At 42.5% G+C, this 72,089-nt stretch overlaps 2 protein-coding genes, 3 long non-coding RNA genes and 1 pseudogene across 5 annotated transcripts in view; 4 read left to right on the forward strand and 2 right to left on the reverse strand.

Annotated features, from left to right (window-relative positions):
* Positions 1 to 9,678: 9,678 nt before the first annotated feature.
* On the forward strand, positions 9,679 to 28,707 carry LOC146679565 (uncharacterized). The gene is made up of 4 exons (XR_014918534.1): positions 9,679 to 9,756; positions 10,734 to 10,859; positions 10,944 to 11,045; positions 28,589 to 28,707. It is a non-coding gene; the product is annotated as an uncharacterized LOC146679565 (long non-coding RNA).
* On the forward strand, positions 13,565 to 15,682 carry LOC146679566 (protein NLRC3-like). The gene is made up of 2 exons (XM_085450255.1): positions 13,565 to 13,745; positions 13,878 to 15,682. Exons 1-2 carry the CDS (start codon positions 13,709 to 13,711, stop codon positions 15,680 to 15,682), a joined length of 1,842 nt encoding a protein of 613 aa, XP_085306381.1. The 5' UTR covers positions 13,565 to 13,708.
* A 4,512-nt stretch (positions 28,708 to 33,219) lies between the features above and the next one.
* On the reverse strand, positions 33,220 to 35,200 carry LOC146679567 (phospholipase D1-like). The gene is made up of 3 exons (XM_085450258.1): positions 34,978 to 35,200; positions 34,440 to 34,688; positions 33,220 to 34,016 (listed from the first exon to the last, which is right to left on the reverse strand). The coding sequence occupies exons 1-3, from the start codon at positions 35,197 to 35,199 to the stop codon at positions 33,963 to 33,965; spliced, it is 525 nt and encodes a 174-aa protein (XP_085306384.1). The 5' UTR covers position 35,200; the 3' UTR covers positions 33,220 to 33,962.
* Positions 35,201 to 44,600: 9,400 nt separating this feature from the next.
* LOC146679568 (general transcription factor II-I repeat domain-containing protein 2 pseudogene) lies at positions 44,601 to 47,477 on the reverse strand (annotated as a pseudogene).
* A 17,781-nt stretch (positions 47,478 to 65,258) lies between these two features.
* The window catches only part of LOC146679569 (uncharacterized), a 27,148-nt gene continuing 20,317 nt past the window's right edge, over positions 65,259 to 72,089 (forward strand). The window contains exon 1 of the long non-coding RNA XR_014918540.1: positions 65,259 to 65,708. This is a non-coding gene — a long non-coding RNA (uncharacterized LOC146679569). The remainder of the gene's footprint in view (positions 65,709 to 72,089) is intronic.
* Positions 71,963 to 72,089, forward strand: part of LOC146679570 (uncharacterized) — a 7,228-nt gene continuing 7,101 nt past the window's right edge. The window contains exon 1 of the long non-coding RNA XR_014918545.1: positions 71,963 to 72,025. This is a non-coding gene — a long non-coding RNA (uncharacterized LOC146679570). The remainder of the gene's footprint in view (positions 72,026 to 72,089) is intronic.

Genomic DNA, 72,089 nt, shown 5'->3' on the forward strand with positions numbered 1-72,089 from the left:
ACACATTTTAATGTCCCTCAGATTTTTCTCCCAGATGAATAAATATAAAAATGACACAAACTGACTGCAGCTACTTTTTGTCCTTTCTGTCAAAAACCTTCATGTGACTCATGAGAGACACGTTTCAGCTGTTTGTGACAGATCAGAGGCCAACAAGTCATTTATAACACTTTCCATCATTGTTTAAAGTTCTCAGTGTTTCTGTGTTGCTGCGTATAGGATCTCCCAGCATCATCACTGTGCTGTCCAATCATTGTGTGCGAGGTTACCCTTATAGTGCGATGTGTGTTTGCACAAAGAGAAGCATGTGTGTCAAATATAAATAAGCACAGAACAGAAACAGCTGCTCGTTTCTTCTGTTTAGAGTCAAGTTAGTGTTTTGTGTCTTTGTTTGAGGCCTGATGTCGAGCAGAGGTGTGTGTAACTGCACTGGTCTGTTATATGTGTGAAGTGTGTGCTTCTCTTCAGCATCATCTTTGTCACTGCTGATTCCTTTGTGTCATCATGTGTTGAGAAGAGAGAACAGTTATAACGGAGGAGCAAAAGGAAGCCCTGAAATCTGCATCAACAAGGAAGTGTTGGCTCACCAGTGATCCCAGCAGAGCCACTGGTTTGGCTCCAGTTGTTCTAGATTCAATGATGTTGTTGGTACAGATACATGACGGCTGTTTGATCCTCGACATGTTTAAAGGTGTCCAGTCCTGAGACACTGGGGCTGGAAACAGCTGTGATGTCATTGGACTGTCACACAGACAGAAGTGCATGAAGTGAGCAGCCGAGGAGCCGCTGATGTTTTGGATTCAACAGCATTTGAAAGGTCGACACAGACACATTTGCACACAGAAAGCTGAATCTGTCATATGCCACAGTGAACTCACTGTTCAGTGTTTTTCAGGAAGCTTCTTAACTGCCTCTGCTGCCAAACAAGCAGCTGATGTCCTTGAGAAGAAGCTGAAGAAGTCTTCAACAACAAATACAGGAAGTGGACTTTCAAATACTAGATTCACTTTAGACTCACAGAGAAATGACTCAACCAGCTGTGTTTGACTATATGAAAGGTCAGTGTGTGTCTGCACACAGACTGTTGTGTTGGACTGTTATTCAGTTGTCTGCTGAATGTTTTCAAATGTCTGCATCTCAGCTGTGATGAGGCTGGGGGTCATGGGAGGCCACCGTAGCAGCCTCTTCAACATCATGACATCATCATAAATGCTGCTGGACTGTCTGATGGGCTGACGGTGAAAAAGCCGTCGGGAAGGAAACAGAAGACATTTCAGAGGCTGCAGCAGATTTCTTTGATTCGGGGCCTTTTTCAGCTTTATTGGACAGAGCAGTGAAGATAAGTGACAGCAAAGCAGAGAGAAAGGGGGCGTGGCCCGGGTCAAAGCCAGGCCAGCTGCTCTCCACCTCGTGGTCACCTGCTCATCCTAGTGAGCTCCACCAGCAGCCCTTTCACACACTTTACACTGTCAAACACTGTGTGTGGACCTCAGCTAACAACAGGCTACATTTAAGTCTGGACTACATGCTTTTATATTGTTTTTATTCCATCAGCAGCTCAACATCATGAGCAGCTTTGACATAAAGACATCAAACTCAAGCTGACTTTAAACTACTTTTAATACAGGGGCTCAAAAACAACAACATCTTTATTATATATCAGGACACAAAGTCATTTCATCTCAAAGGGAAACAGCTTTATTTGGAATAACCAGCACTATCAACTGGTTTGGGATCTCCACCAGTTTCATGTCTTTGCAGCTTCTCCAACAAAGTTCCTGTAAAATCAGCATGTTTGTCTTTATTGGTTTGATAGTGATTGATTATTCAGTCCCAATCTGCTGTCATCTAAAGAACAAAATGATGTTTCTATGAGTCACAAAGCTCCAGATGTTGTCGGCTTCACAAAGAAAACAAAGAACTTAAACACAAAGTGTTTGGAGCCAAAATGTTCCCAAGCTGCTCTTTTTGAAATGGCAGAGGTACAGTGGTGTCTAACAGCACACTGTGGAAGGCAAACATGTTATTGTTGGATGAAACTTCATGAATCCTTTGTAGATTTGAGCTGTTGGAGCCTTTCTTTTCTCTTCAGGTGTACAGATGCTGAGGAGGCAGGTGAAGCAGGTGGAGCTGTTGTGATGCTGGCAGAGGGTGTGTCTTAGTAACTCTGTGAGGCACAACTGGATCCAACATTGTGGATGTGTTGATGTTGGAGCCATTAAGAGTCTCTGGCCACACTGTAGGATTTCCCTTTGATCCACTGTGGGGGCATTTTGGAGTCTGTCAGTGAAACTCTTCATGTTTGTGTTTGACTCCAGTTTATAGAAACAGAGAAATGTGTCATGCTTTTGTTCGGCCTCCACAAATACACACATTTGTTCATTGGTTGGACTTTTTGGAAGGAGACACATTGAAAACCATGTTAATAAGATCTTGTTGTTTCCTGTGGATCCGACACAGAGAGTGGACTTCAGACAGAAAGCGTGGAAGAGATTTTAGAGGCCGTGTGTGGCAACAGGAAGTTTCTGTGTGTTTGCTGATCTTACATGTGGAAAACAACACGTGATGTTTGTGAAGTTCTACAATGATCATTGTTCTCACAGCATTTTGAGTGGGAACAGTTCAAACTGGGAGTAGTGGGAGTTATTTACTGATTGAAACAAGCTGAATGTTTCTGTGACCATGAAGATCAGCAGCTCAGCTGATCAATGAACTGACATCTATCAGTCGTTTCATGAGATGAAGTCATCAGCAGACATTTGTTCTGACTGTGTGATGAATGTCAGAACGTCAGGGCTCTGCTTTAGTCACTGCTTGATGATCATTGGCTCATTGTTGAATCCAGGGCCCAGTCTGACCTCTGACCTTTGCTGCAGGTCTTCTGTGTTATCTCCACTTTCATGTCTGATCTTCTACTTGTAGTCCTGTGTCTACATATACAGTGGCTTTCAAAAGTATTCGGCCCCCTTGAACTTTCCCACATTTTGTCACATTACAGCCACAAACATGAATCAATGTTATTGGACTTCCAGGTGAAAGACCAACACAAAGTGGTGCACACGTGAGAAGTGGAACGAAAATCATACATGATTCCAAACATTTTTTACAAATAAATAACTGCAAAGTGGGGTGTGCGTAATTATTCAGCCCCCTGAGTCAACACTTTGTAGAACCAGCTTTTGCTGCAGTTCCAGCTGCCAGTCTTTTAGGGTCTGTCTCTGCCAGCTTTGCACATCTACAGACTGAAATCTTTGCCCATTCTTCTTTGCAAAACAGCTCCAGCTCAGTCAGATTAGATGGACAGCGTTTGTGAACAGCAGAAATTGAAATTGAAATTGCAGTGAAGTCAGCTAGAAACTTACAGTGACGTGGACATCATGCAAAGACTGCCAGACTCTGTAATACTGCAAATGATCAGTGACTCAGGTTAACACTAAACTTTAAACGGCACCTCTGTGTCTCTGTGTGCTGAACATCTAGGATTGAGTCAGGCTGCATCAGCTGAAGCTGTTATTTGTATATATCAGTATTTTTTTATTCAGGTGTGGGGAAAATACGTAAGACTGCAGTGAAGCGATGCACCAGATGAATCCCTGGCCAAAGGTATCGTACTCAAATCAGACTACTGATCCAGCCACATCAGCCTTTTGTGAGGTCTGTTTAAAGTAGACTAAAAGTGAACTGCAGGTTCCTGAGAGGTGGACTGTGAGCACAGAAACACATGTTCATACATACAGCTGCAGCAAACTTACATTAATTTTAAATAGATTTGTTACTCTGATGTCTGTCTCTGTGTTAGTCCTCTGACAGACTGGTGACCTGTCCAGGTGTGCTCTACCTACTGCTGGGACAGGTTCCAGCCTCTGTAATAGAAATGTTCTGTTATTCTCATTTAAAGTGTTTAAGTGCTTATGCATATGCTTAGTTGTGACACTGTTACTGTTCAGTGAAAGTTGCTAAAACTAGATGAACTTACTTCAGCAGTTTGAGAAAACAACTCCCTTTACAGGTGCTGATAAGGCCAAGGGCACAAAACAGCACAACCATTGATGCGTTAGGTTTCATAGCGAGACACGTGAAGTGTGGTAGGATCAGTTTGTAACTTCCTCCCTCTTCCTTGGAAGGCGTAAAGGAGGAGGAGCACGACCTCTGTGGCAGCGCTGACATGACTGAACCGTGATGTTTGATGTGTGTTGGCGCAGTAATAAATAGCTTGATCACAGCTCTTTCTGTGTTGCAGACTTTATTTAAAAAATTCCACGAAACCCCCCCCCCCCCCCCCCCCCCCACTGTGAACCTGAATTGAATATTCAGAAGACATTTGTTTAAATAGTTCTACAAATCTGAGCTGTTGGTGTGTCCTTGGATTGTGTGGTAATAATATTAGAGCCTGCAATCTTTCTTACTGGATCTCTACTATGAGTCATGTTACCTGAGATTAGTTCTATGTTTACCTGTCAGCCTGGACGAATGTGCTGTGTGAAGAATGTAAATGACATCAGATCTGAACTGCTTACATCTAAGGAGCCTGTTCATATTTAATTGTAATATGAACCAATGATTTTCTGATTGATTGCTGATATATACAGTGGGGCAAAAAAGTATTTAGTCAGCCACCGATTGTCATCATTTTAGGTGGGGGAACTTGCACAGAGGTCAGTAATTTGCACCAGAGGTACACGTCAACTGTGAGAGACAGAATGTGAAAAAAAAAAATCCATGAATCCACATGGTAGGTTAATTATTTTGTTCCATTTCCCCTTTCCTCCATTTATTCAATATATTTTTGGTACAAGATATTGCAGTCTTTGGTCTCATCATTCACACCATCTAGGCTCCATAAAGAACTATTTCTTCTGCGCGTCAGTCAGTAAACTCATCCATTGAAATAAACTAGTCCTTAAATAACTTTGAGTTACACAGTGGCAAATGTAATAGAGAAAGACACAGGGCCACCTGAAATCTGTCGTCCTATCTGATTCAAAACCAACATGTAGGAGAATCTGGAATCTTTGATTTTGAGTTAAAAATAAAATATGGGTAAAATGCAGAAATGTTTTTACTAACATGTACTAACAGAGACTTGGAGGAGAGAGACCTAATGTTTAATAATCCACATTTCACTGTTTTACTCTTTGGTTCAGATGTGGATACTGTATTGTTCTTTCTTTGTAATTGTTTATGTTTAAGTTGTTTGTTGCTGGTTTTTAGTTTGTTTTTTGTCTGTTTGGAAGCTGACACAGTCTCTATGGAGATGGGTTTTTGGGGGGTAGCAGGAGGAGAGAAGCTGCAGAGAGGCGTGTAAGACTGCAACTCTGCTTCCTGGTCCCAACTCTGGATAGTCATATTTTGGGGGGTTTAATAAACTACTACTGCATGATGTAAAGCTGAAGTATTACACAGCTTTATGAACCTCCTGTTATCCTGGTAGACGAGTACAGCAATAAATCTTTTACTTGAACATCTTCTGGCTCCAATAAGCTTTGAAATGTGACCATGAAGTTAGAGACACACTGACTGAAACCCACAGCTGTGACTGTGGATCACATCCACACACAGTGTAGCTGCTGTCTCTGTGTGAGGTCTGTGTATATATGTATATATTTATGCTTATATTCATATTCTCTTATTCCCCTTTATTTGATATCCTAATTCTGTGCTGTGTAAAAGTTTGTCGGTGTTCTGCTGCTACAAACTGGATTTCCTGGAGGATAAACATGAGGGATTCATAAAGTTCTATCTCTCTGTTAAAATCCCCCAAAATAAATGAAATGTGAATTTCAGGCAGACGTGTTTTTAAAAGAGTCTCTTTAATGGAAAAATGTGTTTTTAAAACCAGCCAATAGGAGCGTCTGTGGATATCAGCTGAGGCTGAACTCAGGAACACCATCACATATAAATACACAGAATTAAATCACTAGATAAAAGACGTCATTAAATAAGGATCAAATCAACATGTCAGAGGTCAAAGGTCAGTCAGAAGAGGTGTGGTTAAACTGGCAGTGCAGTGACCTAATGCAGTTTGGTTACCGCCACGGGAAAAGCCCCGCCCCCTCTGAGCCTCCGCTGTGTCCTCAGCACATCCAGGAGCAGCAGGTCAGAGGGGGCGGGGCCATGTCAGGACTTATTTTAAGTAAAATTTAAAGTGGAGCGACGGCAGGAATCACACAGCAGTAACCAGCTCTGTCTGCCAGGGTCAAAGGTCAAACAAGTCCTGCAGCTGACCCACACACAGACTTACACTGATCCACAGAGAGTGATGAATCCACACATCACTCGGCTGGAGGAAGCTGGGTTTTGTTAGATTATAATATTATTTTATGCCATGTTATACCCCTAATTAAAGATTGTGAATTATTATGTAGTTTTAGTTTGCATTATTCTCCTGAATTAGAAGAAGCTGATAACTATTGCATTAGTTAAACTGATGTGCATTATATTAAACTGTTGACTTATTGTGAATGAATGGTATTGTTTTATGATGCATTATACTGCTGAGTTATAAGAAATACTGTTGGCAGAAAGTCATCGCCTTATTTGTCTGATTAGAAGAGAACATACTGGAGTTTTCTGCCCCATCTCAGCAGGAGCAGATAAACAGGGAGCCAAGGTCGTAGCTTAGACGCTGTGTGAGAGAAAGCATGTGAATGTTTAGGCTTTTATGATAAGGTGGAGGCACCAGAGGCTATAAGAGTTTGAGCAATGCTCCACCATTTTGAGATCAGAGGCTGTCTGCATCAGTGTCCATCTCCCACGTGTGTGATCATTAAAATCATCGTTTGACTCAACCCGACCGGACCAGTGTTGTTATTGTGGTTTTTCTCTTGTCTCCATCCCCAATATTTTGAACTCGTAACATTTTCCACACCGTCCAATCAGAAACCAGTGTTGACGCTGAGACCCGTCTCTGTAACAGGAAGTCCATGAACAGGCAGACCCTCTGCAGCAGGCTGACCTGTGACCTCTGAGACAGAGGGAGGAGTTTGTGTCAGCAGGGGGCGCTGCAGCATCGCCTGAGAGCTTTAAGAACAACAGCAATAAACAGGAAGTGAAAGTCACACTTCTGTTGGTGTGCGTTATCAGCAGACCTCCACCCTCTGCAGGAAGCTGAGATAAGAAGCAGCCAATCACAGAGCAGAGAGCATGTGACTTCCTGTTCCTGCTGTTATTGTGACAACAGCTCCTGGGACAGAGAGCAGCTTTCTAAAGAGGAAAGATGTTGCTGTCACCCCCGGGTGTCATGTGACCCGCCTGATGTACCGATTTAAGACTGTAAGAACAATAATAACAACATGTTTTAGTCAGGTGATCCATGCAGAGCAGATCCATGTGACCAAACACAGCTGGATCACATGTTTCCTCTCCTGGAAACAGAAAGCCTTCATGTATAAAGGCTCATGTACCCACTGAGCCCTGCTCTCAGATCTGTGAGGCTTTAACAAACAACAGTTTAAAGTCATGTTTAGCATCTTCTGTCAGTGTGGAAGGTCACACACTTTCCTGAGTGTTGAACCCTGAACTACTAGCTGTTCATGTCAGCCTGGACATAAATACAGACCTGCCTGCTGTCATAGACCCCAGCACTCACATGTTACTTATAAGTGACTCATATGTATGCATGTATATATTGTGTATGTTGTGCTATTTCTTACTTAGTGTGCTGTGTCTTTGTTCCTGTTTGTGCTGCAGCACTGTAACCTAAATAATTTCCCCTGGGATCAAAAAAGTATTCTGATTGTGATTAAATGAAAGCAGTCAGAGCAGAGGACGGTGATGTAAGGAATGGGATTTTAATCAGCCAGTCTCCTTTAACTCTCAGCATCACAAAGTAATGTGGTAACATCTGGACTGATGTGTTTACTGTCAGCTAGTTTAAATGCTGTAGGCTGCAGCCGTTGCTCTAACACTATAACTGTAACAGGGCTCAGTGCTGCTTCTAACAGTCTGAGCTGCTTCAGGCTTTATTTGTGAGGAGCACAGCAGCTTACAAACACGTGGCTGGGCCTGGACCCAAAGGAGTGTTTGTTAAAGCCTGCAGTGAATCCAGCAGCAGAATGATGGAAATGCAACACAGCAATGATGAAGAGGAGCAGCATTAAAGCCAAAGTCCAGTTCATACAGTTAGGTCCATAAATCAAATAAGGGAAAATAAAATGTTGTTGGATGCACCTGTCTGCACCCTTAATGCTCTCTGGTCGCTATGGTAACGCGTAAACATTTCTTTCAAAATAAGACACACGACTACAACACGGGAAAGACCCAGGGAAACGAAGTTAACGATAAAAACCCTGAAAACCATTGTTGGATTTATATTTTATCATTGTCATTGTTATTGGGGAATATCTAACCATATATGCTCAGAGGTGTAGAACCAATTGTGTAATGATAGTAGTCTTTAAAGACTTTGTGTGACTCCAGAGTGTTCTGGCATTCACACCCACGTCCTGGGATCATGGGAGAGGTGCTACCTTCTTATTGTTTTGTGGTAGGATGTCTGTTTTAGTCTAAGTGCCTTTTGTTTAGATGAACTGCTGGACTTCCAGACCAGCAGGTTTAGGGAAGTCGTTTATGGGGTCACACACACACACACACACACACACCTACATAACATACAGACTGGTACCTTTGTTCACGTGTATGTTAATGAACCTATGTATATTCATGTAACCTCAATAAAAGAACAGTGTTACGAGGGAACGGACGAGAGCAACTGTGGTCAAGTGAAGGAACGGCATTGGTCCAGTTCTCTCCCGTGCACGAGAAACAGAAAGAACTACTCGTGTCTTGGGTGAACCCATTGTGAGATCTAGCCCCACGCTATCATGTGATTTCCTGTGATCAAATGTCCCAGGATGTGAGTGGGCGTTAAGACGTCCATGTCCCTCTTCAAGCAACTTAAAGAAGTCCAGACGCTTTTCTTTCCAAGCTCCTTCGACAACATCATTCATAGAACAACTTCCAGCTTCTTTTGCTCGGCTACAGTTTGGATGGATTTGCATTTAAAGATGCAACAAGACTAAAATGGTTAGGGTCAGGAGGTCAAAGGTCAGAGCTCCTGTGGGTCTGAGGGCGGCCTCACGCTGGAGAAGGATGAAGGAGTCTGACCTGAGCCAGTGTTTGACATGAACACATCAGCACTGCTGTCAGTGAGCCTAACGACAGCCGTTAGCATCATTTCAGTGTTTCAGTCATAAAAACACTTCCTGTCTCTGTGGTGGTTACAGTGACATCATGCAGTTTGTGCTTTGACCTCCAGAGGGCGACAAATCAGCACAGACAGAGAGCTCCATTCAAACTTTGCTGCCATCAGGAATAATTCTTCAAATATAATCATCAGTGTTTGAGCAGTTATGATATCAGGGACAATCTAGACATGTGTGACAATACTGAACATGTCACATGACACACCTCAAACATCATGTGATCCACTCTCAGTCTGCACTTTCATTCATGACTTCAACAGGTTGAAATGAGCTTTGAAGAAACATCAGTTCAGTGCTGAAATATTTAAACGCTGCAGGAAGAACAACAACAAAGTGATGACGGATGTTTGTGCTTCAAACAGGAAAACCAGCAGAAATAAATCACAGCCTGCCAGAGGTTTGGAGTTTCCGAGGTGCAACTGAACGCAGCACAGTGTTCCAATGCTCCTGATTGTCCTCAAACGTCTCTTTGGGTGTTTCCTTCCTGCTCAAAGTTTACTGTCACTTCCTGAACTTCGTGCAGTGGAGCTTGTTGTTGGTGTGTGAAGAAACTGTAAGTTTGCTTTGTTTCCTCCTTTAACAGTTTGTCTTTAGGAACTTTACTGTTTGTTCAGCTCGTGTTTGATTTCTTCACACAACAAACTGTGTGTGTTTGTATTTCCGGTCTCTCCATTAAAGTCAGTGTGTAATGTTTCCTGGCTAACATCAGCTGTGTGCAGCTTAGTTCAGCACAAATCTGCCGCTCCATAGTTCACGGTAACGGACTCACAGCTGGACCAACGAGGCCGAGTGTGTCCGCCACTCTGAGCTACGTTCGTGTTTGTGTACTTGTAGTTTGTACTTTGAGTTCACTCAGAGCCCACAGAGGACGCAGCGTACGTGATGACGTCACAGCCCTTTACCTCCTTTACTGTCACTGTGATTAATATTTACACACGAGACACCTGCAGAGCTCTGACGCTAAGCTAGCACACAGCATGCTAACACTAAGCTAACACTAAGCTAACACTAAGCTAACACTAAGCTAACACTAAGAGTTCTTACAGACACGAGTTAAAAAGCTGCTTTTAGTTTGTGATCAGAGTCCAGGACTGAGAGCAGCAGCAGAGCTGATGGATGATGAATTACTGGATGGAAGAAGCTTCTCATTAGCAGTGAATCAGTGTGTGTGCAGTTCTCTGCAAACTCAGCAGGAAGAATTAGTGTGAAGCTTTAACTCTGCTGATCCTCTTTGAATCCTGGATCAGCTGAAATGTTTAAAATGTTGTTCACACGTGTTGGACTGACTGAAGCTTCCAGTCACAGTGAATCAGTGTGTGTCAGTGAATGCATCGTGTGTGCTTCAGGCTCCATCTAGTGGACTGATAGCAGAGCAGCTGATGGCAGCTTCCTCTGCCTCACACTGCTGTCTGACTGCATCCAGCTGACACTGAGATGAAGCAGGAAAGAAGCAGCTGATATTTGGACAGCACACATGATGAAAGGAGGATTTCAGCTGATGTGCACATGAATGATTTGTTTCCTCTGCAGGTAGAAAGTGTGTGTGAGCTGATGTGAATTGAGCAGCATGGATCAGTGTGAGGACAGAGAGGAGGGAGTCCCTCCCTCTAAAAGCACTCTGTGTGGGGAACATGAGAGCCAGACCAAAGCTCAGAGGTGAGATGACCATCTCTAACTGTCCATGACTCTTCTCCATGTCACAGCTCAGCACTCACATCACTGCTGCATCATTATTCACAGGAACCCGCCTGGACCTCCACCCAGCTCTGTGTCCTTACAGAGTGACTGGTCTAAAGATCGTCCCATTCATTTTAAAGTCCAGCCTGTGTCTGCTGCAGAGAGGTGAGCTGTTAGCAACATGAACTCTTTGATTAAACTGCTTGATGTTGTTGGATATAAACTACAAACACGTCGTTCCCTCAGTCCCATTTAAACTGTCTTTTAAAACAAGCCTTTGGTTTCTAAACAACTGAAAACCCACTTCAGCAAACAGGAAGTGATCAGAGCGTCCGTCCACTTCCTGTCAGGCCCTGCAAACATTTCATATTGAAGAAAAGTAGCTGACATCTCACATTTTTACTCCACCACATTCAACCATTTTGACATTTTACAGCATGAAACTCTTGTCACATGACTCCTGTTATGTTATAGAGTCATGTGACCACCAGGGAGGGATTTGTATGGATGAAACACATTCAAATCAATCTGATTCATCAATGGAAACATTTTTGGTGTAAATGCAGCAACACTGAAAACGCTGAAGATAAAAACACAACAGATGAAATATGAACAAATCGAGGCTTTGAATACACGTGTGTGTGTTTGAGACACAGAGATAAATGGATTGTGTGTCTGTCCTATTGCTGCGTGAGGATTTTATTGTAGATTTTGTGCGTGTACACTTTTGACCACGAAGGTGTTGAAAGGGCGTAAAACAGTTGGAGGCACAAGAGTGAACACTGGTGCTGTCAGTAGATTAAAAATGACTAATTAATGACACAATCTTCTGTCATTAATCCTGATTAATCACAATTACTTGATCAATAGCTGCAGTTACATTTTTCCAACTTTATATTTAAGCCTGTAACAGACGTTTACACCATATAATGAAGTCAATGCAGAATAAACACAAAGAATGTTAAACGCTTCAATTCAAAGAGACTTTGAATAGTTTTCAGTCTTTAACTCAGCTTCTCTGCTGTAAATACAACTTTGTAACAAACATATATACTAAAAGCTAAGTGTGCACTAATATATAATAATATATAATCTATATTACTGCTGTTAATGAAAATGTTTAATCAGACTCATCACAGGGTTACTGTGGATTAATTTGGATTAATCACCATTAAACATCATTTTTAATGTAAACGAATCAAAGTTCATTTCATGAGCAAACAGACTCGAGAGAAAAGGGCAAATTTACACACTTAACATGTTTATTGAACATGTAAACATTGATTAAGCTCCTGAATGAGCCGACCCCCCCAGGGACAGTCCTGCATGCTAATGATGGGCTCTGCTCTGTACCTGCAGGATTCTGTCAGCCACAAACTCCTCAGCTGATCCTGAATCTGAGCCCATCTGTCAAACAATCATTTTCTTCACAGGTCTGTGGAGGTGGCACTGATCCTGCAGCAGTCTAACACTCTCTGTCACTCTTCTTCAAGTCTTTGACACGAGGAACCAAAACTATGTTATTAACAACACTAACAGGTCTGCAGTTTGTCCACTTGGCAGTTGTGTCATCAGTGCTTTGCATTGTTGTGATATTTTAAGCTGGAAGTGCTTCGGTGAAAAGAAAATTCCTTCTGTCACGATGTGCAGAATCCTTCATGTTGGTTGGCTGGTCCGTCTTGTTATTTTTTTAATACTCAAACTTTCCATCGAGAGGTCAGTGTGTGTTTGTCATCTTCCATATTGAGCTGATTGGTTCAGCTGCCGTCACTAACAGATGTGCTGCACATCTGCACGTGTGCAAAGGTAACTCTACTCGGACAAACTGCCCGAAGTGCGTTGATAGAAACATTTCAGGGATGTTGAGTCGTTCTGCTCTCCAGATGTGTCGTGTTAAAGGTTTTTATCATGTTAATCATGATAACAGATGAACCCCTAACCCTAACCCTACATGTTAATTTTGACAGCACTGCTAAATCCTTTTTAATGTTCTTCTGTCAGATCATTGATTAGACTCGACTCCAAATACGAGACTCAGAAAACTCAAATGAAAACTCAAATCAAAGCAATGAGAAAAGGACTTCTTGTGTTAGAATGAAAACATATGGAAGAGGTCAGGTTTCAAACACTCGATGAATCTACTGCACAGTTACATTCAGGGACCTGTGGCCTCCTGAGAGCATTAGTTGATGGTTCATCACAGTTTTACCTTCCAGTGAGTGAATTTATCAGTTTGATGAAGTCTCAAAGTTTCCTCTGAGCTTCTGCAGCATCATCACTTCCATCACTGATGAAAGAAAGTTCATAGAAAACAGAAAATATATCTTCAGAATCTGAGAGTCTAAAACTTGACAGACTTGATTCAGATGAAGTTATTTGAGCAGAAACTCCTGGATCTTTATCCTGTGTTGATCTAATCCTTCATGGTTCCTCCACAGAGTGGACCAGCAGAGCTCAGAGGTTCCCAGTGGTCAGTCTGCCCAGCAGCATCAAACACAGCTGGACTCCATATTTATGGTCTGTACATGTACAACAACTACTGTTACATCTGTTCTGTTCACAGTCGTCTCCATGCTGCTCTTTGTAGACCAGTGGATCGTCAGTGTGTCCAACATGGATCTGATGTTTGGCTCCATGATTTCAGTCTGATTGGCTCATTCATAAATATTCTGTTCCAGCTGCTGGAGGACAACATCATCACTTTTGTGAAGAACGAGCTGAAGAAGATCCAGAAGGTTCTGAGTCCAGATTACCCAGAATGCTTAGAGAGTCAGAGGAGCAGCAGGAGAGAGGCGTTTGTGAAGATCACAGTGGACTTCCTGAGGAGAATGAAGCAGGAGGAGCTGGCTGACCATCTGCAGAGACGTAAGAGGATTTATCTAAAGATTTAAGCTGCTGGATAAATGAACATTTTCCAGAGATGGAAGATGGAGCAACATGTTTTAAAGATTAGTAGTTCTTTTTGGAAATTGAGTGTTTATTTTTCTTCTCATTCAGAACTTCAAGCTGCTGTTTGTCATAGTAAACTTAAGTCTAAGCTGAAGAAGAAGTTCCAGTGTGTGTTTGAGGGCATCGCTAAAGCAGGAAACCCAACCCTCCTGAATCAGATCTACACAGAGCTCTACATCACAGAGGGAGGGACTGCAGAGGTCAATGATGAACATGAGGTCAGACAGATTGAAACAGCATCCAGGAAACCAAACAGACCAGAAACAACCATCAGACAAGAAGACATCTTTAAAGCCTCACCTGGAAGAGATGAACCAATCAGAACAGTGCTGACAAAGGGAGTGGCTGGCATTGGGAAAACGGTCTTAACACAGAAATACAGCCTGGACTGGGCTGAAGACAAAGCCAACCAGGACATCCAGTTCATATTTCCATTCACTTTCAGAGAGCTGAATGTGCTGAAAGAGGAAAAGTTCAGCTTGGTGGAACTTGTTCATCACTTCTTTACTGAAACCAAAGAAGCAGGAATCTACAGCTTTGAAGACTTCCAGGTTGTGTTCATCTTTGATGGTCTGGATGAGTGTCGACTTCCTCTGGACTTCCACAAAACTACAATCCTAACTGACCCTAGAAAGTCCACCTCAGTGGATGTGCTGCTGATAAACCTCATCAGGGGGAAACTTCTTCCCTCTGCTCGCCTCTGGATAACCACACGACCTGCAGCAGCCAATCAGATCCCTCCTGACTGTGTTGGCATGGTGACAGAGGTCAGAGGCTTCACTGACCCACAGAAGGAGGAGTACTTCAGGAAGAGATTCAGAGATGAGGAGCAGGCCAGCAGGATCATCTCCCACATCAAGAAAGCTCGAAGCCTCCACATCATGTGCCACATCCCAGTCTTCTGCTGGATCACTGCTACAGTTCTGGAGGATGTGCTGGAAACCAGAGGGGGAGGACAGCTGCCCAAGACCCTGACTGAGATGTACATCCACTTCCTGGTGGTTCAGGCCAAAGTGAAGAAGGTCAAGTATGATGGAGGAGCTGAGACAGATCCACACTGGAGTCCAGAGAGCAGGACGATGATGGAGTCTCTGGGAAAACTGGCTTTTGATCAGCTGCAGAAAGGAAACCTGATCTTCTATGAATCAGACCTGACAGAGTGTGGCATCGATATCAGAGCAGCCTCAGTGTACTCAGGAGTGCTCACACAGATCTTTAAAGAGGAGAGAGGACTGTACCAGGACAAGGTGTTCTGCTTCATCCATCTGAGTGTTCAGGAGTTTCTGGCTGCTCTTCATGTCCATCGGACCTTCATCAACTCTGGACTCAATCTGCTGGAAGAACAACAGAGAATCTCGATGTTGTCTAAGTTAATTAGCAACCCAAACCTACAATCTCTCCACCAGAGTGCTGTGAACAAGGCCTTACAGAGTCCAAATGGACACCTGGACTTGTTCCTCCGCTTCCTCCTGGGTCTTTCACTGCAGACCAATCAGACTCTCCTACGAGGTCTGATGACACAGACAGGAAGTAGCTCACAGACCAATAAGAAAACAGTCCAGTACATCAAGAAGAAGCTCAGTGAGAATCTGTCTGCAGAGAAAAGCATCAATCTGATCCACTGTCTGAATGAACTGAATGATCGTTCTCTAGTGGAGGAGATCCAACAGTCCCTGAGATCAGGACGTCTCTCCACAGATGAACTGTCTCCTGCTCAGTGGTCAGCTCTGGTCTTCATCTTACTGTCATCAGAAGAAGATCTGGATGTGTTTGACCTGAAGAAATACTCTGCTTCAGAGGAGGCTCTTCTGAGGCTGCTGCCAGTGGTCAAAGCCTCCAACAAGGCTCTGTGAGTAAATCTGTGATCATGTTTATTTTTATAATGTTGATTAAAAGTGGTCATAGATTTCTTCCATGACAGATCCATGTCCTAAAACCATGAGCCAGTGTAGTTGTATAGTATAAAAGAAAAAAGGAGAACTTTTGACCACAATATTGTAACTTGAATGAACTTTTGATACAGCCTTTAAACATAAAATTATGAACAGAATTGGTGACAAAGGGCAGCCCTGGTGGAGCCCATCACCCACCGGACTTATTACTAGAGCAGGGCGATATGGCCAAAAATATTTATCACGATATATATTTCAAAATTTGCGATAACGATATAACCGACGATATAATTGTTGCGAGACAAAATACAACTCCACAACATTACTAGCGCAAAAAGACAACCTTCCATTTATTTTCACTTAAACAAGAAGCTGGTTTTTATGTGCATTAAAAAGCTTTATAAAAATGTAACAGTGCAAATGCAAATTCCTTGCTGAAAGTTTAACCAAAAGGCATTTCCAGTAGGAATGGGCTGACATATCCTGAGCATAACCATGTATAATATCCACTGAAGTTAAAAAGAGGTGCTTTGCAACATTAAACTTCAGTGTGCAGTACGTATTTTTCGGACCATAAGGTGCACGGGATTATAAGGCACATTAAGCGAAACAAAGCAGTCAGATAAATCAAACTTTATTAAACTGATTCTTCTTGCTTCCTCTACTTCTGTAGCATTGATTTATTAATGAATGAATTCTGCTCTATTCCCATGTTGTTGCAGTATATTAATGACTAACCTCGTATTGTGGATGGATTATCTCAGTTGTTCTCCTGACTGAAGTTTGGTCCGTTTACAGCATCCTGCCATGCAATTGCATTTGTCTCTTAACTATCAGGAACTTTAACGTTAACTTTTATAAGTGGAAAAGTGTTAGTGTTCGTCCTCCAGCTTCACTGTTTATGTTATACTAACATAGCTGTGTCACTAGCGATCAGGTAGCACATCATTATATACCAGCTAGCCCAACTTCAGTAACCCTACAAACGTCACTGCTGTTTAATTTCCTGACTTCATTTATGTTGGAAGTGATAGCAGAGCTGTACGTTTGAATTTTTCCAGAAATCTCTGTCAGAACATGCAATATCATGCTTAGGTAACTAGCGAAAATAGCGAGCTAACTTCCGCTAGCTTCCTGCTAACTTCTAACTCTGTTAAATGTAATAAATTTTGTTTTCATGGATGCCTGGAAGTTAAACTTCATAGTTTCACCTGGTTAAGCAGCAATGCAGATCGTTTTATTAAAGATGAAAGAATTGAGACAGTTTTTAACTCTGTGATGCTGCAGTGTTCGTTTGACCTGAACCATACGGAGTTTAGGACCCAGATTACTCCCAGATTTAAGAGCATCTTAGTCCGACAAATACGACAATAACGACGGCCGCTTGCATGTTCTGCAAAAAAATGTGCTTTTTCGTGTATCTGACAGACAAACACCAAACCAGTTCCACATCACTGAAGTTGCACCATTTTTACAAACCAATTCTGGTTCATCTGTTTCACTCAACAATCGGCCATGTGCGTATGAAAACAAAGGCACTGCGCATGCGCGTTTTATTCATTCTATTGCGATATTTCATTTTCCTATCGTTGCCTAACATTATACCGGTATTACCGTGAACGGTATAATATGGCCCAGCCCTACTTATTACTATCCAACGTATTGCCGGCTATGCCACCCAAGCTCTTGCAATGGTTGTAAAAGGATGGAATGGCCTGTTGCAATGGCCATAAAATGTTTCTCAGTTTTATTATTTTCAGTCACATCTGTTTTTGATTATTAACTGAATATTTTAAAATTCAGGCTTTTTATGTTATACAAAACATATTTTCTTATGTCTTGTATTGATTCTGAAGGAATAGTTTTCATCAGTATCGCAGATACCAGCCTGAATTTTACTTTGTATTGGATCAGAAAGGAAATCAGTGGCATCACACATCACTTACAGCAACTTCAGTACCTCTCCATTTTAATAAACTGGGGGGAGGTGCACCAAGATTCAGTATGAGATAAAGAATTATTTTTAACTGTAAGGTTGTAGAAATCTGTTGTTGGAAATTGGAAGAACAGGTCATCTTAAAAATCACTGCATTGTAGTTTTATTAAGGCCCCTTCAATCTGTGATCGCTGTTGCTTTGCATTGTAAATGCTACTATTACAAAAGTCACAAATATTAGTGTATGTGTGTGTTGTTGGGTAATAAACCAAAGGAACAGAATCTAGCAGCACCTCACTGATTTCTGCTTAAAAACAACAAAAAAGCAATAAAGCTCTGATTTGTTTGGTTGATCTTGTCTCCCTTCCCGCTTGATTTCAGACTGAGTGGCTGTAACCTGTCAGACAGAAGCTGTGAAGCTCTGGCCTCAGTCCTGAGCTCCCAGTCCTCCCGTCTGACAGAGCTGGACCTGGGTAACAACAACCTGCAGGACTCAGGACTGAAGCTTCTGTCTGCTGGGATAAAGAGTCAATACTGCAAACTGGAAACGCTGAGGTCAGATCAAGCGATATCGATTTTTTTTTCATCAATTAACATCATTTAATCAATTTCATTTGGAAAAAATTAACATTGTGTCTATGGTTTTTTTTTTTTAATGAATCCATGCAAGTCACAGTAAACTGCCACATTTGTCTTTTGTAACATGAGACAATAAGGATTCCAGCATGTCCTGAAACAGTGTTGAAATATTGTAAATGTAGTAGCTCCTCATGGCACCATGAATATACTTGAACACAAGTGTTTCATGTCTTCTTGTCATCCTTTCTTCAGACTGAGTGGCTGTAACCTGTCAGACAGAAGCTGTGAAGCTCTGTCCTCAGTCCTGAGCTCCCGGACCTCCCGTCTGACAGAGCTGGACCTGGGTAACAACAACCTGCAGGATTCAGGACTGAAGCTTCTGTTTTCTGCAGTGGAGAGTCCAAAGTGTACACTTGGGATTCTCAGGTCAGGATTCAGTCTTTTCTGATGATAATTTTAAAACCTGAGTCAGGTCGATAAATGGCTTACTCATTTACAACAGACATGATTTGTTAAATCACCTTATATATGTGTGCTTAAGTTCTGTGCTGCTCTGATTTATCAAAGTATCAAAGTCAAAGTCAACTTTATTTGTCGATTCTGCCACATGTACAGGACATACAGAGAATAGAAATTGCGTTACTCTCAATCCCTAGATAAATAGCAAATGAACATTTAAATATATTGCCCGTGCTGTCTTTCAGTTCAGCTTTGTCGAGCCTCTGGTAGGATTTCTTTTACATGACCTGTGTAAAAACAAAACAGGAAACACATTAAGCTGAAGTAAGATGCACAATTTGAAAAATGGGGCACAAAAAATGTTGCTGCTTTCTGGAAAGTGCGTCTAAGAAAACCCAATGGAGAAAGTGAAGAGAAAAATCAAAGATTAAGAAGAAGAAAATGGCAGAGGCAGTTTCTCTTGGACTGCCTGCAGATGGGGCGAGACTCTAGAAACAGGGATGATTGGAGAAAATGTAAAGAGGCCAGGAGATGAATACTCTGGTGTTCTGGGGATAGTGGGAGTGAGAGGGAGAGATGCCAGTAAATGATTTCAAGGATACATTTGAGAGAATCAGAGCTAAGAAACCAAAGCAAGTGGGGAACTACAAACATGTGGACAGACTCATAATTAGGCCAAAGACACATTAAAGGAATTATTACAGGTTTAGAAACAGGGATGGATATGAAGGAGCTTAGCATGAATTTGCATTGAGGAAAGAATAGCAATGAGCATCAGAGGAAACAGTTAGGAAAACTAAGAGGATGTACTGGCAGGAATACTGCAGTACTTTAGGAAGAACTACACCAGTTCAGAATGTGTGGAGTACAGTTAAGAACATGAATGCAGACAGGAAACAACAGCAGCTGTTGTAAAGTAAATTCAAACTCCTTCATTAAATGCAGCTGGTTGAGTTGAAAACAATGGAGAATGATTGTGTTACGTTGTTTATTCTCTATAGAAATGCAGCAGAAGGAGTGCATGCAGAGCTGGACGTGGGCTGTATATACATGCGTGTATCTGTGTTGTCTGTGAGCAGAGAAAACAAAGCGCTGGAAATATCCAGTGTATCATAAGCCAGCCAGTCCTGTTACTGCAATTCACTTCTTCACCAGAAAGTGTCACCATCAGGCTTCAACAGCAGTTTCCAGTATTAATAGTGTTAATGAGCTCCAGGTAGTATGGATGGGAAAATGTAGAGATGCTGGGCAAACAATATGATCAAATCCACAGTGGGAATAATTGAAGTGATGACGGCAGGTGTAGAGAACAAAAATGAATCATATTGAAATGTTAAATCAGGAAAATCCTGGAGAAGAGGATAGTTCTAATGTTCAGTTTGTAATGTTGAATTCAACGCAGCTCTTAAATGCATAAAAATGACTTCACCTGACGTCAGACTGAACAATTGGATTAGCTACTGATATTGATTTAACCCTTTAAGACCTACCATAGAACCAAGTCTGCCAGAGCTTATATTATATTTTTTACATGCTGTAGAGCCATTTTTGGGAGCATTTCAAGTTGCTATACATCAATACAACCATTACAGCCTAAATTTTAATAATATGTATGTATTAAGTGCATAGTAATTACATAAATTGCAAAAAAAGTGCAATAAACTACAAAAAAATTGAAATTCGTTTTTTTTTTTTAACATATATTTCTAGTTAGAGAAATTTAAGAGGCTTATCCCTCAAAACTGTAAATACAAAAAGGTTGCACAAAATAGTTTCCCACCACAGGAAATTTATTTTGAGTGCCTTCATAGTTTTATTTTTGAAATACACCAATTTTTACATACTGCAGGAAAAACGAAAATAAATATTATACTGCAAATTTGCAAAATAACAGCATATGCATCAAAATAAACTATTTCCAGCAGTACAATATGAGTCCTAAGCATATGTGGAAGGAAACTGTAACCTAGGACAAGCTGATGGCATAAGATGTAAGTACAACTCCTCAGGTTTCATATGCAAAAAAAATTATTGCGCTAGCTCACGTGGTTACAGTGCTACCGGGATTTAAAAATAGTTACGCAAAACGGAGTGTGCCCACTCTGACCAGTTTTAAAGGGTTAAAGCAAGAAAATATGGTATTAGCATCAGCTGCCAATTCCTATTCACCTAAAATTAGCATTACCTGCTAATGGCAGTCTAGTTAGCATTAACTCCGCACTAATGTAATGCTAATTCACATCAAATTATCTTTAGCTTTAGCATTAGCTGCTAGCTTCAGCCTACCTAGCACTAGCTGCTCACATTGTTAAAAGGGAAGAGAAAACGATATTAGCATTAGCTTGTAATAATTATTCACCCCTAATTAGAATTAGCCACTAATGGCAGCATACTTAGCATTAACTCCTCACATCGTTATAATGCAAATGATGCTAACTTGCATTAAATTAGACTGCTGTTATTAGCTAATGCTTTTTAGCAGTAGCTGCTCACATTGCTATAAAGCAAAGGAAAACGATATGAGCATTAGGTTCTAATGCGTATTTGCCTTAAATTAGACGTAGGTGCTAATGGCAGCCTACTTAGCAATAGAAGCTCAGATGTTGTAATGCTAGGAAAAAGAGTGTTAGCATTAGTCGTTCACATTGTTATAAGGTTAAGGGAAATAGTGTTAGCATTAGCTACTCACATTGTTAAAAAGTGTTAGCATTAGTGCATAATGCTAATTCACATCAAATTAGCATTAGTTAATAACGGCAGCCTATTTAGCATTAGCAGATAATGTTGACCGTGGCCCACTGGAAAAGTTCAGAACTAAAGATTTAGGAGTGTTTCTCGATAGCTCTTTCTCATTTGAGAAACAAATAAATTCTGTTATTAAAACCAGCTGTAAGGTTTATATTGTTGATTGTCATTTATGCTTAGAAATATTTACTCATATATGCTTAGAGTTGTATAATCGATTGCATAATGATAGAGGATTGATCCTTAGTAGTCTGTAAAGACTCTGTGTGCCTTCCAGAGTGGTCTGACATACACACACCACTTGGGGCCATGAGAGAGGTCGTACCCTCTCTTACTGATTTATGGTGTAGGACAGGGGTCTCAAACTCAATTTAGCTGGGGGCCGCTGCAGGCAGAGTCTGGGTGAGGCTGGGCTGCATTAGGTTTTCCACAAGAAAGGCATGGTTAAAAAATTCCAATCTTCTCTAATCTCTTTATTTTTATTTTTTAACACAAAATATGAAAAATAAATAAACAAATTAAGAATTAATAAGAAAATAAATCAATCTGTAATACATAAATAAAACAATAATAAGATATTTTTAGTCAGTGAACTTGTGTGTTTTTCTCAGTCTTCTATATCTGCTGTATTTAGATTGAAATGTCTGTATTAACAGTTCTATAACCTTCTTCTGAACATGAATGGAACACTGTAGAAAATGAACTCTTCTTCTGAACATGGCTTCTCTTGCCTACTCCTTGCTGCTAGAGACCTGGCAGCGTTTCCTCTCGCATAACCGAGCCAGATTTGGCCTGAAGGAGGAAGCAGTTGCGACCCTCAGTATGTCTTGAAGATGATCATCCGTAAGTCTGGACCTGTACTTGGACTTATTGAAGTTCAAAGTGGAGAAGAGCTTTTCGCACAAGTAGCCTATGTGCTACCAAAAAGCACGATCAGCGGGGCCTATCGTGCGGTGCCCCGCGCTTCACTCGGACTTTTTGACCACGTCATGATCCACCTAATCCCCGCGTACAGACAGAGGCTGAAGCTCTCCAAACCTGTCCTGAGGACCAAAAAACTGTGGAGCAACGAGGCTGTGGAGGAGCTTCGCACGTGTTTGGAGTCTGCAGACTGGGACACAATGAAGGCTGCTTCTAACAGCTTGGATGAGTTTACGGACACTGTCACCTCCTATATCCACTTCTGTGAGGACAGCATTGTGCCATCACGCACCAGGGTGAGTTATAACAATGACAAAACCTGGTTTACTCCTAAACTCAAAAAGCTGTGGCTGGAAAAGAGAAAGGCGTTCAGAAGCGGAGACAGGGTCTGCTACAGAGAGGCCAAGTACAGGTTCACTAAAGAAGTGGACATTGCCAAACATCAGCACTCTGAGAAGATGCAGCAGCAGATCTCAGAGAATGACTCGGCCTCTGTGTGGAAAGGTTTTAGGAATATCACAAACTACAAGCCTAAAACCCCCCACTACACTGACGACTTGCTCTTGGCCAACACCCTCAACGACTTTTACTGCCGTTTTGACGAGCCATCAGGCAGCCTTCACACCTCCAACGGCCCCAACAATAGAGACACTTTGGACACTCATTCCCCCACCTCTCCCCCCTCCATAGAGCCATCACCACCTTCAATCACTTCAACACCCCCCTCCTCACCCCACACAAAAGAGGATTTCACACCACCTCCTCCCACCACAACTCTTCATATTCATGAAGCAGATGTGAGGAAGCAGTTTAAGAGTCTGAATGCTCGAAATGCTCCCGGCCCAGACGGTGTGTCTCCTGCCACCCTCAGACACTGTGCAAACGAGCTGGCCCCAGTGTTTTCTGGCATTTTCAACTCCTCACTGCAGGCATGTCATGTGCCTGCCTGCTTCAAGTCCTCTACCATAATCCCTGTCCCCAAGAAACCTAGGATCACTGGACTAAATGACTACAGACCCGTGGCTCTGACATCTGTGGTCATGAAGTCATTTGAGCGCCTGGTTCTCTCCTATCTCAAGACCCTCACGGCCCCCCTCCTAGATCCCCTGCAGTTTGCATACAGAGCCAACAGGTCTGTAGATGACGCCATCAACATGGCCCTACACTTCATCCTGCAGCATCTGGACTCCCCAGGAACCTACGCCAGGATCCTGTTTGTGGACTTCAGCTCTGCCTTCAACACCATCCTTCCAGACCATCTCCGAGGCAAGCTTTCCCAGATGAATGTGCCTGATCCCATCTGCCGGTGGATCACTGACTTCCTGACGGACAGGAAGCAGCACGTGAGGCTGGGAAAGAATGTTTCGGACTCCCGGACCATCAGCACCGGCTCCCCTCAGGGCTGTGTTCTTTCTCCTCTGCTCTTCTCCCTGTACACCAACTGCTGCACCTCCACCCACCAGTCTGTCAAGCTAATCAAGTTTGCAGATGACACCACCGTTATTGGACTCATCTCGGACGGGGATGAGTCTGCCTACAGGAGGGAGGTTGAACATCTGGTGTCCTGGTGCAGCCACAACAACCTGGTGCTGAATGCCCAGAAGACAGTGGAGATTATTGTGGACTTCAGGAAGCACACAGCCCCACTCCCCCCCATCATCCTGACTGACACCCCCATCACCTCTGTGGACTCATTCCGCTTCCTGGGTACCACCATCACCCAGGACCTGAAGTGGGAGCCCACCATCACCTCCGTCATTAAGAAAGCCCAGCAGAGGATTTACTTCCTGAGGCAGCTGAAGAAATTCAACCTGCCAACACGAACGATGATGCAATTCTACACTGCAATCATCGAGTCCATCCTCACCTCCTCCATCACCGTGTGGTACGCTGGAGCCACTATCAGGGACAAACAGAGACTGCAGCGTGTTGTGCGCTCTGCTGAGAAGGTGATTGGCTGCAGACTCCCATCTCTGCAGGACCTGTACACCTCCAGGACACTGCGGCGTGCAGCTCGGATCTCAGCTGACCCTTCTCACCCTGGACACAGTCTGTTTGACCTGCTCCCCTCAGGCAGGAGGCTCCGGTCCATTCGCACTAGAACCTCTCGCCATAAGAACAGTTTCTTCCCCTCTGCTGTTGGACACATGAACAATAACCAATAACAATAACAATAAACGTATGACTGTTCCCACCACTAACACATGACCCTACGCTGTGTTCACTGCATCATTCCATGTTTGCACTGATCACCACCCGCACTCATGTATATATCTATCTAATTAGCACTTTTAATTTTTATTCTTATTTTTATTTTCATGTCTATTTAAGCGTTACGACAGTATGTTTGCACTGAAGCACCGCAGCAATTTCCTAATGTTGTAAACCTGCTCAACATTTGGCAATAAAACCCTTTCTGATTCTGATTCTGAAAAGGCACATGGTCCACTTGAACATTCGGGAAAGCCGAGGGAAACTAGGGCTCAATTCTCTCAAAGATTGTCCAAGCTTGTCTGCTTTTCCACTCACCTCCCTGAACGTGGTTTTGAGTTCAGAGTTGCACTGCAGCTCAATGAGCTCCATTTGAAGCACAGAAGGGGCATCTTGCACATCAAAGGAGAAGGGGTCCGCAAAAATGTGAAAGGTGGCTCTGTGTGTCTTGAAGTCAGCAAATCTGTGATCAAATTCCTCCTGTAGCCTCAAAATGACATCAACATACTCGTCAGCACTGAATGGTGTGCCTGCATCCACGAGTGCCTTGCATGCTGGGAAATGGCAAAGGTTTGTCTGAGAGAGCTGAGCTTTCCAGAGCGCCAGTTTTGTGGAGAATGCTCTCACGTTGTCATAGGCAGCACTGACAAGTTGCCCCTGACCTTGTAACGTCTTGTTCAGTACATTAAGCTCATGTGTCATATCAACAAGAAAAGCTGAGTCCATGAGCCATTTGGGATCAGTTAGCACAGGAACACTAACTCCATCCTTCTCCATGAAGGCTTCACTTCTGCTCTCAACTCAAAAAGTCTCTTTAATACATTTCCCCTGCTGAGCCAACGTACCTCAGTGAAGTCGAGCACATCCCCATATTCTGACTCCATTTCCTCTAAAAAAGCACAGAACCTTCGGTGCTTTAAGCCCCTGGATCTGATTTGGTTGATGCATTTCACAACAATAGACACATTGTCAAACTTCAGGCATTTGCTGCAAAGGACCTGCTGATGGATGATGCAGTGCAGAGCAATGGCCTCCTCCACGCCTTCCTCTTCCAGTTTGTTTTGTGCCACCAGTCCATTTTTCCTCCCTGTCATTGATGGCGCTCCATCTGTTGTTATTCCAACAAACCTCTTCCATGGCAAACCAACATTCTCAATGGCATCACACAGCTTGTAAATATCTGCTGAGCGGTGGTCTGGCCATGCATTGGAATTACTGTGAGCAGCTCCTCCATCACTTCAAAACTGTCATCAACACCACGGACATACATTGGGAGCTGGGCAGTGTCGGTGATGTCTGTGGTCTCATCAAGAGCGACTGAGTATACACTGAAACATTTGGCTTTCTCACACAGTTGGTCATAAATGTCACTTGACAGGTCAGAAATGCGATCTGCTGCGGTGTTGGCAGAAAGGCTGATGTTGCTAAACTGACCTTTCTTTCCCGGACAGACTATATTTGCAGCCTGCAATATGCACTTTTAGACAAATGCACCTTCTGTGAATGGCTTCCCTGCTTTAGCAATCATCTCACTAACCACGTGGCTCCGACTGCTGCATTATTCTCTTTGGTTGCTTTCTTGGAGAAATCTTGCTGCCTCAGTAGATCTGTTTTAAGACTGGCAACCCGGTTCGCTCTCTCGTCTCCCTGGTATTTTGCATCCACCTCAGCATGTCTAGTTGTGTACTGATGTTTCAAATTGTATTCCTTGTGCAGCGCAACTTTCTCTGTGCAAATAAGACAGGTCGGGGTGCCCCTGTGCTCAACAAAGAAATATTGCATTTCCCACTTTTCCTGAAATTGTCGGTGCTCATCACCAACCTTTCTCTTCACCGCAGGCTTTGAAAAAGACATGTTTGGGGCTATGTGACATTTATAATTCTACTTGGTGTCACTGTCGCATTGAAGTTTCAATCAAGCGTTTAGCCGACGGACGGGGAACGTCTCAACGTGTAGAGAACGTCATTTCTGCTTCTTTTTCTTGCAACCGTAGCACGGCGATCGGCAGATAAAAAGCCGGTAGCAGTCTCCTTTGTTTTTACGCTCGATGTTCATGTCTTTCATGACGACACGAACACCGTGGCGTTTGCAGATGGTAGAAAGTGCAGGGATAGCGAGCGCAAAAAAGGCGACTGCTCACGGCGCCGGGCTGTTGTTACAGGAGAAAGAAGCGGAAATGACACCGTGACATATAACAAATAACATCAGCTGTTTCTGATGTTAGTTGTTTTGACTGCTTTTACATTATATTGAAATATATGTAATGTTCATGTTTGCTGCAATGCAAACGCAGTGATGCAAATAAAAACATGGAGCCACAAATTACGGTGCGACCCTATAATTAGTCCGGGTTACCGGGGACTGTTGTTGCCGATGAACAGGTGTCGCTATGTGACTGCAGACTAAATTGGGCTGCATTGAGTTCATGACTTTTCTTTTATCCGCCGCCTACGCATCACTGTGAGAGTTAATATGAGATCTCTCTCTGTGGAAAAATAACTTTAAATCCCACTGACGTGTGTATAAATCTATATACGTATAATGTCCCGCTGGGCAGCAACTTAAAAAAACAACTTTTTTTGAAGTATTGTGAACGCAGCGCGCTGGGGCGAATGTCGGCGTTTGCCCAATAGAAAGGAGGAAGCCAGCCAGGCACAGGAAAGAAAGAAACACTCCAGGGCAACGCTGCTGGAACTTTGACTCATTGAGAAATGTTTCCCTGCTTGCATCAAGCCCGGCTGGTGTCCCCTGAGATCCATATCCCACCCTGATTGGTGGGTTAATTCAGCTCCGCCCACAACACTGTAAAGTGTCATACATTATCAAACTAACATTACATTTTCATATTAAGGTGGGGCCAAAAACTATCGTCCTGCGGGCCGCAATTGTCCCGCGGGCCACGAGTTTGAGACCCCTGGTGTAGGAGGACACCTGCTCTGTGTCTGGTTAAGTATAAGAGCCCTTTGTTAGGGGGACCGCTGGACTCTTAGCACCAGCTTTGGGGTCACAGGGTCACATCTGGAACACACACACACACACACACACACACACACACACACACACACACACACACACACACACACACACACTATGCACAGACTGGTACTCTTTGTTCATACCTGTGTAAGACGTCATAATGGACTTGTGCATATTCATGTAAGCTCAATAAAGAGCAGTGTTACGAGGGAGCAGACGAGAGCGACTGAGGTCAAGTGAAGGAACGGCGCTGTCACAGTTCTCTCCCTCATCAATTGTCTGGTTCCAGCGGTGGGTCTGTGCTAGACGACCCATCACCAGCTTTTTCCACTGGTTACCAGTACGTGGTAGAATCCACTTCCAGATCTGGTTGTCTTTAAATCTGTGAATGGATTGGCTCCATCTTATCTCTCTTTAACAAAAGAATCCAAGTGGAGCCCTCAGGTCTGCAGATAAGCAGCTTCTGACCAGAACTAGACGTAAAAACAGAGGTGAGCTTTATCGATGGCTGCAGCCAAACTCTGGAACAGTCGCCCTTCACATCAGGTCGTCACCAACACTGGACATTTTTAAAAGCCGGTTGGAAACACATTTGTACTCTGTAGCTTTCAATCCTGACCAGTCTTTATAGTCATTACTGTGTATGTTTCCTATTTTCTCTCTACTCTGTGCAGCACTTTGGCTCAAGCTGTTTTTAAATGTGCTGATAAATAAATGTAGATTTCTTTGAATAAAACAGTGGAGCCGAGCTTTGAGCTCAGTGTGTAACAGTGTGTGTGTGAGAGCCATGTAATGTCCATGTGTGCATGCTGACTGTGCTGCTCTGACCCCCCTCCTCCTTTCAGAGTGGAGCCTGCTGGAGTCCGATGGTTGAGACCAGGTCTGAGGAAGTGTAAGTGTGTTTTTAATGGGATTCATGAAAACAAAGCAGCACACATTCAACCATCTTCATCATGTCAGGAGTCATCATCAAAGTGTCAATCAATGAACAGATGATGGATCAATAACTGCAGCTGGATTGTGTTTGTTCTCTCCATCAGATTCCTGTCAACTCACAATCGACACAAACACAGTGAACACAAAGCTCCAACTGTCTGACAACAACAGGAAGGTGACACGTGTGGAGGAGGTTCAGTCATATCCTGATCATCCAGACAGATTTGATGTTCCTCAGCTGCTGTGTAGAAATGGTCTGACTGGTCGCTGTTACTGGGAGGTCGAGTGGAGAGGAGACGTTTATATATCAGTGAGTTACAGAAGAATCAGAAGGAAAGGAGACAGTTATGACTGTTTGTTTGGATGCAATGATCAGTCCTGGAGTCTGAGCTGCTCTGATGATGGTCCTCGTTATGTCTGGCATAATAACAGACTAACACCCACCTCCTCCTCCTCCTCCTCTGTCTCTAACAGAGCAGCAGTGTATGTGGACTGTCCTGCTGGCACTCTGTCCTTCTACAGAGTCTCCTCTGACACTCTGATCCACCTCCACACCTTCAACACCACATTCACTCAAACTCTTTATCCTGGGTTCAGTCCCTGGTCTCCTGGTGCCTCAGTGTCCCTGTGCTGAGTGGAGTGTAAAGAGTGTCTCCTGTTACAGAAACACTCTGACTGTTGAACAGATAGTTCAGTCTGTACATGTCTGTCTCTTTCACTCACAAACACGTTTTCAGATTCATGGATTCAATCAGTTGATGTTTGAAACTCTTCTAAATGATTCCTTGTAAACTTCTTCCTCTTCAGTCACAAACAAACAGGAAGTGATGTCACATGTGTTCCTGTCCACACAGCAGAATGAGTCTATTGCTGACAGTGATGTACAAACAGAGTGAGCATTTCTGAGGCCCAAAATAAACTGAGTAGTTCACTGAATGAACAATGGACTGTGAGCTCAGTTCCTTCATCATTAGTATGGATTATATATGTATATGTATTATATTAGTATCATATATATCAGGTGCTGCTGCTTTCAGTCATTGTGCAAATGTGCTGTTTGTAAGCTTGTAAAGCTGCAGTCAGCTGAGACTGAAGAAGTCACCTGATCAGTGAGCAAACGTTTCTGAAAACGTCCAGATGAACAGAATCAACCTTTTGGGATCAGCCAGCAATGCAGCATCATTGTTGTTCAGCTTCAGAGGTTTGCAGGAATGAACTGATGACCAGAAACAGCTGCAAAGTCCAAGAAAATACCAGCTGGAGTTCAGCTGCATTTGAAGAAGTCAAAGAAAAGTAAGGATGGCAAAGGGCGACGTTTTCTTCCAAAGAGCTGCAAACATGGTCGACGCCTCATTAGAAGAATCATCTGGACATTTGTGAGGAACTCTGACCAAGAAAGCAACGTCACACAGATCCAACAGACAGTTTCCATGACTGCAAGTGTTGAGTGGAAAAATGCTACATTGCATTATTGCATCCTCTCACCACAGGAGGCGCTGTTGGCACCACTGATTGCTGATCAGCTGTTCTCTGATGATCTGATTGATACTGTGAATAACGGGACTCACTGAACTCTGTGACACAGTGAAGATTACAGAGTTTAACTTCAACATCTGACTGACGTCACACAGACAGAAGGATGAACCAGTGAGGCACAGAACACAGTTACTGGAGATACTGGATCAGCTCCATGTGAACCTCTGATGGAGAAGCTGCTGAGCCAGAGAAACATCAGGACATGACAGCAGCTGCACTTATCTAACAACATGTAGCAGAGCTGATCTATGTTAGAGGATCTATCACAGCAGCTGAAGCCAAAGTCCAACACTGGATACCAGCTGAGCCTGTGCTGAGTGTAGTGTTACAGGAAAAGGGCAGAAACACTGGTAGCTCCCAGTGATGCTGACTGGGGCACAGAGCTGAATGATGCAGCATCAGGACACTGTTTCAGTCTGACTGACAGAGAAACCTGTAGCTGTATCTACATGTGAGGCAGAGGCCACACAAGCAGCTTTCTATGTTTCACAGTGACTGAGATCTTCAGTGGGGGTGGACATGCTCCTGTACAGACCTCTGAGGAGAACCAAGGTGCAGTCAAAGAGTCCAGTCTGTCCTCACAGATGTGAACATGTGCTTTCATCAGGTCTGCTGTCAGCTAGCAGGCTCACATCAGAATCACTGTTCCTGAAAAACACAGTCTGTGTGACATCATCAGTCAGCTGATGGTCCCAGATCTGAATGGTTTCTGTCTCTACTGAGGAAGTCAGAGAATATCACTGAGGTGTGGATCAGGTCTGAGTGAGCTGTGGAGGGACAGCTTTAAACAGTCCACAGGTCTCACGTCCTGCTCAGTCTGGTAGCAGATACCTCGTATTGTTCCAGATGTGCTGACATCAGCAGCAGCACAGCTGTGTGATACCATGAATCTCAGTTATTGATCCAACACACAGTAAATACAAAGATCAGGATTTCTGAGAGTAATCATTATGAGTCTGAACACATGATCACTGAATGTTAGTCTCCACAATAATAAGCTAACACAAGCAAACACAGCTTTCAGCTCTTATTTTGAAACTGGCTTATTTAGAGAGCTGTGATGTGAGCGTGCCTGGCTCTGAGGCACTTGGGTCAGCCTCTGTTGTTTAGAAGTGTTACAGACTGTGAATGACACAGACCTGTCAGTTTCCATGTTTGTCTGTAACACAGCTCAGGGCTCCATGCTGAACGCATCCATCCAGTGTTATTGATCCAGGACTGATACCAGCATTGGGATCAATACTACAACACACAATCACATGTGTCCACGTGATGCAGTTTGAAGAGCAATCAGATGTCTCTGTATGAGGAGGCGGGGTCACAGGAGGTTCACAGAAACTCTGCAGCAGCATCATCAGCTCACATGGAAACTTTGATGATTCACTTCTGTGGTGTTTTTACAGAAACACGTCACAAAATTAGCTCCACCTGTTTTGTGAGCTTTGAGTTTCTTGTCTTCATCCTGGATTCTTGTGTTGCTGTTTTTACACACAGCAGATATTTCCTGGTTGCTTCCTTGATGACCACATGAAGCTTTCTGAAGCTTGGATTGAAAACGCTTCATTACTCAAAGCTTTCCAACACAGGCCTCTGTGCTGCCATCTGCTGGACAAACATGTGAAGTGCAGCGTGAAGCTACAAATGAAACTGCTTCAGCTACGTTTATATATAACATACTATAACCTATATAATGTGGAGATCAGGGAAATTATTTTGTTGCTACTGTTAATAATCATCATCATTACCATTGCATTAATAATATAATCTACAGCATTGATATTGCATTCAGATGTTTAAACATTTTGGTACCCAATTAGCCTTTACTACAGGTGCAGTTATAACCACTTTAAACTGTTGAGTTGAATCTATGATCTTAAATGCTTTTGAATGCTTGTTATAATCTTAAGTGTGTATGGGCTGATTCTGTTGATTCTGAGGACACTCTGTGCAAAGTGTGGACAGGAAACTGCAGGTTTGCAGAGCGTGCTTTTGCAAAAGTGAAACTAAAAGCAGAGTGTAAGTGCAGCTTATTCTGAGGAGCTGTTTTGGATGATGCTATTTGAATAACCAGGTTGTTCATTATTATCTTTTATCTTCTCTGTATGAGAAGAAAAGAAAAGACAAACTGAGCAAAAAGAAGGAAAAAAAGACCAACTTCTTCCCAACTGACAAGAAAAATACTCGTCATGTTTTCATAATAAAGGATCAGGCTCCCCATTTATGACAGCTTGGACCAATAATGTATGTTACACTGATGCTACTGTAGAGACAGGGTCAACATCTCTATTTAAATATAATTAATATACAAAACACAATGAAAGTTATACATGAATTATTCATTATTTTTACTATTGATAAAATTCATGTATACTAATCAAAGTTATACATGAGTAACGACATTATTAATAATGATTAATAATAATAATTCTAATGCCAACATGATGACTGTTCATAGCTCCTGCTTTGAAATACTGAACTTAAACATTGACCTGATGAAAGATCACAATTCACAGTGGCCCACTGTCAGAATCATTCTGAATATAAACTCATCGAGTTAATCTGAACCTTTCTCAAATGTGCTGTGAATAAATGCTGCTGCAAGCCACTGTGGGAAAGCTGTGTTATTATCATGGAAACATCTGTGACACATTCACAGAGGACGAGGACACAAAGGGACGACACGCAGAGGCTGTGTTAAAGTCAAAAATCCAAATCTTTAGTCTTAAACAGGCAGTGGTTACAAACAGGAAGACGAGCAGTCCATTAAACAGTCTACAGGGTCAAACATACAGAGAATTCAAACAGCTATTAAAAACAAATAACTGGACACTGAAAAACTTCAGTGATGTGTGAGGCACCAAAGGGAAGCAGCTGAGTATATTCAATGAATTCTCTTCAAATACAAAGACAGAAACTCCTACAGGCAGCATGCAAACTGAGCAGGATACACAAAGATCAGAGATTACAAAAGAAATCAGAAAAGGATTTCAAACTTACTGAGAGCAAGGCCTCTGTTACAAATCTGTCTAATAGAAAAACATGCTGTACAGATACAATACGCTCAGTGTTCATGGTCATTTAAAAACTGGCTCTACCTGAACCACTTCAATATTTTATGAAGTCACTGAGTCGACCATTTCTACAGTTTGTTTCCTTCATTGCAGTTAGAGTGCGGCTGGTAAGGATGAAAACACACACAGAGCGTAAATTGTCTTTGTTAGTAACAAACGTCAGCAAAGAAAAGACAAAACACACAAACACTCTCATGATATTCATGAATCATTAGAAAGCATCCAAACATTCTGCTCGTGGACTTTTACAGTCTTATTTGCACTCGCTCATCTTCATAATCATCCTGATCAATACATGACAGGGGAGGCTCTGAGGTAGGCGGGGCTCTCTGCTGATGTCAGCATGAAAGGCAGGACCAGCGTCTGCCACATGTTGGTGAAACATCACAGTACACTGGCGTGGTTTCCTTTCCAGATGTTGGACGTTTGACACTTCAACGTTGAGGCCAACAAGAAGACACAGTTTTGGGTCGGGTTGCTGCAGGGTTTCTAACTGAGCAAAAGCAGAAGCACACAGACCAACAGGGATCAGATGCTGAGTGTTAGAGGAACATCTGTGCTGATCACTCAATGCTGCTGTGGTCTCTTGTTGAAGTTGGCTGGTGGGACAGTCTAATAGTGATATCCTGCCCATCGGAGGAACACTTTTAAAAACACATGCAATACTTTGTTTGTATTACAGTCACAGTTTATGTTATTTTTGTCCTTTAAAAGTGTTGCTGTACTATAAAGTCCTATAATTTGAGGCTAAAATGGCTCAGAGAGTCTCTCTCTCAGAGGATCTCCTTTGAAAGTGGAGACAGCTTTATCCGCTGATCCACGTCACTTTACCTGGATGTTTTCTTTGAAGCTGGATGAAGACTCCTCTCCCTCACTCCTGCTGCAGCTGTGTGGTCCAGTTGGCCTCTGAGGTCACAGTCAACATCTGTAGCAGAAGAGGGGAAATAAAAGTCCAGGTTACCAAAACTGGGAGCTTTTCCAAAATAGAGCGTAACTGGACTTTTTCAGCCTTACAGGCAGATAGTCGTCTGAAGCTGCAGCTTTTTCTTTTTAGCTTTTTCCAATCTCTGCTCTCGGCTTTCTTTGAGAACATGTCTGCTTTCTTGGCATGGGTCTGTCTGCTGTTGGTGAAGAGACTAAATCCACATACTCGCTACTAAGATCTCCTCAAGTAGTCTCAACCAGATTACAGTTTAAGAGTAAATGTCTCCTGAGAGTTTCACCTTGGGGAGATGCTGTCTGTATAACATGCAATCATGAGCATTAATCTATGAGGTGAAAAAGTTATTTTAAAAGCTCCAGCCACAAGTTTTATTTCATCTGTGTTTTGGTCAGAGTCCCATCAGACCTCCAAAATGGTGTCAGAGTGTTTTCTATCCACGTGATGAGCACAGGCCTCAGGTCCAGACCTCCACGGGCACCATAGCCTCTTTGGAGCTAATAGGTGCAAGAAGGTTTTGTTGGGATAGGAACTGAAGAGGAAACTGACGAGGAAGGCAAGGATCTTCTTCAGCTCCTCCGAGCCGGGACCTCTTTGTGTAGGCCAGCATTGGCCAGGTAGCCCTCCAGCATCGCTGGATGGCCGACAGTGGAAAACCTAGAGGAGTAGGAGAGAAACAGCAGCTTGGAGCATGTCTTTATACTGTTTAGTCTTTAGAGCCACAGACTTTCTTTTAATGTCATTGTTCAGGATCTATGACTGATTATGTATTTATTGTATTCCTCCATGACTGTGTGACAGCAAGTGGAAAAAACCAGCTTCACCTTTGTTGATATGCTTGTAATTTTAATATTGATTAAATGGCCATGAAATAATAGAAAGCTCATATATGAAAATGTATTTTAAGAAGTAAAATGTTAATCTGAGTACAAAGGAGTACACTCACCTTCTGGTAGATGGAGGTGTAGCGAGCGCTGGTGAACATCCAGGCCTCCTCGTAGAACTGATCACTGATTGGATGCAAAACATCGATGGAGGATCTGTGTAAGCGCTGAGGATCGTCCTGATGGACAGAACAGAAGGAGAGTGAGACAAGTGAAGATATACTAAACAACACTGTGACATGAACTGAGCCACACACAGTTTGATTCACAGGTGATTGACACATTATTTGACCACGAGCAATCTTTTCTGGTTTGACGCCGTCTTTGTAGCCAGAAACCAGCTCTCTCCTCGGCTTCCTCCACTACACGCTTCCCCCACGCCAGTCTCCTCCGTCACTATAAAGGGGAGAGTCATGAGCTCCATCACCCTCACCTGTGCCGTCCAACGTCCCGCCACCAGCCTCCACTGCAGCAGGCCAGAGACCACACCCCTGCCACAATAAGTAAAAGTATATCCTTGCTGTACCCTTAATGCTAAATGTGCTAAATTAACCGCTGCCTTTGCCCCTTTGGGATTATTCTTATGTCACTAGGATGTTGACCTTTGACCTTCACATTAGAGAGATGGGCAGACATAATTAGTGTATGAATTTTAAAGTAACAGGTAATAAAGAGAGTGTAGCAAATGTAGTCAGGTTTATTACTCTGTATCACACATGAGTGCCCGAAGGAGGCGGGGCTGACTGGGGAGACACAGGAAACAGAGAGACAGGGCTGACTCGACATGAAACGATGAAACGTGGGACACGGGAACAGAAACTAAACACAGGCTGAAATGAACACTGAGGGAGGGAGAACTAAGATTACTGAGAGCCTGATAAATAAGAAGAACAAAAACCAAGAAAAACAAGAGTCAAAGAAAACCAAAAACACAAAGCATTGGGCCAGGACCCACTGCTGTGACATTTATATGTGATAAAAACATTAAAAACTGCTCAGATGTTGAAATCTTTCTACGTATACTTTAGGTTCAGCTCTCCAGCCTGGCATTTGGTTAAGCATGATTCAAACATTTGATTTTGTTTAACTGGTTTTAATTATAGTTACTTTTTGTGAACATTTGTTGCAGCATTTAAAAATACATCATTTATTTTCAAACTTTTATTGGATTTAGAGCATCATATTTGACCAACGTAAATGTTTTAATTTCATATAAAATAACTGAAACAGTGAACTAAATATCTGAAATCTTTCCTTCCTTAAAAGTTATAATCCTACTTAAGTTATAGTGCAAACGCTTAAGCAACAAATATACTTGATGCTAATTAATTAATATTTCCCTTTGATGTTGCAACTATGCGGTCACTTCTGTCTTTAAACAAAATAATATTTTCCAGTTACAGAAATCATAAAGTCCAAACTAAAGTGCTACTGTTGCTATATGCATTTTATATAAATCATGGATGATGGTCCTGACATGAAGGAAGAGAAAGTTACAGGTTGCATCCTTTGACTTTGTCTCCGTGCCTTTGGGCGATTTTCAGAAGGACAGATGTTTCTGTTCAATTCTTAAATCAATGTTTTCAAACACAAACACTATTTTAAAGCTTCTAGAGAGTAAAATATTAATGATAATTATAATAACAATAATAAAAACAAAAGCTCTCAGATCCATCAAACCAAGCAGCAGAAAGAACAATAACTGAAGAGAAAACTTTAACCTTGTAGACTTCATTATGTTCCAGCTGCTCTACAGACGCTGTGACCTCGAACTTAAGCAGGTCGTAACGTATGTGCAGCTCAATAACTTCATAATCAGACCCTGTGGTATTTAGGCAGCAGAACAACTAAGAATAACAACTACAAATAATGTTTTTAGGTTTCTGTTGTACTGCAAGGTTCTGTACAGGAGAACCAAACCAAGAGCAAATATTACGTCTCATTTACACCTGAGCACGAAGAGCCATCAACATTTAGCAAATTGAATCATCTTTCTTTAGATGCAAGAAGAATCATATAGAAATGAAAAAGTAGAAATAGAAATCCAGAGCAAAGATATCCTCTAATTCAGCGTAGCACATGTGCAGCTGCTGCGATTCACGTAAGCATTCGGCTCGTCGCTGTTGCAGATTTTTCTCTCGCTGTTCTGGCTCACAGCGCTGCAAACACAGAAATAAATATCCCCAAAGGTGTGAAAGGGAGCTAATTAGTAAGAGTATTGTTACTCTCCGCAGGAGTCGTCCAGCAGTAGAAATCAGTCCAATAACAAGGTGTGTAACATCTAGCAGGGTGACAGAAAAACCCAGGGTAACTTCTAAGGACCTCAACGTCTCTCTCACATTGTGTTTTTTAAACATGCTTCCATTTGTCACTTCAGTCTTTACTCTGAAATACAGGAAGAGAAATCATGGCTGAAACAATTTCTCATGAAACCAGGGGTGTGGTCCAACAGTCAGTTTGGTGAGGAAGGTTCCTAACTGAGAGAAGTGACCCAGAAGTATCTGTGTAGCAGCCACAATGAATCCAGATCATGAGCTTTATTAACTGATCAAAGTCTCTTCTTTCATCTTCTGTATCATTCAGTTTGCATTGGTAATGCCCATTATTGTAATGCTTTTTTAAGACCAGCAAAACTTTATTTCACTTTGGGTTAGCTGGGATAAGTGATGGATGGAGGGAATTTTACTTCAGCCACAGAAATCCTAAACAGGAAGGAGGAGCAGAGTTACAGTGGATCACTATCCAGCAGGGAAACAAGGTTTATTTCAATTTCTTGGCCATGAGTGAGATTTACTGAGTGGGCAAATTAGGGAGACGACACCATCAGATCCCGAGCCCTCCATGTGTTAATCAAGAGACGGCTGCTGTGCTACATCCATAAATAATGAATAAATTAGGAGCTAAAGCTGAAAGGACAGTTTATTTGTACCATCTTCACGTGAACACATTCAAGAACATCACAGATGAAGAAACATTAAAAACTTCCACACTACATAAAGCAAGAAAAATAGTTTTTCTTTCAGGTGGTTTCAGAAAAACAGAAACATCAAACATCTCCAAGACTCTCTTTGAAAGAACTACAAACCTTTGTTCTCATGGTCCAATCATGAGTGAACTCCCCGATGAAGCCTTGTGTGCTAAAACATGTCAGAGTTTTAAAGGTTAAACATGAGTTTCCAAAAAACGTTTTGCTGGAGAACAATGAACTATTTGACTGAGTTTCAATCATTTACAGACGAGCAAAACCAGGACAGAGAAAAAAGGACAAAACTGACTCAGGAAAACAACAGAAAAGAAGATCCCATGTAGATCTGTATTATGTAGAAGTTCAGCCCAGCAACCAGTTCAGTTCAACACAAGTTTAAATGATTCTATCTGAACTCTGTGGAGCCTGATCTCAAGCTTTTTGAGTCTGACACAGAAACCAGAGGATCTTTCTGTGTCTTCAGATTCACTGTGATCCAGTGATGGGAGTGATTTCAGCCCTGAGTGATCGCGCTGATGTTTGCACAGAGCAGACAATGAGGTGAATGTTTGGGCACATTGGTAACAGTGAAACAGTTTATTAGTAACGTGGGATCGTTTGTGTGCAGAGTATGAACTGAGATTCCTGAAGCTCTTGTCACACTGGTCACAGCTGTAGTTTCCTTCCATGTGTCCACGTTCATGAATGTTACGATTACCTGAATGTGAGAAGCTTCTCTCACAGTGTCTGCACTTGTGTGGTTTCTCTCCTGTGTGGACTCGTTTGTGTGATTTAAGCTGACTTGCAGTGGTGAAGGATGACCCACACTGATCACAGAGGTGCTTTTTAACCCCACTGTGAATCAGTTCATGTCGTTTTAAGCGATGTGATGTGGTGAAGCTTCTCCCACATTCTTTGCAGTATTTCAGTTTGTCTCCAGTGTGTCTACGTTGATGTACTTTTAGGGCCTTTTGCTGACTGAAAGTTTTTCCACAGAGGTCACAATGAAAGTCTTTCCCACCACCACAGTGATGACAGGGTTGAGAACTGGATCCATCTGTGTCGCTCTGCTTCTAAACAAAGACACAAAGACAGTGTAAGTCAGTCCTTCAACATTTGTATCCTGAACGTCGCCTGAAATAAAGAGCATCTCTGCAGACGTCCAACTACATTTGACTGTTTCAGTTAACACACTCAGTTTACTGGGCTGCAATAACTACAATACTACCACCATAATACTACAGTAATACTAAAATCATAACTGAAAGGAAAATCTGAATAATCACTCAGAGCTGCTTTTCCATGCAGTAGAATTGCTAACATGCTAACACAGTTTAATGAGCAGAGTTGTTCCAAACAGTCAGGCTAAAATGACAAGATAACAATATAAATACATACCTCACAGTAGCTGCACTTGTAGAGTCTCTTTCTGGTGTGGATCTGTTGGTGTTCTCTCAGGTAACGTGGAGATTTAAAAGTCTTCTCACACAGGTCACATTGATAAGGTCTCTCCTCAGTGTGGGTAAACATGTGTTGTTGTAACTGTGCGTCTGTTGTAAACTCTTTGCCACACTGTTCACAGCAGTACACATCATGTCTGGTGTGAATGCGTAGGTGTATATTTCGGTTCCCTCTCCGGCTGAAAGTTTTTCCACAGATGTCACAGCTGTATGCCTTAATTCCAGAGTGGGTAACTAGATGCTTCTGTAAGCTGCTACTTTGAGTAAAAGCTCTGCCACACTGATCACAGCTGTACGCTTTAACTCCACTGTGGATGAGTTGGTGTTTTTTTAGGTAACCCTTCAAGGAAAAAGACTTTCCACACAAGTCACAGCTGAACGGTCTCTCTCCAGTGTGGATGACCTGATGCCGTTTTAGTTTAGCCCTCACAGTAAAACCCTTCCCACACTCGTCACAGGTGTGTTTTTTCTCTCCCTTTCTTCTGTGAGGTTTGTCGGCCTCCTGAGAGCGCTGACTTCTGGCTCCATGTTGGTCCTGCAGTGACAGAGATACAAACAGAGGCAGTGAGTGAAATGCAGTCGTGGAACAAACTCAACCTTCAAACTCCATTAACACTAGTTTTAAACCTGAAGGTGGAGCGTGGCACCAAACACCTTAAAGGTCTCTTATCCCCACCTGCTGGTAGTTCTAACACATTACATCCAACCTGCTGTTAAAGATAATTCATGACTGTTCAAACACTAAACACACACACACACACACACACACACACACACACACACATTATTTTATAATTTAGATTATTTTGTTGTTTCCTATCACATATTTCTATAATTTGTATAGATTTATACAGAATTATTCAGTGATAATAAATCCTATGTTTGTTTATTCTAAAGGAACCCCGTTAGCTTCCACAACAGATGTTGCTCGTCTTCCGTCAAATACTCACATAAAATATTACACAATAAAGTGGATTCAAGATATCCACATAATTTCACTCTTACATCCACAGTGAGGTTTCACAATTGTTCAAATATAAGCAATCAATAATAATAATAATAATATCAATAACATTGAGGCACATTACACAAATTTCAAAAACAAATCATGTCTTACAATATTTACAACAACTAAAAGCTCTGTAAATCGGCTTTTAAGTGTTCATTGAAGTTTTGAATAATTCTCTAATTTTTTAAGGCAACTTATTCCACTTAAAAGTTGCTCTAAATGTAACAGTTTTACAAAACGTTACTTTTAACTCGAGCATTTACTAAGTTGCAGCTTGTTGAAAACTGTGTAATATGATGATGTATTTCATCTGGATACTGCAGCTGAGCAGAATAAATGTGGTGTGTTTAACAGAATTGCTTTCTTTAGAACTACAAGTAAGCCATAGAATATTTTAGCCTGTACAGGAAGCCAAGAAAGGTTATTATGCATTTGATCAATATTAGTATAGTATGAACATCTTCACACTAATCTGGACGCCTTATTCTGGACTAACTGAAGTCTGTTAAGATCTGTCTTATTAGCTGCTGACCAAATGATTGAACAATACTCCAGATGAGACATTACTAGTGCATTAATGACATCTTTCATAATGAAGAAGTGATACACAAAGAGCATTTCATAGCCATAGCTATGCCTTGTCGGCAGAGTTATGTGACATTAGTGATGTTTGTACTTTCAGCGTTAACTTGGTTTTAAAGCCTTTAAAATATACGCCGTTCAATAGTCGACCTTAATCTGACAGAGAATGTGATGATTTTGTGGATAATTAAAGTCAGTCATATATCCACAAACACAACAAGCTGAAAGTCAGTGATGCTGCTCGGTTTGCAGTCCTGAACATCACGGCACAAGCAGGATTCACTGCACTGTTAATGTTAGCTGTGTTATATTGCTGCCTCTGTTCGGTGGTGTCGAGCCAAACGCACTTTAACGTGTGTTTGAACGAGCTGACGGTTCACTCGTTAAGCTGAAAGAAAGATGCTTTAATCACAGCAGTCACTCATGTGTCCACTGCACCATCTGGAACTCTTCTTGTTTACACTCGTAATAACACAAACACTAAATCCTGCTTCTCTGGTGCTGTTGTGTAGCAGTGTGTACACCTGAGACTGTCACCTGTCTGTCCTGCACTCTCTCTCTGTTTCTTTCTCTCTGATTGTGGAATAAAAGTATGAACATGTGTTTATAAGTTACACTTGTGTTTGAATCCTGCAGCTTATCACACATTTGATTTCCATGTGTGACGACTGCAAGTGTCCAGAGTGAGGACAGACTGAGGGAGCCACTGCTGCACATCATCTGTGAGGCTTTGCAGCCCTGATGATCCACCAGGACAAACTCAGCAGTGTGTGAGGAAGAGGAGGAGGAAGAGCCAGCAGCAGCTGACAGATGGAGAGAATAGACAGACTGTTCCCTGTTTGTGAAGGACTGCTAGGAAAGTTTAACATAACTGTCTGTGCTGAATCAGTCTTATTAGGTAATGTTCAAATAATGTGATCATCCCAGTGTTTCCAGTGTGGGAGAAAGTACTCAGGGCCTTCAAGTTACACACTATGAAAGGCAGCAACAAGTTTAATGTTCAGAAACCTAAAGTCTGTATCAGCAGCAGAATGGAGCTAAAAATAAATGTTGGTTTCAGTTCTATGAAGCTTTGAGTATTTTGGATCAGTAGCTGCTGTGTTTGTTGCATCATATTGCTGTAATTGTTTATATGCTTTATGTATATTTCAGTAAAATCATAATTCACGTCGGCAGTAATGACACCCGGTTACGCCAATCGGAGGTCACTATAATCAATATTGAATCTGTGTGCAACGTTGCCAAAACAATGTCGGACTCTGTAGTTTTCTCTGGTCCCCTCCCCAATCAGACCAGGAGTGACATGTTTAGCCGCATGTTCTCCTTAAATTGCTGGCTGTCTGATTGGTGTCCCAGAAACGATGTGGGCTTCATAGATAATTGGCAAACCTTCTGGAGGAAACCTGGTCTTGTTTGGAGAGACGGCATCCATCCCACTTTGGATGGAGCAGCTCTCATTTCTAGAAATATGGACAAATTTATTAAACCCCCCAAAATATGACTATCCAGAGTTGGGACCAGGAAGCAGAGTTGCAGTCTTACACGCTTCTCTGCAGCTTCTCTCCTCCTGCTACCCCCCAAAAACCCATCTCCATAGAGACTGTGTCAGCTCCCAAAAAGACAAAAAACAAACTAAAAACCAGCAACAAACAACTTAAACATAAACAATTACAAAGAAAGAACAATACAGTATCCACATCTGAACCAAAGAGTAAAACAGTGAAATGTGGATTATTAAATATTAGGTGTCTCTCCTCCAAGTCTCTGTTAGTACATGACTTAATAATTGATCAACAAATTGATTTAACTTCCATGTAGATGCTAAAAATGACAGCCTCAACATGGCATTTAATCTGTTATTAGACTCAATTGGTTTCTCTCAAAATGTAAAAGAACCCACCCACCACTTTAATCACACTCTAGATCTTGTTTTAACATATGGCATCGAACCTGAACATTTAACAGTGTTTCCTGAAAACCCTCTCCTGTCTGATCATTTCCTGATAACATTTACTTTTACAATAATTGATTACACAGCGGTGAAGAGTAGACTTTTTCAAAGTAGATGTCTTTCTGAAAGCGCTGTAACTAAGTTTAAGAATATAATCCACCCACTGTTATCATCTCCAATGCCCTGTACCAACACAGAGCAGAGCAGCTATCTGAACGCTACCCCAACAGAGGTCGATTTTCTTGTTAATAATTTCACCTCCTCACTACATACGACTCTGGATACTGTAGCTCCTGTGAAAACTAAGGTCTCTAATCAGAAGTACGTGACTCCGTGGTATAATTCTCAAACACTTACCCTAAAGCAGATGACTCGTAAGCTGGAGAGGAAATGGCGTGTCACAAATTTAGAGGATCATCATTTAGCCTGGAGAAATAGTTTGTTGCTTTATAAGAAAGCCCTCCGCAAAGCCAGAACATCTTACTATTCATCACTGATTGAAGAAAATAAGAACAACCCCAGGTTTCTCTTCAGCTCTGTAGCCAGGCTGACAAAAAGTCAGAGCTCTTTTGAGCCAACCATCCCTTTAACGTTAACTAGTAATGACTTCATGAACTTCTTCACAAATAAAATTTTTATCATTAGAGAAAAAATGACCAATAATCATCCCACAGATGTAATATTATCTACAGCTACTCTTAGTACCATTGATGTTAAGTTAGACTCTTTTTCTCCAATTGATCTTTCTGAGTTAACTTCAATAATTACTTCCTCCAAACCATCAACGTGTCTTTTAGACCCCATTCCTACAAAACTGCTCAAAGAAGTCCTGCCATTAATTAATTCTTCGATCTTAAATATGATCAACCTATCTCTAATGATCGGCTATGTACCACAGGCCTTCAAGCTGGCTGTAGTTAAACCTTTACTCAAAAAGCCATCTCTAGACCCAGCAGTCTTAGCTAATTATAGGCCAATCTCCAACCTTCCTTTCATATCAAATAGGGCTGGGCGATATGACCCAAAATTCATATCTCGATATTTTTTAGCTTGTTGGCGATATAAGATATATATCTATATATAGAGCAGATGTACATAAAATTTACTCAAAAATAAATTATGAGCATTTATTAAATAATAATGCTCCATAAATAAAAGAAAACAATGTTGTTTTTGTGCATAACAAAAAGCTCACAATTGTGCAGTCAAAATGTAAACTAAAAGACGCTGAGCACAATAACAAAGACAGATTTCACAGCTGCTCAGTTCCCAACTTGTACTGCGTGACTGACAGCCTGGAGTTTGAAATCCGCTTCGCAACCACGTCTCTTAACAGGTGCCATTTATGGTCCTTATACACAGTAGGGTAATATTGTAATATTGTGTTGAAGCACAGTACGTATCACTCCGCGAGGCTCAGCCGTAATGCTCTGACAATCCATCAAGCGGTGCAGCTCCGTAGCTTACCAAAGTCGTACTAAAACATTTTTTGACAGATTGCTGAGCTCTGTGTACCACATAAAATCGGTTCGTGGCCATCAAGCACAACCAGAATTCATATATAAGGCGCGCTGTCAACTTTTGAGAAAATGAAAGGATTTTAGTCCGTGCACCACCTCTGGGCTGCATGCCGTTAGCGTGGTTAGCTCGTTAGCGTGGTTAGCTAGCTAACACGTTGACGGCGTCCAGCCCCACACACGGGTCGATGCGCAGTAACTCGTTAATGGAGATTTGCCGTGTCCATCTTGTCGCTTCCTGCAGGTGAAGCAATGGGGGAGGAGGGGGAGTTGTGTTCAGTGAAGGAGAGGCGAGGCCGAGTAACGTTGTGAAGACGAAAGTGGACGAAAGAGAGGCAAACTTGCGGCTCCACAGGTATAATTATAATGTAACATAGACTATATCGATATAAAGGATATTGTCACATCTTATATCTCGTATAAAAATATATCGATATTTTTTAAAAACTCGATATATCGCCCAGCTCTAATATCAAACATCCTTGAAAGAGTAGTTGTCAAACAGCTAACAGATCATCTGCAGAGGAATGGTTTATTTGAAGAGTTTCAGTCAGGTTTCAGAGCTCAGCACAGCACAGAAACAGCTTTAGTGAAGGTTACAAATGATCTTCTTATGGCCTCTGACAGTGGACTCATCTCTGTGCTTGTCCTGCTAGACCAGGGGTGTCAAACTCAAATACACAGTGGGCCAAAATTCAAAACTGGAACAAAGTCGCGGGCCAACGTTAATATTTATTGAAAAAAATCTTCCTCCAAATATAACAAGGAACCTTTTCTTACAGACTCAAATAAGTTTTGCTGAAAAACTGAATATGGAATAAGAAACGCTTAATACTGAACGATATATAACTTATATAAACATATATAACTTAATATTGCACACATGCAAAATTGAAATTCCAATTAAATAACATATCACTGGAATGCATTTCTTAAGTAAAAATTGTATTTGCAGCCTTCTGATTTAAATTTTAGCAGTAAACTTTTTCCCCAGGCTAATAATAAATGTAAAAATAAAATAACAATAATAAACCACTTAACTAATAAAAATATCATTAAACGTGAAACCATTCAAGCCCATGTCTGGGAGTAGCAAGACAAATTGCACAAAGAAAATGGTAATTATAGCTCAGTTTGCTACACACTGATCTACTCTGATGCGTCCAAGCCAGACACCTGGCATCTCTTCTTGGATGCTAGTTCCTCAATGTCTGGGCTCAGGCTCTGAGCTGAGGAAATCCTCAGGATCGAGTGAAGGTGTTCATCGGTCAGACGTCTCCTGTGAGATGTTTTGGCCATCTTCATTGAGGAGAATAGTTGCTCACATAGGTAAGTGCTGCCGAACATGGAGAGCATCTGAGCAGCGTGGGTCCGGAGCCCAGGCATTGTGTCAGGGATGAAATGTGGAAATTGTGAAGCGCCCACAGCATCATACTTTGATTTCAGCGTGTCACTACACTGGAGTTCAATCAGCTCCATTTGGAGGTTTGTTGGTGCTTTTGCCACGTCAACTGCAAAAGGATTACTGAGCAGTTCAAATCGACATTTCTGGGCGTCAAAGTCGGCAAACCGCCAGGTAAACTCAGTACTGAGTACACAGAGTTTTTCAGCAAACTGTGCACATGGGAACACAGCAGTAGAGATTTGCATGTTCATCGTTTGGCAGCAGGGAAAATGGCCCAGGTTTCCTTGTAGCATCTGATTCTGCCACAAGCACAATTTCGTTTTAAAAGCCCTCACTGCAGTGTACATATCTGTGATGATACGCCCCCGTCCCTGAAGCTGCAGGTTCAGCGCATCGAGATGGCTCGTGATATCACACATAAAGGCCAGCTCACACAGAAACTCTTGCTCCCTGAGCTCAGCTGTGTCTTGCCCTTTGCTTTCCAGAAACTGAAATATTTCCTCGCGTAGCTCGAAACATCTGTTCAGTACTTTCCCTCGGCTTAACCACCTCACCTCCGTGTGATACGGCACGTCTCCGTATTCCGAACCACACTCCTCAAGAAAAGATTTGAATTGGCGGTGATTCAGACCTTTGGCTCTTATAAAGTTAACTACTCGTGTTACTGCGGTCATAACATGTTCCATCTTTAGGGCTTTGCCACAAAGTGATTCTTGATGTATGATGCAGTGATAAACAGTCAGCTCACCTGCACAGTTCTCCGCTCGCATCTTCTCCCGTACCCTGCCCACCAGTCCGCTCCTTTGACCACACATCGCTGGTGCACCATCTGTCGTTAACCCCACAAGTTTTTCCCATGGCAACTTCATTTCAGTTAGACATTTGGAAACCTCTTCAAATATTTCCTTCCCTGTGGTTGTTCCATGCATTGATTTTAATCCTAAAAGTTCTTCCGTAACACAGAGAGTTGAGTCCACACCGCGGATGAAGACTGAAAGCTGGGCAGTATCAGAGGCGTCGCTGCTCTCATCCATAGCGAGGGAGAATGCAACGAAACTGTTTCCCTTCTCCATCAGCTGGTTATTTAGATTGTTGGCAAGTTCACGTGTGCGATCAGCTACTGTGTTTCTGCTCAGGCTAACATTTGAAAATACTTGCTTTTTCTCTGGGCACACTTTCATCATACAACTTTTCACAAACTCTCCCTCACTGAAGGGCCGGGCTGATTTTGCGATCTCTGCTGCCACAACAAAACTAGCCTTTACAGCAGCCTCACTTTGTGATATGGCTTTTTTGAACATAGTCTGTTGTGAAACAAAACTTCTTTTCATCTCTTCTGCTTTCCGGCGCCTTTGAGTCATGTCCAGGTCCTTGTACTTCTCTTGGTGTTTCGTTTCATAGTGTCGTCTAATGTTGTACTCCTTGGTTAAAGCCACATGAGCTCCACATACAAGACAAACAGGTCTGTCTTTTACATAGGTAAACAGATATTCTGTCTCCCACCTGTCCAGGAAGCTCCTGTTTTCGTTCTTTCTTTTCGCCATTTTGGGAGAGGTAGCGCGGCAGTATTCATGCGGTTGCTATGACTACAGTAAACAGAGGAGAGGGCGTTAATGGGTCCTGTCCTGACTGACGCGCCAAAACGCCAACAGAGCATTCTGGGAGTTGTAGTATTAGCAGTACATGCGCTGCATAAGACTGGCGGGCCAGCTCTAATAGTAATTTGGTATGGCCTCGCGGGCCAAATGTAATTAGGCTGCGGGCCAAATTTTGAGTTTGACACCTATGTGCTAGACCTTAGTTCAGCGTTCGATACTGTCGACCATAATATCCTATTAGAGCGATCAGAACATGCTGTAGGTATTACAGGTACTGCGCTGCAGTGGTTTGTATCATATCTATCTAATAGACTCCAATTTGTGCATGTAAATGGAGAGTCCTCTTCACACACTGAGGTTAATTATGGAGTTCCACAGGGTTCAGTGCTAGGACCAATTCTGTTTACATTATACATGCTTCCCTTAGGCAGCATCATTAGAAGACATAGCATACATTTACACTGCTATGCTGATGACACCAAGCTCTATCTGTCCATGAAGCCAGATAACACACACCAATGAGTTAAACTGCAAGAATGTCTTAAAGACATAAACACCTGGATGGCCGCTAACTTTCTGCTTCTTAATTCAGATAAAACAGGTTATTGTACTCGGCCCTGAAAATCTTAGAAATATGGTATCTAAGCAGATTCTTACTCTGGATGGCATTACCTTGGCCTCCAGTAACGTTGTGAGAAACCTTGGAGTCATTTTTGACCAGGACATGTCCTTCAACGCACATATTAAACAAATATGTAAGACTGCTTTCTTCCATTTGCGCAACATCTCTAAAATTAGAAATATCCTGTCTCAGAGTGACGCTGAAAAACTAGTTCATGCATTTATTACTTCCAGGCTGGACGACTGTAATTCATTATTATCAGGATGTCCAAAAAACTCGCTGAAAAGCCTTCAGCTGATCCAAAATGCTGCAGCAAGAGTCCTGACAGGGACTAGAAAGAGAGAGCATATTTCTCCTGTTTTGGCTTCCCATCATTGGCTTCCTGTTAAATCCAGGATTCAAAATCCTGCTCCTCACATACAAGGTCTTAAATAATCAGGCCCATCTTATCTTAATGACCTTGTAGTACCATATCACCCTATTAGAGCACTTCGCTCTCGCTCTGCAGGCCTACTTGTTGTTCCTAGAGTATTTAAAAGTAGAATGGGAGGCAGAGCCTTCAGTTTTCAGGCCCCTCTTCTGTGGAACCAGCTTCCAGTTTGGATTCAGGAGACAGACACCATCTCTACTTTTAAGATTAGGCTTAAATCTTTCCTTTTTGCTAAAGCATATAGTTAGGGCTGGACCAGGTGACCCTGAATCCTCCCTTAGTTATGCTGCAATAGACGTAGGCTGCCGGGGGATTCCCATGATGCATTGAGTTTTTCCTTTCCAGTCACCTTTCTCACTCACTATGTATTAATAGACCTCTCTGCATTGAATCATATCTGTTATTAACCTCTGTCTCTCTTCCACAGCATGTCTTTATCCTGTCTTCCTTCTCTCACCCCAACCGGTCACAGCAGATGGCCGCCCCTCCCTGAGCCTGGTTCTGCCGGAGGTTTCTTCCTGTTAAAAGGGAGTTTTTCCTTCCCACTGTTGCCAAAGTGCTGCTCATAGGGGGTCATATGATTGTTGGGTTTTTCTCTGTATCTATGAAGCGCCTTGAGGCGACTTTTGTTGTGATTTAGCGCTATATAAATAAAATTGAATTTAATATATTCTGAGCTAAGTTGATCTATAGTGTTACATCATATTCTATAAGGATGTTATGTGTTTGTAGACTTTCTGCCCAGTTTGACCCATTTAGCAGAAGTCAGCCTGTTTAAGGCTCTGATGTCTATTCTGTGTGACTTAAAGCAGTTATGACATGGTCCGATTTTCTCACCCAATAAAGGAATATTTCATATATCAGTCTACTCTTCATTCTATCAGACACAGTTATCACACCTCCTACATTTGCTTTTACACATATATGTAAGCATTGAGCCAAATGTAATAATGCCAACATACTGAAGGAACAAAATTTGTCTCTTATATATGAGACATCTGTATACACACTGTCACAGATACTTGTCTGTGAGTGAAGTGATTAATATAATAACTATAATATTGGCCATATCATATTTACACTGACTTTAGTCTCATGAACAACATCAGCTAATTGTTATTTACAGCTAATCTTAAACGACTGTTCAGCACAGAAATGAAGCCCAACAATCATGTTTCACAGTCCTGTGGTCTCAGCCTCAGATACTCATCAGATCACACAGAGCTCATGTAGAAACAAATGAACTAAATATGTTCTCCTTCATTTCTGTCAAACAAAGCTGTATGAAACGTTTCCAGCTGTTAGTATCATGGTTGCTAGGCAACCTGGGCAGCGCGACGGAGGCTAGACGTCCCATTTCACGAGCCTACGAGCCTCGCACTTCGGCCTTAGCGGTCTTTGAGTACGCGGCCCTTGAGGACTTTAAAGCTGCAGAACCTGAATCGGGATACAGCCATGATGATCTCCAGCCTCGTGCTCGCCAACATTCTCACCTGAGTTAAGAAGACGATCACTGAAATGGTCTCAGCAGGTCCTTTGATGACAGCAATGAAATGCAGTGGTAAGGCTTTTTGGGGATTAAGTTCGTTTTCATGGCAAAGAAGGACGATGCAGTTCATCTGATCACTCCTCATAACATTCTGGAGTGCAGGCAAAATGCTATTATAAAAACTTAAGCAGCAACTTCTCCAGGTTCCAATATTTATGCAATTCTCAAACCTTTTGGCCACGACTGTATAACCTCTTCTGAAGTTTAGTGGATATTATACATGGTTATGCTCAGGATGTGTCGGCCAGTTTCCACTGGAAACGCCTTTTGGTTAAACTGTCAGCGAGCAATTTGCATTTGCACGGTTACATTTTTATATAACTTTAATGCACATAAACAACAGCTGCTTGTTTCAGTGAAAATACATTGATGGGTTTTTAATAAAGTTGTGCAGCTGTAAAGTATTTTGTCTGGTGTCAATTCTATCGTCAGCTACATCGTTATGGCAAATGTTCAAATGTATATGGTGATAAATATCTTTGGTCATATGGTCCTGCTCTGTCTGTCACCTTCTGTGTTGAGCTCATTGTTTCCTCTGTAGTGGCTGAGCTGAGTCCAAGTAGCTGAAAATGTTCCTCTGCTGCTCCGTCAGACTCTCCTCCTCCTGCTGATCAGCTGGGACACAAAACAGATCTTTGTTAGGCTCCACACTGCACTGAAGAGTCAAAGTGTCTCATATGTTCATCTGACAAGTAAAAGAACACATTTTTGTTTCCCGAGGTGGGCAACTTGTTGGAAACAAACACAAAAGCTTTGAGCACTGATACCTGCCATTGCTGGCATTGAAAGATGCAACGCCAGCAATGTGGATTGTCAAGACTCAAACCAATCATCAAGCAAAGACAACAGGGATCATTTGTTTCTGTTTATTTAGCATTCACAGCATTTGTAGTTGCCTTCTGTGCAGGGGAAGTCCACGCACACTGTGTGGTACCGCCATCCGCAGAAGGTGCACTCAACCTCTGTAAGAGAAACGAGGTTGTCTGAGACTGAAATGATATTCACTAAAGAAGTGGTGATTTGTAAAACTTCACATTTTGATCCGGGACGTACTCTGCATGAAAACAAGCGCTCACTCTTCCTGCTCAACAAATGACAAGGGCGGAGCCTTATACCACGTGATACAGAAGCTGTGCCGTGTGATGCTAAAATTAGCAGGGAAAAAACCACGGAGAGCACGTCAGGGATGACGAGAAAGTGACAGGAGAAAATCCGTCCCGGTCAACCACCCAAACATCAATAACGGGAACCTTATACAGCGCTTCCCTATACACGTCGAACTCCCGCAGGCACAAAGACATTACGGAGGCTATCACTTATCACCTGACCAAAGATATGGCTCCATCAACACTGTGCAAAACGAGGGATTTAGGAAAACGATCAACACCCTAGACAAACGCTACACAGTGCCGTCCCGCAACTATTTTTCTATTGTTGCACTACCTGCTCTGTACACGCAGCGTCGAGCAACGGTGGAGACGGAATTTCAAGCAGGACAACATTTTGCTGCAACAACAAAACGTGAGACATTTGTTGTTTTATGTTTATTTATTGTTATGAGAGAATCATGATCTCAATTCTAAGCCAAAACATCGTGATTCTCATTTTATGCAAAATCGTGCAGCCCTAACATTAACACAAAACTGTTGTTTCACCAGAGAAACACACATGAAGAGAGAGAGAGAGACAATAACAGCTACCAAACAGTCGTCATAATTCGTCACACAATGAGAAAAGGACAAATCAACAAGTAACAATGACTAATTAATATTAAAATCTGTAACATAATGTATTGTTTGGAGTTTAGTCTGATTGGTTCAGGATGACCTGCCATTATCCAATCACACGTCTGCTTACCTGCATCTTTTCTCTTTTTTCTAACCTGAGCACCTGATGGCTTTGAACTTTTGTTGTCCATCTTCCATTGGTTTGAATTTTGCGCTCCAGTACAAACACAAATCCCCCAACCCGAGGATCAGCACAATTAACCTAACAGCAGGCACGTGCAGAGGGGGGGGCTAGAGGGGCTTGAGCACCCGCCCCTTTCCTGATGGGTGCCCAAGGTGCCCTTTTGTTGAGGCAACTTTTTTTTAAAAAATTATTATTTTATTTTTTTTAATGTGTGTGTGCGTGCGGAGTCCTGTCTGTGCCCCTCAACAATAATATTTAACTATTAATCACATTTTGCTAAATAAAAGGATCTGGCTTCCATCAGTCACATGATCACATTTAACCAATGATCGCCCTTGACGGCAGAACGCGCTGGTTACGAGCCGGGAACGAGCTCACAAAGAGCACGCGCATTTTTAGCGGTCCGGAGCTGTAGGAGAAACACAAGTTAACTCAGAGACACAGACTGATGCGACAAAACCAGTAAGTAGGTGTACAGCGCACACTGTAGTGTGTAGCACACAGGAGTATCAGCTTATTACGTACACGTTGGTAAGCTGTCTTGTTGCTACTGACGAACTGAAACAAACGAGCGTGCTGTGTGTGCAACAGCGCGACAAACATTACCTGTCCTTTTATTAACTGCACAGGTAGTGCTGGTCACAGCTGCTGGCTACCTGTGTAAGGCTGTCATGGGTCTGTAGCTCTGTCACCGTTTTAGGGAACATATTTAGTTTTAAAGTAAGTTTCCGGGCTTTTCCTGCCTTTCTGGAGGGATTATATTTCACTAAAAAACGATCTAATATGCATGTCCACATAATTATGCATTATTATAATTATAATATATTAAAAACACACGCTGTATTTTAAAGAACATACATTAAGAAGCAGATTATATTAGATTTATATTTTAAATAAGACAAAAGTTGGATGTTACAGCAGTAAAATGATTGTATCTCTACAGTTTAAAAATGTAATAAGCTTTGCCTCTGCACAGAGTGGATAGTGAAACAAATGGAATCATCATAAATACATTATTTCATATTTATTACTTCCCCCTCCTCTTTGCTTTATTATTGTAGCTCTAGTAATAAATAATAATGTAAGGATTCTGGATCAGCACCATGATGCCCATAGTATATACAGTATTCTGAAGAAGGTCTAAAATGTCACTGTGTGTGCGTGCATGTGTGTGTTTTATTTAGATGGATTTTTAAAAAAAATATTACTCATGATATAACATTGTGCAGACATGGCTGGTAAGGACATGAGGAGGAAACAGCAGGAGCTGTGTGAGGCTACTAAAGGCAGGGCTATAACATTTTTCTGTCATCATTTTATCATAGATTAAGTGCAAGAGTTGTTAGGTGTGGATAATTAGATTATAGTTTATTGCAATAGCAAGTTGTGCCTTGTTCTCACATAGCAAGTGCAGAGTGATATATGAAATGATGGGATGGAAGGAAGAAGAGAAGCAAAGAGTGATTCACAGGCAGAGCCTAAATTATTTCTCACAGTTTTTTGTTGCCTTATGGTTCCAAGCGCTGTCACCAATCTTTGCACTTTGTTATTATCTCATGACACTTGTTTAATCAGCTACCATCTCTCCTGTGGACTTTTTACTGTCTACAGTCTCAGACCAACACAGCCCTGCCCTCATAGCTGGACTGGCCATCGGGCATACCGGGCATTTGCCCGGTGGGCCGCTGGCGATTTTTTGGTTTTTTTTGGGGAAGGGTATAAACAATGAAAGGTGTTGGATTGGCCAATTGGTCATGATCGACTCTGGGCTGGACCAATTACAGCCGAGGAGGTCGGATGCACCCTCCCCCTTGTTTAGCAATCTTATAGACGAACTAAAGAAAATGGAGAACAAAAAAAGGAAAGGAGGTGCCGAAAAAATTAGGGCCAAAAAGAAACAAGCCCTTCAGGCAGACGCTGCCAAATGTGTGAAAATTACTGAATTGTTTGGTGGTAGCTATGGCATAGCTTCCATAGATTTAGCAAGATCAGCAAGTGGTGGAGGCCAGCAGGTGGATGAAGGAAAGGGGAGGCAAGAGAGAGAGCTGGAAGAGCAAGAGAGAGAGCTGGAAGAGCAAGAGAGAGAGCTGGAAGAGCAAGAGAGAGAGATGGAAGAGCAGGAGAGAGAGATGGAAGAGCAAGAGAGAGAGCTGGAAGAGCAAGAGAGAGAGCTGGAAGAGCAGGAGAGAGAGATGGAAGAGCAGGAGAGAGAGATGGAAGAGCAGGGGAGAGAGATGGAGCAAGAGAGATGGAAGAGTAAGAGAGAGAGATGGAAGAGTAAGAGAGAGAGATGGAAGAGTAAGAGAGAGAGATGGAAGAGCAAGAGAGAGAGATGGAAGAGCAGGAGAGAGAGATGGAAGAGCAGGAGAGAGAGATGGAAGAGCAAGAGAGAGAGATGGAAGAGCAGGAGAGAGAGATGGAAGAGCAAGAGAGAGAGATGGAAGAGCAGGGGAGAGAGATGGAAGAGCAAGAGAGAGAGATGGAAGAGCAGGAGAGAGAGATGGAAGAGCAAGAGAGAGAGATGGAAGAGCAGGGGAGAGAGATGGAAGAGCAGGAGAGAGAGATGGAAGAGCAAGAGAGAGAGATGGAAGAGCAGGGGAGAGAGATGGAAGAGCAGGAGAGAGAGATGGAAGAGCAAGAGAGAGAGATGGAAGAGCAGGGGAGAGAGATGGAAGAGCAGGAGAGAGAGATGGAAGAGCAAGAGAGAGAGATGGAAGAGCAGGAGAGAGAGATGGAAGAGCAAGAGAGAGAGATGGAAGAGCAGGGGAGAGAGATGGAAGAGCAAGAGAGAGAGATGGAAGAGCAGGAGAGAGAGATGGAAGAGCAAGAGAGAGAGATGGAAGAGCAGGGGAGAGAGATGGAAGAGCAAGAGAGAGAGATGGAAGAGCAGGGCAGAGAGATGGAAGAGCAGGAGAGAGAGAGCCAGGGCATCGATTACTTTGCTCGCCCTGAACCTGCCATATTACAGGCCTTCTTAGATTACCACCCACAGCAGAACAGTAGCAGTGCAGTTGTGATGAGGGTGTTCAGCTGTAAAGATGGCACCAACAGGAAGTGGCTTACTTATTGCAAAGAACGCCATTTATTGTTCTGCTTTGTGTGTCTGGCATTTGCAAGGCTGACTGACACCAGCACATTTATAACAGGCATGAGTGACTGGCGACATATACATCTGCGCACAGAGGAGCATGAAAAGAGCACTACACACCAGACCTGTGCTGAAGCTTTTTTCTTAAGGTGCTCAAAAGGCAACATCAGGAGCTTGTTTGCTGGCAGTCAGTTGTCAGCTCACAGAGCACAAGTGAAAAAGAGACGGCAAGTTTTAGAGCGTATAGTGGATGTGATCAAAGTACTTGGGAAGAGGGGACTCAGCTATAGGCATGTGGAGAATGAGGCTGCATACACTTTAGGTGATAACACCATCGATCATGGTAACTTTCTGGAACTGATTGTGTTATTAGGCAAGTATGATATGTGCCTTGGAGAACATTTGAATGACTGCATTGAAAAAAGCAAGAAGTTGCATCAGACCAGTGGATCAAGAGGTAGAGGATCTCTCATCACCCTACTCTCCAAAACAACTGTCAACTCAGTGATTGATGCACTTGGCCATCTCCTTCAAGAGAGCATCGCCAGTGATGTCCAGAAAGCTGGGATGTTTTCTGTTCAGCTAGACACAACCCAAGACATCACAGGTTATGATCAGTGTTCAGTAATCATCAGGTATGTTACTGAGTCTGTGCAGGAGAGGCTTGTCTCCATAGTGAGGTGCGAAGCATCCACGGGGCAGTACTTTGTAAACTTGCTTTCCGGAGTTTTAGAGCATCTGAATCTAGACAAGGCCATGTGCATTGGGAATGCATTGCATGCCGGGAACTCCTGGCAAAACAATCCAAGTACCGCATCAAATACAAGCATTTGCAATTGCAGCACCGCAAAACGTTCATTCTCCGGTTCCAATACCTTCTTGTCTTTTCTTTGCCGCACAAAAAAGGTATGTACAAAACGACGGAGAACAATGCCGGTCCGTACAAAGACAGACTCGATGAAAAGACAAAGAAAAGATACGAGGAAAAATCAAAGGAGTGAAAGGGTCAGACCCTTACGAGCACACAGAGGGACAAAAGACGTTAGCGTGCTGCCCAACTTTCACCACGCTCAGATTTATAATTATACGGTTCTTGGAGTGAGTGCATACACTCATGAAGTTTAGTAACTTCAGGTCACTGCAACAAGCCCAGGTACAGTTTACCGACGGATGGGTAGAGGACCTTGAAATGCACCGAAAGACCATCGTACGAACAAAGGTAAGTTTACCTTTGTTCGTCTCACAAATCGTCGTCATAAATACACATTCGTTAACCGTGTATTAATATAACCTTTGAGCTCAACGGTAATTAATTAGTAGTGGAAAAATAATTGTAATATTTCAGCCATTTCTGCTGTCCAACTACTTCTTACAAAATACATTTTTAATGTTAATTAGATTTTTTTTACGGCAGAAATAAAGGTTATATAAAAGTCACTGCCACAGACTGATTGCGGCTTCTACCTTGTTACACTAATGTTGTTTGTAGCTCAGTATGACTTTGTGTCATCCATGAGGGATGCATTTGACATATGTTTCACATATTATAGCCCAACAAGTTATTTATAGCAATTTAAATACGAGCAATCAGTTTCTTTGCAAATACCGGAAATCAGTTTTTGGCAGACAATCACTTTTTGGCACAACACCGGCTATTGCAGTTAATAATACAGCAGCTTCTTGCCATTTTTTGTGTTTCTTTTTATCGCTGTGTAACTGAGTTCAATTGAAAGCCTGCAAGTACCTCTTGCCAAAAGTTCCCAGAATCCTTTGCGGTTTTATCCATGAATGACGTCACATTTTTGGTGGGTTGGTCTCCAGTCAAAATGCCCGGGCCGATTTTTTGTCCCAGTCCAGCCCTGCCTGCTCTCCAGCACTATCCACAGCAACCCCTCAACAGCAACATTGTACCCATCAGGTAAAGCATCGGCTACGTTTGCTTTGCCTTGTTGCCCATATTAGATTCTTGATGAAAGTGTGTTGTTGTTATTCAGCCTGGTTCAATGTGCCCCTTTTTAACTTTGAGCACCCGCCCCTTTAAACCTCTCTGCACAGCCCTGCCTAACAGACCTACACCTTAGTTCACAGATTCACTTTGTCTAAGGTTGATTTCTGGGATTTCACACAACCCAGGATTCAGATCGTGAATCCATGATGGGCTTGGATTTACATCATTATCAATGAAATGTGCTCTACTTGGAAGCAGCCGGCCCCGCCCCTTTTGACGGGTTGTGTGAGACTTTAAATCATCAAACTGTAAATTATAAATTAAATTGTTATTGATCCTTTACCCCGAGTCCTAAAGTGTAGATTTATTTTCTTACTCTTCTTATATTTGTTGTTTGTTTACTTGCACCGCTGTAACTGCAGCCTCGTCGTCTCGTCTCTCTATATGCTGGACTGTCTGTAGCGGAGATGACAATAAAGTTTACTTTGACTTCAGCAGCGCGCAGGCGCACCGAGGGCTCTCGCGCTCACTTTATAGAATTTAGAAAAAACATGGGTGCAGATTATAAGTCTGTATCATAATATCTGTTTGTTGTTTTTATTTTGTTTTGCGAGTTGGTTATTAGATGCCGCTCCAGCCAGCCAGAGACTCCCCGCCGCCCCGCCCTCTCCTCCCTGTGCCGCCAGCAGCAGGCGCACCTCGCAAACGGAGGGCGCCCTTACTCCCAGCAAATGGCTGATAGAAAACCGATCGGTGCCTACGAATTTCCCAATATGCGCTGGCATGACGTCGGGGAAGCATGGGTACGACCGATTATTTTATTTTTTTCTTGCCCGTGATGCCCCCCCCACCACGATGCATTCTATTGGTTTGCACACTTACACACACCCAGCTGTGGTTTCCTGTTTTGCTGGACTCTGGAGAGCCCCGCCTTTAACGCTCTTCTCTCACAGAGAGCAACAGAAAACTTGGAAAAACTCCAGATTGACTGAACTCAGTTCAAAGTTACCTTGACACCTTTAGATGTGAGACGTAGTGATGGTCCGCTTGAAGCTGACGCTCCGGTGCGTGTGTCAGAAAGATCAACGCGCTGCTTCAGAAGCACCGTGTCGAGGCTTGATTCGTTTGGCCAGAGTCACGTGATCAGTGACGTCTGAAGCTTCGTTTAGAACGTACCTTTTTTTAAATCGAACTTTATTGAAACACAATGAGTATACAACATACAAACAGATGAAGTTTACAAAAGAACAGAACATGAACATACAGAACCAGGAGTAAAAAAATTATGATATGAGTAGGCGAAAAAAATCAACATATAAATATTGTTCTGAGAGGCTTTTTGTTGGTTGAGTCTGAAATTGATTGTATGTACAATTCATATCCTTATAAAAAGGCAGAAATATGGTGTTTTATTAATAAACTTACATTTATGGATATAAAATAGCTAAAAGTATTAACAAATTTTTTATAAAAAACATTTATCATTCTTCCTGGGGAACTTAAAGAAAAAGAATAAAACATTTTCCCATCGTAAAGAAAACTCCCTTAAAATATGGACAATAACAAAACTGCTAAATTCTTCCAGAATCTCTGTGTAGAGGAACCAAAAGAGATGTCCCACAGTTTCTGGATGATCCCCACAGAAAGTTCAATTAGTATTTATGTCTCTTTTAAATGTTACCATATAGTGACTGGCTGGGTCACATTTATGAAGAATTTTATATGAGATTTCCTTCACCTTGTTCACAATTAGATATTTATGGGATCATCCAGACTGTCTTCCAGGTGATATCTGGAACATGTCGGTTCCAGTAAGATATTCTATATATGGGAGAGACATGATATCTTCTTGGAATAAACTACGTATTCTCTTATTGCTGTTACCAAGTTCCTGTGAAAAGCAGATTTTTCCCACTGCTGACTCAGCTGGATCAGGGAGAGTGACTGAGGCAGATATTGAGCTGTCAGTGTTTTTATATAACATTAAAGTCCCTGAGGGTATGGCACCAAGCACCATTGAGAATTCCCCAACACTGACGGGAAAATTATATAGTGTAAGGAATTCATTGTAAGTAAGTAGTACTCCCTCGTTAAATTTTAAAACTTAGTAGCGGCCGCCATTGTTGGCAGCTGAAATTTGGCTGGGCCGCGCTATGAATTCTGGGATATGGTGGGCCACGAAGGACACACCCGACCCATCCTTCAAACTCGGGGGAAGGAAGGACGCATTTGAAGGAGTCGAGGAATCGGGACAGCCTTCGTCGCCTGGCTGTGACGTCATCGGCCTTCAAATGCGGCCTCCGGAGGATGCAGCCGACGTTTTGGGACACAGCTTGTGTGTCTTTGTTGGTCATGTGACCTCCCAGGGACTACACATGGAAACGAGCAGTTTAGCTCAAATCTGGCAGGTTTCCATCGTCTGTTTTTGTCCTGATGTCCATGAACATGAACACTGTCCCTGTCAAACACGTCCAGATAATCTGATCCAGTGTTGTTCTTCTTCTGTGGTGTTTGTGATGGAGCAGCAGCTGCTGATCCTGATGTCCTCCACCAAGGGGGCAGCAAATTCAGCTGACTGTCATCATTTATTAAAAAGATGTAACAATGTGACATAATGCAATATAATAGTGTCAGTTACACATTGTGGGTTGCACTGTGGCCAGAATGGACATTACCTCCTGCCTAATGGAAGCTGTCAGCCATCCTGCAACCATGAATTAGATAAGCAGAAGTGAAGGGATTGTTAACAACAATTTAATAATAAAATGTAATGTGATAGTTGCACTTTATTAGCTCCCCACAATCGTATGAATAATAACCATGAATGCACTGCATGCTCATAGCAAGTTCTTTAGGTTTAAAGTGAGATCCTGCTTTAAAGGGCGCTTCATCTGCTGGGAATGACATGTTTCTTCTAGTATGTAAGGCTCAGCCCATCTTACTGGGACTTACTTTTGTAGATCCACATGCTCTAAACCTGCTGCTCCATGATTGGTGCAGAAGCTTTAAGCTACTATTAACAAATAATGACCATGGACTTAGTTGTTACTACAATAACTTATCATTGAGCAACTTTTAATTTTACTTGTAAAACTATGCAAGTAGAATTGAATGGGGCACAGTGAGCTGAGCACAGGCCCACTCTGTGACACTCAGAGGTTTGTGGATATCATACTGAGAGTATTGGACACAGTGCAGCCAGCTTGCAGCCACTTTCCCACCACTTTAGCACAATGTTTACATGAGACTCAGCCACACTAATGTTCCTGGGCAGACATGTGGTGCAGCATGGCTGATGGCACTGTACCTGCAGCTGTCATGGACAAGAACCACTCAATACCTCACCCAAGCCAAGCCTGTGCTGATGTTGTGATCTGAGACCGAGACACTAACCCAGGATCATGATATGATGTTGTGAGAGTTTCACTAAGAATTAGCTCTGATTACAAGATTTCAATCTATCGTAACTCTAATTTGTATTTACTTCAGTTTGTTCATCTTGGAGCTGTGTGCAGCTGAGGACAGTCTTATTATTACCAGGTGAGGATATGTAACAGCCACAGTCTGTAGAGATGATGTCACCATGGAGTGGTGATGTCACTGGAGCTGCCAATATGTGCTCCAGCCAAAGCTACACCAGAGGGTTGTGCTGTGTAACAGGTTGGTGCAGGTGGTGTTATCTACATTTGAACATTAGGCAACAGTCTCATGAAGACACTTTCTATTGTTCACTAAAGACCAACAATAACAGAGACAAAGGGAGAGCAGCAGAACTAGTGCTAACAATTAGCACTGCTAGCCTGCCCACCAACACCAGCTAATGTTCTAAAAACGATGATCAATGATTTTGCTGTAACGGCTCCAGCTGTCTGTGTCAGGGACACGTTGGAGATGAAGTGAGTGATCCAGTGACAAAGGTTTGGAAAGCTGCAGTCAGCTGAGACTAAAGGAGTCACCTGACCGAGAGACCAAATGTTTCACTGAGAACGTCCAGATGAACAGAATCAACCTTTGGGATAATCTGTTCCACACATCCATGTTTCACTTACTGCATTATATTTCCTCATTGCTGTGCACACAGGCCTGTGGCTTATAACCAACTCCAAGTTCAGACTCAGAGGCTGCTGAAGCTGTTTTCTGGAACAGAGACGTGTTGGATATAAAACCAACTCTTCTTTATGTGTCAGCACTGAGGAAAGGAGCAGCTTCGTTTCTAAGTGTATGAAGGACTGTAGCAGTGTGTGTGTGAGCTTTATTTCACAGACAGAACCATGTCAAAAACACAAGTTCAGGTAAAAACAATACAAAATCAAAGAGTCTGATCAGAAGGATTAAACAGAGGAGTGTGGGACTGTTTTTAACAGACAGCAGGTTAAGCCAGGCTGGAGGAGTAAACTGAGCCTCGGTGTGAGCAGCAGTGTGTTTGACAGGAAGCTGAGATAAACAGTCTGGAGCCCATTTAGTGCTTCATATGAAAGTGTGAGGATTTGAAAGCAAATCTAAAATCAAGCAGGAGTCAGTGTGAGAATGATTTGTGCTTTTCCTCAGTCAGATGCTGGGAGTTTCAGTTCATCCATGTTCAGCGTGCTGTGCTTTGTGTAACAGGAGAATATGACAGTATAAATCAAGTCTTCATGTCACTGAAAGCCTCCACAGTCTGCTATGGAGGTGCATCAGTTTGGATTTACAAGAAGAACATTTCTTAAACCTGCCACAAGATGGCGCTCCAACAGAAGGGATGTCCACAGTGTAACACAGACACACACATACTGTGTGAATGTGTGAGTGAATGGGCTTTCAACACAAGGCTTCTGCTGCTACCTTTAATGACATAATTAGCTAACAAGAACAAACTGTTAATTACCAGCAAAGAACGGCTCCAGATTTTAGCTGCTGACCATTTTGTGAAACGTTGATTACATCAGCTTATTGTTGATTTTTCAACCTTAATATCAGCTGCTTTAAAGGAGCCTCGTTCTCTCGCAGTAACACTTTTCTTCACTAGATGCAGTGCAGGCACAGTCTGTGTTTCTAAACTACACACTAATGTTCATTGTTGTGCAGCTAAATCCTCCCTCTGGATGGGAAGAATCCCTGTCAGGCTTCAAACACCTGGCTTGGTGTTCTGGAGCTAATGTGTCACCTGTGAGGACTCTGAGATGAACACACAGCAGACACTTCAGTTCTCCGTCTGTGTGTCCTCAGTTTCCCAGCATGCCTTGGCTGTGGTGGTGGAGGTGAATGAGGGGGAACATGCTGCTCTGTCAGCACTCAGGTTTCATACCTGGTGATCTCAGAGGACAAAGCGGCGTTACAGCAGCGCACGTTGATGAGACCTGATGCTCTGAACAGTTCAGACTTCAGCCTCACTCTGAGAAAACAAACGACTGACTGTCAGCAGCAACTACACCTGCTCCATCAGTGACGGAGAGAAGAACTGAGACTGAGAGACATACAGCTGCAGGTCAAAGGTCAGAAACGCCCGCTCTTTGTACGGGTCAGGAGTTAGTACTGCAGAGGTCAGAGGTCAGCTTGCTGACAAACCATTTGAAACAGTTTGGAGCTAAAAGCACAACAGCAGAGGAAAGAAGAGACACTGCAGAGATGATGCAAAATATTGTGTTTTGTTCTCAGCTGTCAAAAAGTGTAACACACGTGTTCCAGCACAGCCTTTGTGTACTTTCACTTCTCCATACTGTCCATTGGAAATCCTGTTTGTTCCTTTTTGATTTCAGTCCATGTGTCCAAAGCAAACTTCTGTCCCACACTTTCTCTGCTGACTCTTCACCGATGCTCAGATGATCTCAGATGATTTCACCAGAACTCATCAAAATTCGGGCTCCACAGAAACCCAGACGTCACTAAACAAGCGTAACAAGCAAAGTGAAAACTGGTCGTTCAGCTTTATTGACCAAAGATAAGCTCACATGTCACCTCATGACACAGACACTTATTTCCACAGCATGCACGAGGACTGACAATAAGTGTCTATAAAGCCACTTCTATCTGCCACACCTGTGCTTCTGTCATGGTTGCTCTCCTCTCACTCTGTCATTTATCCACAGTCTGCCTCCCTCTGCTCCGTCAGCTGACGTCCTCTCTACACCACCTGCTGTGTTTTATCCTGCAAAAACACATTTAAGAAGCGTTGCACCGAGTAACGGGAGGAACTGCTATAAAATCCATTTAAAGGAGGTGGTGCTGAGTGCTGTGACTGGGGTCCCACCACTGACATCACGGGTGGAGGACATGTTGGAAAACTGCTACAAAGTGCTGTGCAGCCAGCAGAGCTTACAGTCTGTCCTGTGTGTCATACAGGCTCTCACACTTAGTGTTTCTGTGACACATTGAAGAGAAGTTTGTGTTGTTCACAGTTGTGCTTGTACTGAGTGACAGCTGACATGACCTAACAGGAATAATGTGTCTGTGCTGAATGAGAAGTAACACACAATGAAGTCTTGATGCATCTCAATCATCCAGGAAAGTGAGTCTGTTGCTTCTGTTCATCTGGACGCAGCGTTTTGTGGGAGAAACGTGTCGTCATCATCAGGTGACGTCTTCAGTCTCAGCTGCAGGTTTCAGTCTTACAAACAGGACATTTGCATAAAGACTGAAAGCAGCTGCAGGAACGATGGGCTGGGAGCTCCGTTCCTTCATCTTAATTATGCAGATTCTCAGGACCATTGATCAACAACCACTGATCCATGTCCATGAGTCCCATTCACAGAGATGTGGGAATGGCTGCAGTCACAGCATGTAAGATGGAAATAAATGAGAAGTATTTAGCTGAAGTGGATTTGATTTATGTTAGTTCTTTTTTAACTTGTAGTTCTACATTGGAAGATTATTGTGATATTGAAATATAAAAATACATTTATATTCTATTATTTTCTCAAAATAAGCGTCACACTCGTGGAAGCCGGTGTAGCCGCCGAAACGCCTGCATTTATGGAGACTTTCAGCCCCAGGTAGGCCAGTTATGGATCTTGGATCCACATTATGTCAGCAGCTGTTCTCCACCGTGAACTGTGTTCAAACAAACACGCTCACGCCTCACAGACGACAGCTTACAGTCCTGTAGAGATAAAGTGACTCGTACAGCCCCGACCTGCAGACGCTGTGCGCAGAGGTTCAGGAGCAGAAGTCCCGTTGTAAACATATCACGGCAGACCCGACGATGTTTGCATGAACGCGCTTTTCAGCATCTCTTTATTGACCACTTTACACACACGGTTGCTGTGCGCACACAGCCGGCTGTAGCTTTGCAGCTCACAGCCCGACACACACCAACAACAGCAGAGAGAGCACAGACGTTAAGGCGTGATTGCGGGTGCCGCTCAGGTGCGTCCGCCTCCCCTGCAGCGGCGCTGCAGACCACGCCCACCACACGCAGTAACCAGGTAAAATACATACTTAGGCAGAATTTTGCAAATATCTATTTTTCATTTTGTAGCAGCATAGAGCTTTTTTCCAATTATTTTTTAAAAGTCAGGTCAATGCTCCAAAAGCCCAAAGGTGATATAACAGTTTGTGTTTGCTACATGGATCATTGTAGTTCAGCTGTTTGAGTGAGTTAGTGTGTGTGTGTCTCTCTGTGTGTGTGACTTCCAACTGTTTCTAACAGCATCCTTAGTCATAAAATGGTGATCTCCCCCACACCCAATATATGGTTCACTTCCTGTATTGGTTCACCGTGCACAACACAGTGAAGCCACTAAAGGGCAGGAAGCTGACCACACAAGAAACAGAATCTTCACAGAGATGTGTCGACAATAATCCTCCCCCAGCACAGAGTGGCTGGAGAGGTGGTCAGGATCAAAGGAATGTCTTGATCCTACAGATTGAACTAAGACCTGTAAAATTTAAGAAACACATTGATAACATCCAACAATTAGACTCAACAGGGGCCATTAGGAAAGCCACAATGTTCATAGAGGGGCCATGCAGCTCACACTTGACTGTGACTCCTGACCAGGGCTGGACTGGGACAAAAAATGGTCCCGGGCATTTTGACTGGAGACCGGCCCACCAGGTATTATATGTAATACTCTGATAAATATCAGTGGTATTTATTTTGTGTTTTTCATGAGAATAAGTCGAAGAGAAAATAACATTTTGAGGTTAAGAGTGGTATAAATATGTGATATAAATGTTTGTATTAAATTGCATAAATAGTGTGTGGAAAAATCAGTTACGTTAAAAAAAAACATAATTTCATGGAATGTGAATGTCTGTTAGAAGAGAAGAGGTGTAATTTGTTTTGTATGCTACGTCACGAGAGGTCATGACTTGCAGATGACTTCCGGGGGAAAAGAAGTCGAGAGGAAGGACGGAGAAAGAGAGGTTAAAAAGGAGGATTACTAAAATGGCATAGACGAAGCACGGGCTTCGGGACTGCTTATGTCACCAAAGTTGTTCGGCAACAACGCATTACCCGCCTGCGGACTTCCCGGTAATCATTCGGAGTGTTTGAGCTGGGCTTCCCGTACCTTTTGTGCTGGAGAAAGCACGGGGCACGTTTGGCTACGTTGGCTAGCTGGAGCTAGGCTAACGCCACGGTCCTGGCTAACGGAGATTCCGCCGGAGCGGAGAGACGGAGTTTTGAGAGTTGTCTCGGGAGAGAGTCGCTAACCGTGGATGATTCGCTGCTATCTAAGGAACCGGAGATTCGTTGCTCGCTGCCGCGAGTGGAGACGGTTGCTACCACAAAGAGCGAGTTATTCATCGGAGGAGGTCGAGACGTCACGGATACTCGGAGGTATTGTTATTATTAAGAGCTCCAACTAAAGCGCGCCAACAACAAAAATAAACTAAGAGTGCACTCTGGGGAAAGAATAACATTGGACAGGTTAAGGGCAAAAATACTAAAATCTATCCCCGGGGTTTATTGTATGTTTTGTATATGTGTTTTTTTCATGAAGGAAAAAGGGTTGTATGTGAATTTCCTGCAATTTATTACTGGTGTCAAGCCAGCCTCCAATTCGAGACTTGCAGTCAAGCCAGCCTCCAGTTGATTTTACGTTCCCTGTGTTTTCAAAGTATTACGGGAATGGATGTGGAAACCAGATTTCAAAATAAAAGCCAACTTCGAGTGAATTAACAGATATGTTAAGAACATAATAACATATAATTTAGGCTTTTTTTTTTTTTTTTTTTTTTTTTTTTTTTTTTTTTTTTTAGAAACTCTAATGTTACATCTACATGACACAGCCTTGTACCCTAATTGTGCCCTGTCAAGGCCATCTTATTTTGGATTTCAAAGTAAAAGCCCTGTGAATCTTCATTTTTGAACTACTCTTTCAATGAATTCATAATGCTCTTAAAAGCAAAAGTCGTATTTCCAAATACTATTTGAACTTTGTATCAACACTTTCCAACCGCAGTCTTTTTCACAGTAATACCATATCAAATAAATTCTTTCTGATTTTGCTTTTCATAGTAATGGCCCTTTGAAATTGCCGATATTTGACTTAATCTTCTAACGATTCAAAATGCTCTAAAATGGAAAATTCCTGTTTCCACAGGGTAATTCCACTTTAGATCAACAGTATACAACCCCACAGTGACACCATATCAATATCAAGTCATTCTGATTTTGCTTTCAAAAATAAAAGCCTTTTCAAATTCAAATGTAGAGAGTAAAGGGACTTTTGCAAGACTTCTTTTCATTGATTTTTCTTCGGCTTTTAATACAACACAGCCCCATATTTTAATTAAAAGACTTTTAGAACAGTTTGAAATCAGGAAATCAGGAATCAGGAAATCAGGAAAAACCTGCTGGGCTGGATTTTAGATTTTCTAACTGACAGGTCACACAGAGTGAGAATAAATGGGGTTCTGTCTGACCCAGTGTTCTCCTCCACAGGTTCTCCTCAAGGCTGCGTCCTATCGCCCTTATTATTCACTCTCTATACAAACATGTGTCAGGGCAGACATGAAAACAGGGTCATTATTAAATATGCAGATGACTCTGTTATTGTCAGCTTACTGAAAGAGGGTGAAACTAACCACGGCCCAGTCATTGATGACTTTGTTCAGTGGTGGGAGGAGTCTTATCTCCAGCTGAACATATCTAAAACAAAAGACATGGTTGTTGATTTTAGGAAACAACAAAATGGGCAAGCAGTCACTTTAATTAAAGGTCAGAAAATAGAGCAAGTACAATCATATAAATATCTTGGGACCATAATCAATGAAAAACTGAACTTTGATCAAAATTGCAAATCAGTTTGTAAAAAGGGTCACCAGCACCTTTATTGCCTTAGGAAACTTGTTCATTTCCACATTGACCAAAAAATTTTATCTTTGTTTTATCGTTCTTTCATTGAGTCTGTTTTATCCTTTTGTTTGGTGGCATGGTTCGGTCAGACCTCTGTCACAGAGAAAAACTCTCTGAATCAGATAGTGAGATGGTCCAGTCGTCTGATAGCTGAGCCACAGTCTTGTTTAGCCTCCCTGTACTCTGAGCAGGTACAGAGGATGGCTTTATCAATCCTTAAAAATGCTTCCCATCCTCTAAGGGGTGAATTTCAGCTTCTTCCCTCAGGACGGAGGTTTCTATTTCCGAGATGCAGGACAAAGCGTTATAAAAACAGCTTTGTCCCCGTTGCTGTCACTGAATTAAATAAGAAATGTTTTTGATTCGAAATATTAAAGTATGTGTCACAGTGAGCTTTATATATTTACTAGGTATGTGTGTTTTTAAAGGGATGTCAAATGCTGTCATTTTCCTGTAAAGCAAATTTACCTTGCCTTTGGGTATAAATAAAGTTACCTTACCTGCAGACGCTGTGCGCAGAGGTTCAGGAGCAGAAGTCCCGTTGTAAACATATCACGGCAGACCCGACGATGTTTGCATGAACGCGCTTTTTTTAAAAGTCAGGTCAAGGCTCCAAAAGCCCAAAGGCGATATAACAGTTTGTGTTTGCTACATGGATCATTGTAGTTCAGCTTTCCTTTGTTATATTTCTTTAAGAGCTCAAAATGTGTTCATTACATAAATCAAATGTAATTTTCTCTGTAGCACTTCATGGATTTCATAAGCAACACACTGTAGTTGTTCACACAAAGCATAAAGGTAAAAACAATATACACAGTGTTATCTTCATTTTAGATGTCACAAAGTATTTGCGGCTCCCAGTGTTTTCCCGAACCCTGACCCTTTGCGTGGAAACCGGGTCCAAAAGGCTCTTTGGGTGTTAAAGGTTGCTGACCCCTGCACTAGGCCCAACTGACACATATATTTGATTCCAAATACAAAAAATAATGTGTAACCTGCTGGAAGAATGTAGGAGGTTGAGACAGGATCTCAACACTTGGTGTCTGCAACAAAAGACAACAATATGTGGGCCGATCGTGGCTCAAGAGTTGGCAGCTCGTCTTGTAATCGGAAGGTTGCCGGTTCGAGCCCCGGCTCGGACAGTCTCGGTCGTTGTGTCCTTGGGCAAAAAAGCACTTTGGGGTCCTCAGGGACGAGTAAAGCGCTCTACAAATACAGGCCATGTAATGGCAGAAACATTCTCTAGTGTAAATCCTGACTAGTTCATTAACTACAGATCAGTTTCAGTGAACATTATTCACAGAGGGATCTGAGTTCCTTATACCAGACTCTACAGAAACTGTAACACTGTACAGCTCTGCGACCCAACAATATGACAACAATGTAACACACACTAGAATCATCAAATAAAGCCCCACTAACCACTAGAACTAGAACTAACTAACTAGCACTGGACACTTGCATATTAGAGATTTCTACCACCATAGGAGGCGAGATATCATCCTTGAACCAGAGCATCCAGCCCTCAATTTCGGACATAAAAAGCGACGTGGCCAGGCATGATAACACTTTGACTGAACTGCAGGACTGTGCCTCGAACCACTCTGACACCATCGCCACTCTCCAGGCCACTGTGGAGCGTTTGTCTGCGGAGGTAAAGAAGTTAGATGAGAGATGTGGAGCTCTTGAGGCACTCCAGGAGGAATAATTTAAGAACTGCAGGAATACCAGAAGGCACAGAGGGACCCAAGATGACTGAGTTGGTTCACACCTGTTGGCGGAGGCGCTATCTCTCGAGGAGAAGCCACTCATCGATCGAGCACATAGAGCGAATCGCCAGCGTCCCAAACAAAGTCATCTTCCTCGGCCCATCATCTTGAGATTGCACTACTACCACATTGGTGAGGAAATTCTGCTGAAAGCTGCAGAGAACAAGAACCTGATGTATAAGGGTTTTTAAAATAAACATCCTCCCAGATTTCCCTCCCTCTGTTGGAAACGCAGAGCCGCATTTGCAAATATGAGAGGAAGACTACGTGGGATGACCGGCGTCAGGTACAGACTGCTATACCCTGCAAAGCTGTTAGTGACCCATGGTGATGTGAGGAAAAGCTTTACCGATCCCAAAGAGACCGTAGACTACGCGGAGAAGCACCTCTCCCACCCACCTTCAAATGTATTAAAAGCAAGGATATATCTATATGTCTAACGCTGACACAGCACTGTGTTTCTTCTTTTCCCTTTATATTCCATGTAAAGGTGAATATGGAGCGTTTATGGAGCTCGTTTATTGACCAGCTGTCAGTTAGAAGGTAAGAGTTACTAGGTTAACAGAGGTTAGCAGTAACAGTACGGGGAAGTATATTGTGTTGTTCTTTTGTTGGTTTTTATTTTATCCTACTTTACTTTGTTATTTTGATTTTACCTGTTGTGAGTGCTTCCCGTAATTCTCCTTTTTCTTGCGCCGCTGCGGCCAGAGTTCACAACATTACATATTTTTGTATCTATAAACAGGAAGCTGACACTCTCCAGACTTTATCAAAGGTGTGAGCGTCACAGCAGAGGCCTTTGTGTCAACGTAGCTGAAGACAAAACACAGAAACACATGAAGGAGATTTTCCTTGCCTGGATTTTATACAAATATTCTGCAGTACATCAAAAATGAAAGAAAACCATTAGTCAACATATGAACATCACCTCTGAAGTTACAGAGCTTTGATTGGAGACACAGCTGAGCGTTTTGCATTTTGCATAATTAATTACATAATTAATTATGTAACCATAATTAAATGGTTACATCATCTTTAAAGTCCCCAGAGATCAGGAAAAGGGCCTGAGGGTGCTGTGTTTGGAGTCTGCTGGTTACAGTGTGCAGGACCTCACAGGCTGCTGCAGCGTTAGCAGAGGGCGGGACATACACAGCTATCATAATCACGTGTGTAAACTCTCGTGGTAGATAGTACGGTCTCATGCTAACCGCTAGCAGCTCAATGTCCTTACAGCGTAGCGTCTCTTTGATAGAGAAATGCCCAGAGTTACACCATCTATCGTTCACAAACACAGCCAGACCCCCTCCTCCCTTCTTACCACTCTCCGCTGTTCTGTCATAAGAGGCTCAGCAGCTAAAGCAGCACACCTGGGTCTCCCAGCCTATTAAAAGCAGCCCTTTGCTTCACCTGCTTCACTAAACATTATTATTTTAAGCAGAGTGGTGTGATTCATGTAGGCATTGCTGTGTGACAGGATGACTTTTCTTGCACACCCACCAAATGAGGGCGCACATGCTTCCACGCCCACTGGTGACTGCACACATCCTTTCAAGGAAGCATTTCATTCATCCCTAACAAATGGAACAAAACACTGTGCAGCGTGTTCAGGTTTGAACGTGGCCCTGGCCTCTCTCTGCATCCACCTGGCACATGCAACACACATCCACTCCCTGCTGAGCTGCTTGTATTTGATGTGTTGAAGTTTTGGTAAAGTTTGAATAAATTCCACTTTATTTATAGGAACATTTCATCTGTGGACTCCTGCTTCCCCTCTCCTTGAGCCAGTTTGTGACGGGAACATGACATAAGAAAAGTAATTTATCCCTTTTTGATTCTGTGTATCTGGCGCTCATCCAGTGAGTTCACACTTGGCAGAAACAGACTGAATTTGTCTGGAGAACTTTGGCTTCATCCAAGTTAGATAAACACACTGTGTCTCTGTCAAAACAGCAGTGTAGTTGTGGCACTCCTGTGAGGGAATGACCACATGAATATTATTTTGTGTAAAACACTCATGTAACGGGACATTTTTCATTGCTATATGTATTTATTTTCAGTTTCTTTAAGAGGATAGAAAATCCATGTAACAGGGATTCATTTTATGTTAGAAAGCAGTGAGGGCGGAACTTTGGTGCTTGCTCCGGGGTTTCGGGGAGCAGTAAGTGGAGCCCACCTTCCGCTGCTTCCTCAGACACGTTCTGGAGGAAAGCAGAGACGCATCGTGTCTTCCTTACTCTGCTCTTCACCTGCTTTTACAGGTCGGTACACGGTGCTCGCACCGAAAATGTTGTTTATTGTCACCATGGTTACCCAGGTTAATGTGAATGGGAGAGTTAAGGCGGTCCGCCAAAGTTATTTATATGTAAACACGGGAGAAAACCAGAGGAGTGTCCCGCGCGACCGCACCGCGAGCCCGCTCGTTAGGTGGAGCGCTCGTGAAGCAGAGTCAGTGCGCTCCTATGCTCTGTGCAAACGTGTTGTAATGCTCCAATCAAATCAGTTCTGTGAGATGTGAATGTTAATAGTTCTGTTAAAGTGACTGAGTAGATTAGCTAGTGTAACACAAGCACTCTGAGCAACTCTGTGTAGCTAACAGAGGCATTCATGGGTTGATTCAACAAGCTGTGTTTCATGATGCACTAAATAGTGATTTTGCCAGTAAATTACTGGAGGGAACAAATGTAATGTATTTACCAATGCTGTTATTGAATAGAACTGTTTAGCCAGTAAGACACTGCAGAAGACAATGTGATGTGTTTATTGATATGATAAAAGGATGTAGCTGTTATGGAAAGAAGTGTGAACTTGAGAAACTGAACCAGTTAAAAAGAGTATATTTCACTGATGTTGTGAAATAAGTAAATGTCATTGATGTGAATGAGGAACCAGCTGAACAGTATATTGAAAGCTCATGTTTAGTGTTTTATAGCATTTATTTGTGTGAAATAAATCAGACTCAGACACGTTCTGGAGGAAAGCAGAGACGCATCGTGTCTTCCTTACTCTGCTCTTCACCTGCTTTTACAGGTAACATATTTGTCATCGAGGTCTTCATCCTTGGGACCCGTAACATAGTAACTTCTTCATTGTT

This window comes from Copadichromis virginalis, unplaced genomic scaffold (assembly GCF_057382275.1).
Source record: "Copadichromis virginalis isolate Kocher_CV1m ecotype Utaka unplaced genomic scaffold, C_Virginalis_male_GT1.1 unmapped_scaffold_1, whole genome shotgun sequence".
Lineage (NCBI taxonomy): Eukaryota > Metazoa > Chordata > Actinopteri > Cichliformes > Cichlidae > Copadichromis > Copadichromis virginalis.

Excerpts from the sequence above, each read along its gene's own strand:
- LOC146679566 (XM_085450255.1), top strand. The coding sequence starts at position 13,709 with ATGAAGCAGGAGGAGCTGGCTGACCATCTGCAGAGAC. Across the intron at positions 13,746-13,877 it reads GGCTGACCATCTGCAGAGAC|AACTTCAAGCTGCTGTTTGT; the intron begins GTAAGAGGATTT and ends CTTCTCATTCAG.
- LOC146679567 (XM_085450258.1), bottom strand. The coding sequence starts at position 35,199 with ATGTGTCAATCACCTGTGAATCAAACTGTGTGTGGCTCAGTTCATGTC. Across the intron at positions 34,689-34,977 it reads ACACCTCCATCTACCAGAAG|GTTTTCCACTGTCGGCCATC; the intron begins GTGAGTGTACTC and ends CTACTCCTCTAG. Across the intron at positions 34,017-34,439 it reads ACTCTGACACCATTTTGGAG|ATGTTGACTGTGACCTCAGA; the intron begins GTCTGATGGGAC and ends CTTCTGCTACAG.